Source organism: Berghia stephanieae, chromosome 8, assembly GCF_034508935.2.
Source record: "Berghia stephanieae isolate SIO BIC M18660-M18661 chromosome 8, UCSD_Bste_1.3, whole genome shotgun sequence".
Taxonomy (NCBI): Eukaryota; Metazoa; Mollusca; class Gastropoda; order Nudibranchia; family Aeolidiidae; genus Berghia; species Berghia stephanieae.
Window position 1 is genome coordinate 34,952,247 of NC_088367.1, and position 67,178 is coordinate 35,019,424.

At 35.1% G+C, this 67,178-nt stretch overlaps 2 protein-coding genes across 3 annotated transcripts in view; one reads left to right on the forward strand and one right to left on the reverse strand.

Moving 5' to 3' along the window:
• Positions 1 to 21,567, forward strand: part of LOC144978567 (glycerophosphocholine phosphodiesterase GPCPD1-like) — a 38,797-nt gene extending 17,230 nt beyond the window's left edge. For both annotated transcript variants that reach the window (XM_078924797.1, XM_078924798.1), the window contains exons 9-18: positions 700 to 838; positions 2,939 to 2,993; positions 5,448 to 5,540; positions 6,594 to 6,674; positions 7,135 to 7,156; positions 9,962 to 10,089; positions 10,669 to 10,799; positions 12,688 to 12,823; positions 16,392 to 16,552; positions 17,335 to 21,567. In XM_078924797.1, coding sequence (XP_078780923.1) covers positions 700 to 838; positions 2,939 to 2,993; positions 5,448 to 5,540; positions 6,594 to 6,674; positions 7,135 to 7,156; positions 9,962 to 10,089; positions 10,669 to 10,799; positions 12,688 to 12,823; positions 16,392 to 16,552; positions 17,335 to 17,500 — 1,112 coding nt within the window. In that variant the 3' untranslated portion in view covers positions 17,501 to 21,567. The remainder of the gene's footprint in view (positions 1 to 699; positions 839 to 2,938; positions 2,994 to 5,447; positions 5,541 to 6,593; positions 6,675 to 7,134; positions 7,157 to 9,961; positions 10,090 to 10,668; positions 10,800 to 12,687; positions 12,824 to 16,391; positions 16,553 to 17,334) is intronic.
• A 7,669-nt stretch (positions 21,568 to 29,236) lies between these two features.
• LOC144978568 (protein lin-9 homolog) lies at positions 29,237 to 60,171 on the reverse strand. Its single transcript, XM_078924799.1, has 17 exons — positions 60,094 to 60,171; positions 53,031 to 53,063; positions 52,571 to 52,602; positions 51,899 to 52,021; positions 50,836 to 50,978; positions 49,188 to 49,313; positions 48,010 to 48,167; positions 46,336 to 46,469; positions 43,273 to 43,383; positions 42,151 to 42,201; positions 39,986 to 40,096; positions 39,207 to 39,287; positions 37,654 to 37,779; positions 36,848 to 36,946; positions 35,969 to 36,055; positions 30,944 to 31,038; positions 29,237 to 29,531 (listed from the first exon to the last, which is right to left on the reverse strand). Exons 1-17 carry the CDS (start codon positions 60,116 to 60,118, stop codon positions 29,420 to 29,422), a joined length of 1,647 nt encoding a protein of 548 aa, XP_078780925.1. The 5' UTR covers positions 60,119 to 60,171; the 3' UTR covers positions 29,237 to 29,419.
• Between the last annotated feature and the right edge of the window lie 7,007 nt (positions 60,172 to 67,178).

The following is a 67,178-nucleotide window of genomic DNA, read 5'->3' on the forward strand; positions in this document are numbered from 1 at the left end:
ACATCGCCACATTGATTTAGGAGGCACGACTGTCTGCCAATGACTGACTGGATAAACAAATAAGTTACCTGATCTGAATTGGATATGAGAAAGCCTTTTAAATCCAATGATCCTTCAATTGTTTGTAAGGTTGTATTGAACTAGAGTGTGTGTCAGTGTGATGGTCGGGTTATAGAGTCATCAATCCTAGATATTCCGTTGGCTTTTTCCCAAAATAATTGTTCAGATCCGGAAACAAGACATTTGTGGATTACATTGAAAAAATCTACCCCCAGACACCCGACCTGTCTGGATGATATATACATCCGATTGTGGAGAGACCTGACTTATATTCTGTTTAGGTGTACAATATATCTTCTTTTCACTGTATATTCTTTTTTTTTTTTGTTATTTTAATTTTTGTGCGTGTTTTGTTTTGATATAGTCTGGTCCTTTATTATCTTTTTAATGATATTTCTTGTTGTAGTCTACATATTTGTGATCTTCGTAAGTCTTAAATGTTCATGATTCTATTCCTAAAAAAAAGAAATAACGATCGATTGATCTGATCATTTGTTTCCTTAGGTTCTGACAAGTTTCTTATTTTGAACACCTATCTATCAATTTATCAGTTTAATTGGATTTCATTTTAGCTCTTTCTTATGATTTCATAACAACTTATTTTTAAAATTGCATTATTTCTTTTTGTAAATTCTTCAGTGGATGTATTGATTGGGAGACCAACCCCAAATATGACCTTTGACATGAAGTCATGTGACCAGAGCTATTGGAAATGGAGATCTTCATGCGAAACATCCATAGATGTTGGGCACAGGGGGATGGGTGGATCCTTTTCAGAGTAAGTTCCTTTTTCAAAAAATTCATAGTCATGTAGACCTGTAAATTCTCAGTCAATTAACTGAAATCAGTCAATTTGTCAAATTCAAATATTTAAAAAAAGGAAAGAAAGAATTCACAAATCATAGTGGAATGACCGTAAAGTAATTAGGAGTGTTCCACAGCGCTACGCATAGCTCATGGGGGCCGTTTATATTAACGATGGATATATTGCCAAGGCTAAACGACGCTTTTTAGAATTGGCATGTCCGAACACATCACTGTATTTTCACACAGCCTTCGTTAAATTATTGTTTCACTTTCCAAACCTGTCGTGATCCCAACGGTAGCCAATTTTAACTGAGCCGCCGAGCGATAAATTTCACTGTTTCATCTAAGCCAAAATTGACCACATTTACATGGGGGGTCGTAAAAGAATAAGAAAATAAAATGCGAACCTTCAAATCGAAAGTTAGGATAGATTGCTACAAGCACATCTCGATTGCCTCACGTTGTAAACAAACTGGTTGACCGTTTCTTCACTGATTGGGTTCCAAATTATAAGGAACAATGTTAAGTAGCCTAATTAATTCCCGCACAAATTAGGACGTTTTCTGCCATTATTTTGCTCAAACGACCTTGCTGTTTACTGTGGCGATTTACCATTCATTTCGATTCTTTGGATTTTTCCGCTACGGCTACGCCTGCTGAAGTTTCTTCATATGATGATAATTCACTTCTCCTACTTAATGATTCAGTGTATTGGCCAGAAGTCATATTTATTTCAGTTTTTTTTTTTCCTGTCATTAACTGATTGAAAATCAAGTTTGCTCATTGCTACATTATTTTAATTAATGTTCTCACATTGCCTGAGCTGTTCGTGGATCGCAATTCAGACTTGTCGAGCATCGATAAAGATGTGAGGAATAAATTCAATTGGTCATGGCTAGAAGTTAAAGATGATAATGGTGATTATTTTTCTGACTATGTCAGAAAAATTCCAAAATTTGTGAATTCTTTCTTTGATGAAGTCATCTTTACTTATATGAATGACATGCTTATTTAGCATTCCTTCTACATCAAATCAATGGCAGTCATACTCATACTTCCGGTAAGTAATAACACCCACTCTTTTAATGTATTGTATTTATCACTCTCCTCACCAATGATGCCCTTATTTTTTAAAAAACAAACTTGACTCTTCAGTTTGTCGAAGAGTTTCAGTCAATTTTTATAGAGCTCATATACAGGTCTATCATTGTCGTCATCAACATCAACATGATTGTCATCGCGAGCAATATTATTAACCCTTTGGATGGAAGCCTCCCACACAGTTTCACCCCCTAGAGTGGGGCCCTCCCGGGTTACTGCAGTCAAAATGTCACTTTATTCCCAAAATAAATTTATAAAAAACTTATTTAAAGAAATAAAACTGTAAAACTATACATTTTCTTAAGAGGAATAAATTCTATGTATTATTAGCATGGTTAGAAGTATAATTGATGATAATGAAGAACTCACATGAGTTGTGATTTCAAAAGAATTTTAAAAAGTATAAAAAGCATACCTAGACCACCCACCACCACTGGTCAAAACATCACTAGTACCACCATCATTCACTGAAACTCAAAGTCCACTTTCATCGTCACTATTACTATTGTCAGTCTCCCACTCCTCTTCATCATGCAACACAATTTCATAGATTTATCACTCTCTTCACCTCCAATTTTTACTTCTTCTTCACTCAAACTCATCACTAGCTTTCAGAAGTTGAAGCTTGACCACAAGAATGAATACAACAACAAAACAAACTGTAACCGAAAGTAGAATCTTTTCCCTCTTAGGCTACGATCATTCATAACTCCATACAATAGAGTTCCTCTGTTTTGATACGTTCATTGTGACAGTACTCTTGATTGCCGGTATACTGGCAACATACATTCATCAATGGACTCTAATAGGAACATCTGAAAGGGTTAATCAAAAGTAAATCTACTATCAAAACTTTTAAAATTGAAACAGCTTGATTCATATAAAGACTTCTTGTTACAAAATAGATCCTATTAAGCAATGAAATCTGACCTAAGTAATTGTAAGACAAATGTTTGTTTCATCATTTCAGAACCAACCTATTCAAAGAGAATACTGTGGCATCATTCAATGCAGCTCAAAAGTTTGTAAGTTTAGTTTGTGTAACAGTTGGTTATCAAACTGTTATATTGATCTTTTATTAGACGAGTTATTGGCCAGACAAAATCAGTAATGAGGACGTATATGATAGATGCAGAGTACAACCAGTCAGACACGTGCTCCGGCGAGATGTAAATATTCCAGCACAAATCTCAATGGCTGATTACTTCAAACAAGAGGCCAAATACTGAGGGCATACACCAACTTCAATTCCAACAACATTGAATCAAGATCTCAAAAAATATCAAATACATTTAGAAACAACAACCGAAGAACTGATTTCAACTACACAAGGAAACATCTAACTGCCTCAGCACCTTAACACACATGAGGACATTCTAAAGTTAAGAACACCTGCACTAGACATAGATTTATGGAGGCAGATTACTAACTGGATAATAGAAATAGACTGGCAAACTCGAAGTGCGCACATATTCATGGCAAGTGTCCATAGAGACTGCGCAGCCATATTTATTATTATGATATTGATCTTTTGCAGTGATGCTAAAACTCTGATTTCACTGGGGGGAAAAATCCGGTCCGGAGCAAAAAATTCAGGTTACAGGCAACTTCGGTCAAATTCCTGTGAGATCAAAAACATCATCATTACTACCGCTACTAATACAACCACCACCACCGCATCATGATTATTACCACTTCCTCTATAACCACCATCACCACATCATCATCACTACCACTACTACTACAACCATTGCCACCATATTATCATCACTAGCACTACAACCACCGTCACCGCCACATCATCATCAATACTACTACTACAATACTACGACAACCACCAACACCACATCATCATCACTGTCACTACAACTACTTCAACCACCACCACCACATCATCATCACTACCACTACTACTACAACCATCACCACCTCATCATCACTACCACTACTATACAACCATCATCACTACCACTACTACTACTACTATAACCATCACCACCACTACTGCTACAACTATTACCACCACATCATCGTCATTACCACTACTACAACCAGCACCACCACACCATCATCATCACTACCACTACTACTGACTACAACCATTACCACCACATCATCATCACTACTCTACCACTACAACCACCACCACCACCACATCAGCATCACTACTACCACTACTACTACAATCACCACCACCACTTCATCATCACGACCACTACTACTTCAACCACCACCACCATATCATCATCACTACCACTACTACTACAACCACCAACACCACATCCTCACTACCACCAGTACTACAATCACTACGATTAGGTTTTGGAGCTTTACTTCATTTGAAACAAAGAAACTTTGGGATTATGTTTATATATCATAATATAGTTCTAATCAGTTATCTATTAAGAACTATACAATATGTAAACACAATGCCAAATACCATCCCAATTCCCTTTTCTTGTGTGCAGAAATTTCTCTTTCGGTATTGAAATTCCTCCAAGTGGTGTCTGAAATTCCTGTGAGTCAAATTTAAATTTGGCGTCTCTGTCTTTTGTTTGTTTGGAGTTTTTTTTTTTTTTCTTTGTTGAAAAACTACAATTGTTTATGCAAAAAACAATGAATGCCAACATGTTAAAATTATTGAATATTTAACCTGATATTTTATAGGTGTCAATAGCACAAAGAAGCCATAATTTTGACATTTTATCACAATTGTTACATAGTTTTAATCAGTCACAAAAGCTACCACAGTAATGAAACGTGTAAGGGCATACATTTTTTAAAATAAGGTTACTTTCTTAAACTTCAGGTCCCAAGTTTAATGGATTTTTCTTTCTATATTTTATTTGTTTATGAATAAAGTTGTAAATTAATGCAATACATTGTGTGTTTTACTTGGATGGGCTGGTTCATTAGTGCTCGAAAATTGTATATTTGAAAATATCCCTTTGCACACAGGATTTGATTTACTTTTACCTGAATATCAGATGTTACTATTTTCACACAGATGGCATTTATAGTGATGTGGTTTGGACTTTATAAATTATTACAAAAAATATGGTTTAAAAGAAACCGGTCTCACCATGAAAGGGTCATTTAAATGAATTTATTGTCTTTGTTTTTAAAGATAATAATATAATTGAAAACTGTATCCTACATATTTGTGCTGATTTTTTATTTCAGCACATTCTACTCCCAATTGCCAGAGTTAATCTGTAAAATTAGCATTTAATTTGGAATTTAGTAAACACATCGGTTAAAGGTTTTTTACTTTCCACTTATATTATTTAATTAGTGGTGGCCTGACTCCCAATACAGACCAAACTTTTTTCTATTATTTTCTTTCAAAGAAGCTACAGATGAGTTGTGCTCCTTGCATTTGACAAATCTGCTGCATTCTAGCACCTTAAAGTCCCACTATATTGGTCTGGGTTTTTTATCCTACCATATCTTGACCTGTTTTTTATATTCTCCTATAGGGTGCCCATTTCATTGAGACAGATATCCTGTTGACCAAAGACCTGGTCCCTGTCATTTTCCACGACTTCAGTGCCACTACAGCGCTAAAAAACGTAAGCCGTTCTTTGACAGATTTTTTGTTTGTTTTTGTCAAAGTTAGTCCCAAATATTTATTTATTTAAATTTTAGGTGAAATACTGTTTTTGTCAAAGTTAGTCCCAAATATATTTTTATTTAAATTTTAGGTGAAATACTAGCCGTAAAATTATAATGGTCTTGGACATTTGTATAATGCACAAAGTAAAGTACGGCTTTGCAGATTTGGTATTGTACTTAACCTGAGTGACATCACACCTGCAGATCATTACTGGTAATTTGAAATCAACTGCAGTTCCAGTCCTCCAATTGGCTGGATGGCATTGCACCTCCCCAGATTTGAAGACCCACTGCTTCCAAAGCTCAGAAATATCAACAGGAAAGGGACCCAAGGCACCCTCTCCATGACTACAACCCAACGACAAGTAGACTCAAGTCAAGAAGGAGCTTCATGATGGAAAAAAGACATCAATCCTGCTACAGACTTTCCACATTAAGGCAGTGGGACAACCACACAAATGAAACCATTGAAGATCCGAGAGAAGAACTCCCTACAGAACTGAGCTCCCCAGGAAAGAATGGGTAACACTCAACAGAGCACAGGCATTACTTGGGAGAACAGCTGGAAGCATGAAGAAGTGGGGACTGGCCAAGACTAGCTTGTGTACATATGGATGCCCAGAGCAGACGATGGAGCACATCCTTAGAGAATTGCCAGGATGGGCCCAGCTGCACTTATCATGACCTAAGAGTCTGCTCCCCAGATGCTTTGGAGTGGGTTCGGTGTTGGAGCGACAAACTATGATGATGATGACCTGAAGGACCCATTTTTCTTCTAAATTTCTATTATTTTCATTAATGAGAATGAAAATTATATTGGGTCAATAATTTACCCATTGATTAATGACTTAATTAAAAGATGTCTGTTCAGATATGGACTAGTGAGCCTTAAAAATTGCAATAGAAATAAATTACAATTTGCCTCACCTTGTTTGGAGAGGGGAATTATAGTTTGAATGAAGTTTCATGTCATAGGAAAGTCTAATTTTACTTTAACTCTTTTTCCCCAGACTCGAGATTGCCAGTCGGTTAATGATCTGCATGTCTCACCAATCCATGATTTGACTATGGAACAAATACGATGCAAAAAGGTATGTCTTCTTTGATTTCATCCATTCTACTCTTATTATCTCCATCGTGATCATCTTTATGTGTCAGAGAGAGAGAGAAAGACAAAGGAGGGGGGGGGGGGGGGGGGGGTCAAGGATGTTTGTCTATGGTAATATGGCTTAGTTAAAAAATTGTACAACGTGCACTTTGAGCTTTTCTTTGAGCTAGAGTGGATGCTGAAGAATTAAACTTTGTTATTAACATATCATCATCAATATAAGTAAGAGAGAGGTAGCAGTTTTATACACTTATCCAAGGTAAATACTGTGGTCCAAAACCTTTTTTTTTTTACTATCCTGATTATCATCATTATTGTCATCATTTACCATTGTTATCTTCATAATTGACATAATCACATCATCATAATTTTAATGCTTATTTTTCAAGTAATAGGTCTTTTTTTATTTTATTTATATTTTATTAATTCCTCCATTCCCTCAGTTCTTCACCTCCAAAGGCGTAGGTAAGTGAAAGCTGATCTCATTAAACATTTATAGATTTGATTTTCTGTTTCTAAGGAATTTCCTACTTTTTTGGGCTAAAATGCAGGGAAAAATTCAAGGTGGCTTTATGTGTTTTTACACCAAAGCATGAATAGCTCAAAACAGAATACAGTGATGCCAAAACTCCGGTTTCACCGGAAAAAACTCCGGTCTGGAGCAAAAAATTCCGGGCTCCGGGCAACTTCCGTCAAATTCCGGTGAGGTCAATTTGTTCCAAGGATACCCCCTCCAACCACCACATCATCATCATTGCCCATAGTATTACAACCATCATCACTACCACTGCAACCACCACCACATCATCATCACTACCACTACTACTACAACCACCACCACCACCACATCATCATCAGTACAACTACTACTACTGCAATCACCACCACCACATCATCATTACTACCACAACACTACCACTACTACTACAACCACCACCACCACATCTTCACTAACACTACTACTACATCCACGACACCACATTATCACTACCACTACTGCTACACCACCACAACCACATCATCATCATGCAACTACAACTACCACATCATCATCACTACCACTACTACAACCACCACCACCACATCATCATCACTACCACTACTACTACATCCACGACACCACATTATCACTGCAACTACTACTACACCACCACAACCACATCATCATCACTACAACTACAACTACCACTACCATATCATCATCACTACCACTACTGCCACAACCACCAGCATCACATCATCACTACCACTACTGGTACAACCACCAGCATCACATCATCACTACCACTACTACTACTGCAATCACCACCACCACATTATCATTACTACCACAACTACCATCACCATTACAACCACCACCACCACATCATCATCACTACCACTACTACTACACAACCACCACCACATCTTCACTAACACTACTACTACATCCACGACACCACATTATCACTACCACTACTGCTACACCACCACAACCACAGCATCATCATGCAACTACAACTACCACATCATCATCACTACCACCACTACAACCACAACCACCACATCATCATCACTACCACTACTACTACATCCACGACACCACATTATCACTGCAACTACTACTACACCACCACAACCACATCATCATCACTGCAACTACAACTACCACTACCATATCATCATCACTACCACTACTGCTACAACCACCAGCATCACATCATTACTACCACTACTGGTACAACCACCAGCATCACATCATCACTACCACTACTGCTACAATCATCACCACCACCACTATATCGTCATTACCACTACTACAACCACCGCATTACCACTACTACTACAACCACCACCACCACATCACTACCACTATTACTACAACCACCTCCACCACATCATCATTACCACTACTACTACAACCACCATCACCACCACATCATATCACTACCACTACTACTACAACCACCACCACCACATCATCATTACCACTATTACTACAGCCACCTACCACCACATCATCACTACCACTACTACTGCAACCACCACCACCACATCGTCATCACTGCAACTACCACTACTACGACCACCACTGCCACATCATCATCATTACCACTACTACTACAACCACCATCACCACATCATCATCACTACCTCTAATACTACTACAACCACCACCATATCATCATCACTACCACTACAACAACAACCACTATCACATCTTCATCATTACCATCAGCAATAACAATTTTGAATATTTCATATGGTACAGAAAAACCAAGGATTGATTCGTTGACTGATTAACTGATTAATTTATTTAATGTAAGATTAACTGACCAATTGATAATGATGATAATTTTTGGTGTCGAATTGCCACAATCGTAACAAATTGAAAACGAAATGAATATGTTTATGTTGTGTATATCGCACGTGTGAAAGAAAGAAAGAAAGAAAGAGAGAGAGAGAGAGAGAGAGAGAGAGAGAGAGAGAGAGAGAAAATAAGTAGGAGTGAAATATCTGTTCAATCTTAGTTATCGTTTAACATTATAACAAGTGTAACTAAATGACAAATTGCCATATTTATGGACAATAAAGATCTATTATTATTATTATTATTATTATTATTATTATTATTACTACCACTACTACAATAACCACCAACACCACATCATCCTCACTACCACCAGTACTACAATCTCTACCATTAGGTTTTGGCGCTTTACTTCATTTGAAATAAGGAAACTTTGGGATTGTATTTGGCAATGTGTTTATGTATCATAATCTAATTCTAATCAGTTATCTATTTAGAACTATACAAAATGTAAACACAATGCAAAATACCATTCCAGTTCCTTTTTCTTGTGTGTGGAAATTCCTCTTTCGGCATTGAAATTCCTACGAGTGGTGTCTGAAACTCCTGTGAGCCAAATTTAAAGTTGGCGTCTCTGCAGAATACGTGCATTATTCTTTTTGATTGGACACGCATGGTCTTGAGAAGTTCTGAAAAACAAAACTGTAATTATACTAGATACTTGAATGGTTGTGCATAAAAAATTTTTCGTTTCTTTTTTAAGTAGTGAAAAATTATTGAAGTGCTTGTATATGATTTAAGCTCCACTGAGCACTTATGGTATCATCTTGAAAAGTGATTATCAGTATTATATTTATCATCATATCATCATCATCATCTTTAGTTTTATTTATTTATTTATTTATGTATTTATTACAGTCAGTAATGGACAATAATTACGATTGAACTCGAACAATTAAATTGGTCATTTGCTCCACCAGAAATAAATGACGAAGATCCTCCTTTAGACAAGAAGATGGCACCATTTCCCACCCTGGCAGAAATTTTGTCAATGGTTGACCCAGGGGTTGGCTTCGATTTGGAGGTTAAATTCCCTCAGATGCAAATGGTGAGTTGTGGTGGTAGTGGTAGTTTTTGTAGCGTGGAATTTGGAACTGTATTGACTGGGAGTATCTGACATTTTAAAATAACAGTTCAAGAAAGATTGGAGTTGTTAATGAAACCAATTCCATTATTGTAGTTGATGAACATAATGTTAAATATGAACAATGTTTTTAATGGTAATGTTAATAATAATGCGATGATTATGATACTGATAGATATAATGAACAATGTATGTAACGGTAATGTTTATGACAAATGCGATTGTTATGATATTGATAGATAAATTGGATGTTTGTAATTGTAATGTCTATGCTAATGGGGAATCACTATGGAAATATTATTATTATTATTATTATTATTATTATTATTATTATTATTAGTATTAGTATTATTATTATTATTATTGTTATTATTTTTGTTATTATTTTTATTATTATTATTATTATTATTATTATTTTATTACTATTATTATTATTATTATTATTATTATAGATATAATGAACTATGCTCGTAAAGGTAATGTATGTCATTATGTAGGTAATAATAATCATTTATGATTTTTGACAATTTTGATAACCACCAGTCTGGCGAAATGGAGGCTGAGGCCAAGATAGACAAGAATACCTATATAGACGCCATTCTCAAAGTCATCTACCAACATGCAGGGGATAGGCGCATATTCTTTTCTACCTTTGAGCCTGATATATGTGTTTTGTAAGTCTTACCGATTTCAAAGCTTGATTACAGTTTAAGGTCTGATGACTGGGTGGGGTTCCTGACCTCCCATAGTGGGCAGGGAGGTACCTACTGTGTCTTCTATCCCCTTATAGCTGTTTTCCAATTTGCTTTCTGTCTTTGTCTTGGAATGATATAACTTGGTTTTGTCCTGGCCCTGGCCGGAGTCCTTGGCTGGGAGGGAAACAGTCAAATGCATAGTTATTGTTTTGGGAGATGATATTTTTTTCCTAGTAAATCATCTCTCTGTTATGTATTATTATATTTGTTTTGTAAGCATTTGAGTGTATTCCTCTGAGTGGGATCCTGTACCCGTGTCTGGATGAGACTTTTAGGTGATCTCAAACTATGCACAATGACAGTATTCTCTTGGAATCTACACCTATTCCCTATTTGTATTATTGCCCTTTGTCTTACTTTGTCTAAGGTGCTCTAATTGTAATTCTAGAACTTTTATACTAACCCATTTTCTTCCTTTTACTGGCACTGATATGACCTAAATGTGTCGCAAGCACCATAAAACCCTTAAAAACAGAACATAAGGTCTGATGTTCCTTTTCATTTCTGATCTTCAATTAATTCTAGATGAATCAATCAATAACCTGTATTATCTATATTGAGGATAAATGCAACTATAAATTATAAGAACATTTTTATAGTACTCAAAGTGTTTTACATCAATTGCATAAAGCCTATACAGGGTTGGTAGAATTCTTCAAACACTTAATAAACAGCCTGGCCCACGGTTAACAATTTTTTTGTTGGTATTACACCCCCTTCACAAACATAGGGTCCAATCAATATCTTGTTTGTTTGTTATTTTGGGTTTTTTTTACCCCTTTGTCCACTGTTTATTTTTTGTTTGTTTTGTTTCTTTGTTTGTTTTTTTGTTTTCTTTTTTTTCGACCCCTTTGTCCATCCAACAGCGATTTGGTAGTTAAGATCTTATGCTTGTGATAAGAGTGGTAACCAATTGTTACTTTCTGTTTATGGCTCCACAGGCCTTATGCAGACCTGCCACTTGTACATACTGAATTCAGACTGTACAGATTTCTTTCAGGGTTGACAGATTTTTTTTAAAATCCAGTTTCAATTTTATATAGTTTGATTTTTTGATTGAACATTATTGAAAATGTTAATTTTATCAAAAAAGAATATTTGTTCAAAGTTATTACCAATCCTAAAGTATTTTTAAGTGGCAATTCATATAAATGAAGGTGAGAATAATGAATTCTGGGTTTATACGAATTTCTTTTCTTCAGATTCAGGTATTTTCCCAGACATATTATGCAGATTTTTTGCTAGCTGCCTATGGCAGGTCTGCTTATGGCTCTGATGGACAACCGTTTTACTCTACAGCAAATAAATGAAACTAGTGAACTAAATTGTTAGTCAATGAAATGCGCTACAATGCAATGTTGCTTGTATTTACTCTAGACTAGTTAATGTAGTACATTATTTTGTTTAAACAAAGTGGGCAATGTTTGACAACTACACCACGCCACATATTATTACAAACGTTTTAATCCAAATTATAAATTAAGCTTTTCTCAAGAATGCATACTTCAAATGTTTTGATGAACGGTTTTTTGTTTATTTTAGTAATATTGTTTTTTGTGTACTTTGCTTATGTTTGTGTGTGTCTGTTTGAATGTTTGATTTAATTTGTTTAGAATTTTAGATTTATGCTTTTTCAAGTGCCACCAAGCATTTTTCAATGGAGAGAGATGCACACCATCATTTCCATACTGCTTTATTATGTGTTACTCAGGTCAACTCTCTCAGACACAATTTTTATCTTTTCAAAAACTTATCACCCATCTCCATCTCCCATCCCTCACCCCTCCGCCATCCATTCACTTTCCAGATTGAAATTGAAACAAAATCGATACCCAGTGACCTTCCTTAGTCAAGGAGAGACCAAAATTTACACCAACTTCCTCGACTTCAGATCAAGCACTTTTTCCAATGCTATCAATTTTGCCATCTCAGAAGGGATACTGGTAGGTGCCCTATACAGGCCTGTAAAACATATTTTATACCATGAATTTAGTCTTTTACCATCTGGGAGAAGGTTGTGTCAGATTAAATGTAGAACTAACAAGTATAAATCAACGTTCGTTCACGGGTGGTTGGATGGGAGCATCACCCTTGAATCATATACCTATGATGTTCGCATGGGTGTACGATCCGATAGTGATGTCGTTTCTTCTTCTCTTTACTAGCCTATCCTGCTTCTTTGGTTTGTGATTGTATTTTTGACAGGGGATATTTTTTTTCTCTGTAAATCTTCTGCCTGTTTATTCTTGGTTATTTATAATTTAGCTTATGATATCTTTAGGTTATGATTTTGATTTACATTTGTACTGTTTTTGTTAGATTGCTTGTTTTTTTGTTTCAGCGGTCTCTCATATAACCTCAATTGTGTTGGAAGAGACCTAAAGCAACAAACAAACAAACATAAAAACGTTCGTTCCATCAGCAATAAAAATTTTGAATATTTCATATGGTACAGAAAAACCAAGGATTGATTCGTTGACTGATTAACTGATTAATTTATTTAATGTTAGATTAACTGACCAATTGATAATGATGATAATTTTTGGTGTCAAATTGCCACAATTGTAACAAATTGAAAACAAAATGAATATGTTTATGTTGTGTATATCGCACGTGTGAAAGAAAGAGAGGAAGAGAGAGAGTTAATGAGAGAGAGAGAGAGAAAATAAGTCGGAGTGAAATATCTGTTCAATGTTATAGTTATCATTTAACGTAATAACAAGTGTAACTAAATGACAAATGATTGGTGAAAAAATTATCAGAACTTTTTGAACACGCAAAAATAGACCAACATGACAAAAATATGGATTAATTAATAAACAATAAACACAACACAGATAGGACACGTCAATTGACTAGTCAAATCATGTCACTTTCTCCAACTCATTTATAATACAATAAGCAGGTCCTTCTTTTATGGTACCAACAACAACAAAATCCCAATTATTTGAGAGATAGCACACATTTCTGGTCCCAGGTCTGAGTTAGTTGTAAAATGAAAGAAAGAGAACAATTCCTAGATACCTTTTTAAACTGATTCTGTATTTGGATTAATTCTTATAAAAGAAGAAGAAGAGGAGGAGGAGGTGGTGCAGTCGTGTATGAAGGAGAAAAAAGGGAAAAATTTAAACAATCAGTGTTGCCAGGTACCTTTGCAAAAATCCTGCCAACTTATCCTACTTCACCTGTGACATTTGCCTAAAATCCGCCAAGAAATCCGCAATTTGATTTAAAACACTTATAATCCACAAGAGTTATGTTTTCCCCCTTTGCGTGCTCCTTTAGATCACTCTGCCGTTATATCAGTTTTGCAATACTTGCATTATGCCCTCGTATCGTCACCTATTATTGGTTTAATCCAGTCTAGAAGATCAGGGTGTTTTTCCCAAGATCGGTTGTACTTATGAGACATGGCACATAGAGCTTTTATTTTTTTTAAGCTGGAGTTACGCTGTCGGATGTTGTTTTCACCTTCAGTTAATCGGAATTAGGTATATAGATCTAGACCAAAAGTACTTACAATAGGTGCTCCTAAAAGTCAGTTCAGGGTGAAAAAAGAAGAAATAATGAAACTTGCTAGCTATACTTTTACTTTTTTAAAGGGTAAATCCGCCAACCTGGCAACACTGTTAACAATCACGGTCATGAGGAAAGAAAACTTCCGCTGAGAGCAGTCAAACACCTTTTGCCAAAGAAAAATATTTATTTCGCATTATTTTTTTCCGGTTGACATTCAAACTGAACCAAAGAAAGTATAGGAAGGAAAATAACCAGTCGGAATAATGTGTGTGTGTTGGTAGGGAAATAGAGAGAAACGGCCCGGTCCAATATAGGCTGTCTTGATTACTGACTATACATGTTTTCGACGACAGGACACTGTCACCCCTCTCTCTCTCATCTGTGGCAGTGAATACATCCACGTCTAGCGGAGTGTGTAGGTGGAATGATAATATACCTAGCTGACTACAGTTGTTGTGTCTTTGATGGACAAATAAAAGTTTCTTTCTGGGTGGGGTTCCTGACCTCCCATAGTTGGCAGGGGGGTACATACTGTGTCTTCTATCCCCTTATGTTTTCCAACATGCTTTCTGTCTTTGTCTTGGAATGAGATTACGTGGTTTTGTCCTGGCCCTGGCCAGAGTCCTATCTGAGAGGGAAACAGACAAATGCGTAGTTATTGTTGTGGGAGATGATATTTTTTTCCTCATAAATCATCTCTCTGTTATGTATTATTATATTTGTAATTTTTAATGTATAATGTAACCATTTGAGTGTATTCCTTTTTGTTGGATTTTGTGCTTGTGTCCGGATGAGACTTATAGGTCATCTCAAACTATGTACATTGGTATGCTCTTGGAATCTACATCTGATCCCTATTTGTCCCCAGTTCCCCTATGTCTTACTTTTTCTTGGGTGCTTTAATTGTAATTCTATAACTTTTTACTGGCGCTGATATAACCTAAATGTGTTGCAGGGTAGTGTGCGTAAGACGCTGGTCAAACATGCATCGCGATTTCCCCTCAGTTCAGTGTATGCACACACACACACCCATATATATATATATATATATATATATATATATGTGGGGAGAGCGATGGCATCTTTCGTTTCCATTCAACACAAACAATTCGCGAAAAAAAATTTCAACAGACCTCAAGGGAATGTCCAGATTGTTCGAGATTTCTGTATTGGTCCCGGAAAGTGTTCATGATTTTCGTGTTGTCAATACTAACAAAATAGAGGGATTAAAACAGGGAATTGTACTGAGTTTGAGATTTCTGTGATTTCGAGATTTCCGTGCTTGAGTGAATAAAGACAAAATATTTATATGACATCTGCCATTTATCAGGAGTTCAGTATCTCCGTGAGTTAGTTAAAGTGCTGTGTTTTAGTTAACTACCTGCGTTTGCATTTTTTCCTAAATTAATCTGACTGTCTAGACATAACACAATCCGCCTATTTTTGTTGTTGTGTGCACTTTTCTTTCAATTTTTGTTTATGTAATGTGTATTAGCGGTGTTAATCAATGAAGGCACAATGAAATTGAAGTTGAGGGTAGCCTATTTATTAATTATGAATGTGTTCAAGCCATGTGTGAGTGAGATTGTTTTGATTATTTTAACTCCCACTTCGAATAAGTTTTGGATGCCTGACAGTAGCAACTTCAATTCACCATTTGTATTTTTCTACATCTGCTTGAATGACAATTAAATCCAGAAAAGAAAAAAGTTGGATTTATATTCATGCGCACTGAAAGATTATTTTAAATCGCCAATCATCTGTCTTTAACACTATATTTTAAACCAATAAAATGTGTGCAAAGCATTATTCAACTATTACGTATTTACTAAGAAATGAGAGGGTTTTCCAATGGAAGGAGTGGAATAATCTTTCTTTTCTTACAGAGAACACCAAGAATATAACATTTTAAAATTCTCATTTAGCAAAATTGAAAACTTAAATCTTAACTCAGAGGATCCAAATTGAAGTCCCTCTGTTGGTATTTTGCAGGGCCTAGTGCTCCATACAGAGGTTCTTTTCCGGGACATGTCCATTATAGAAGAGGTGTTGAGTCAGAAGCTGATTTTGTTTGTCTGGGGAGTTCACAACAATGACCCAGAGGTCATAAAGCAGATGAGGAAACTGAAAGTTGATGGAGTCATTTATGACAGGCAAGTGGCAAGTTCTAGAGATGAGTTGAAAACTGTCATTTTTCAATGTTGACGTCACCTCAGTTGATCAGAAAATTCAATTTTTAACATTATGTTTTCAAAAGGGTAATCAATGCAATTCTGTCAATTTTTGACTTCGCATGATTAATCGGGATTTGAAGTAATGTACTTTATAATTATTAAGCTATTAATAGGATACAATGTTATAAACTTTTAAATAATCAACTTTGGGCTGATTAATTTTTTGCCCAAGCTCACATCAACTTTGATAGAACTTTTTTTTTTCTTTTGTTTTTTATTTTTTTGGTTTTGCTTTGTTTTCTGGGTAATTTTACCAAAAGGAAAATATCGGTTGTCCAGTCCCTTTTCCCTTAATTAGTGCTTTTATTACTCAATTCTTTGTATAACCACTATTTCACCGTTTTATTGAGCAGTTTTTCATTTTATTAGTGTTATCCCACTTTTTATTTCAAAATCATTTTGTGTGGTGAAAGCAAGATTAGCCAATAATACAGAGGATTTCTTAAGTTCCTCACAAGTATTTCAACAGATTCAAAGCACTTGACAGCTACATCATAACGCCAGTGAATCAACAGTATAACAAGACTAGATAGGATACTGTACAGATTGCATATTAGAAGAAAAGATTTGGGGTTTTTTTTAATGTCTTAAAGAATTCATATTTTAGCACTGCATTTGACATGCCTCAAAAGGACTTCAAGAAAAATATTACCCACCATCCATTTTTATGGATAATATATTTTGTTTTACTATTCTACCAGAATTGACCTGAATAGTCCAGAAAATGCAAAGAATTCCTTGAAGTCAAATGAAGATGGGACCGACCACGGCAACCACAACAACAGCAATTCCAACCCAAGCAGCCGGAGACAGACATCAGGTGATGGAGAAAATGGTGGAAGCCCCAAGAAGCAACAAAGATACTAAGATATTTTCATATTCATGCAAGTCTTTTTGGATTGCTCTGAAAATTATATAAAAAGAGAAAATTTTAGCCCAGGTGCTATTTATAGTTAGCCATTGTGTCAATCTGGTATTATGTTGGGTTTGACAGTAAAGGGAGGTACATACTGTCTTCTATCCCCTTATATCTGTTTTCCAACATGCTTTCTATCTTTGTCTTGGAATGAGATTACTTGGTTTTTTCCTGGCCCTTGTCGGAGTCCTGGCTGGGAGGGAAACAGTCAAATGCATAGTTATTGTTTTGGGAGATTATATTTTTTGCCTTGTAAATCATCTCTCTGTTATGTATTATTGTATGTGTTATTTTAAATATATAATGTAAGTGTAAGTATTTGAGTGTGTTCCTCTTTGTTGGATTTTGTGCTTGTGTCCGGATAAGACTTATAGGTGATCTCAAACTTTAAGTACATTGGTGGTATGCTCTTGGAATTTACATCTGATCCCTATTTGTTCCCAGTTCCCCTTTGACTTACTTTCTCTTGAGTGCTTTAATTGTAATTCTAGAACTTTTTACTATCGCATTTTCTTCCTTTTTACTGGCGCTGATATAACCTAAATGTGTTGCAAGCGCCGTAAAACCCTTAAAAACAAACAAAAACAAAACAGTAAAGTTTAAATCGTTAAACTTGATGAAAATTAATTTGCTTTTTTTTTATTTTTTTTTTTTCTATTTCTATTTTAGACAAATGCAATTCTGATATTTTAGAAATACACATTATTAACTTTTTTGTGTGTATGTGTTTAGGGATTTAATTTGTTACATTTGATCCTATCTTGTTTCACTTCAGATTCTCAGTATTTATCAAATGTGATCCATCGCCTCAATCAGGTGTTATGTCTGGGTAAACAGGAGGATGAAACGTGACTTTAGAGTTAAAACGATAAGAGATAAGACATTTTAATGTGTAGCAGCTTAAGAATTTTTATTCTTATGTCTCAATAAAACAAAAATTGTTGCACAAGCCTCTTATTTCTGGCTATATATCGTTTTTACTATCTAAATCTAAGATGTCCTAACATAATAACATTTTTAGGTTATGCATCTCAAATTACTAATGATCTTTAGCAACAGAATTGTTTTCATTCCAGCTTTGCCTAATTTCCAATGTTTTTCAAATATAATGGCTTCAGCCAGGACTGCTTTGTAATAAATTTGAAATAATATATTGGCTGTTTTCAAATGGTGTTATTATAAAAACATGCATGTTGGATGTGTTGGTTTAGCTATCAGTGAATTGTGTTATACACATCGATACAGGTAGAATTTGCTTTTCATTTGTTTTGTTTTTAAAATGTGTGGCTATGTGGTCTTGTAGTATGTCACTCCCTTTTGGATTGGAAGGTCCTGGGTTTGAGCCTCGCCCCGGTGCATAGTTGACTCCTTGGAAAAGGCTCTTTACTCATATTTTCTCACTGTACTCAGGTGTAAAATGAGTACCTGGCATTGTCTCTGTCGGGGAAAACAGGCGTCATGTCTCGTTCTACATGTTATGTGTTGCTGCAGGTCAGGGACCTGTAACGCACTTTGAACATGTTTAGTGGATATTGCACTGTATAAAAGCTCAAGCTCAAGTTTAAAATGACATGTTATCCTTTTTTTTCTTTTTTTTTTTGAAAAGGCTTTTGATTTACTGTTTTGTTGTTTTTTGTTGTTTTTTTTCCATTTCATTTGTTTTTATTTGAGTTAAAAATTTTCTCAGAACCTGCAAGTGCCATTTTTAATATTTATATATTCTTTTTATACACTAGTATCTGCATTGCATCGTCACAAATATCTACTCATGATTCACAGAATATTATGATTGAGATTATCATGTAATAGGTTTATGAATCATTAAAAAAAAAAAATAAAAGAAAGAATGAAGAGTGGCCAATGTCGGTCATCAGTGAATTATAGTTTTATATACAAGTAAATTATACAAATGTGATAATAAGTGATGCTCATATTTATTACGTATTATAATATGATAAGTCCAGTTTTAATGGATTTAGCAACCATGTATGTCATGCTTATGCTTTCTCAATAGAAATCCAGATTTTTTATCAATCTACAAGTGGCTCCCCTATGTACAAAATGTTAACTTGTGTAAGGCGAATAACCATTAAACTCCATGAAACCACCTACCTCAGACTAGTGGCCGCTGAACACAAATTAGTCTTAGTTTGTCAGTTCAAAGAAGAATTAAATTCTTATTGAGCTTCCAACGGACAACATTTGCTATAGGCTTTGACTTCCATAAGATTTTTTTTCTTCTGGGTGGGGGTCCTGACCTCCCATAGTGGGCAGGGAGGTACATAGTGTGTCTTCTATCCCCCTATGTCTGTTTTCCAACATGCTTTCTGTCTTTGTCTTGGAATGAGATAACTTGGTTCTGTCCTGGCCCTGGTCGGATACCCCAGCTGGGAGGGAAACAGTTTTGGGAGATGATATTTTTTATTTTGTAAATCATCTCTCTGTACCGTAATGCATTTTTTTATTTATATGTATAGTATGATTTGTGTTCCTCTTAGTGGGGACCTATGCTTGTGTCAGGATGAGACATTTAGGTGATCTCAAACTTAGGACGCTGATAGTGTGCTCTTGGAATCTACACCTGTTCCCTATTTTAACCAATTCCCCCTTGTCTTACTTTATCTTAAGTGCTTTGTAATTCTAGAACCATTTTACTATCTCATTTTATTCCTTTTTACTTGCGCTGATATGACCTAAATGTGTTGCAAGCGCCGTAAAACGCTTTAAAAAACAAAACAATTTTTTGCTTTTTGTATATTATTGCTTGAAGGAGAGATACACATCGTGACTTACTTGTGACTTACAAATGTGAGCAATTCCTATGAAGTATGTACATTTGTGCTTGTTTATGTAAGATGTATGTCTTTGTGACTGTTTTGTACCAGGACTTACATGAATTTAATCTAATATTATAATACACAAGTCACTATTATTCTTGTTTCTATGTGTTATATCAATTCCTATTAGTTCCCCACTCCTTATACTAAGGGGAAAGTGGCGGAATGGAAAAGGCATTCAATGTAGCTCATGGATTGTAGGTTCAAGACCACTTCTAGAATATTCAGATATTTTTCTTCTGCCCAGTTGATTGTATCTGTCAATTTCATGAAGAAGGGTGCATAAGTTAATGTGCTAATCACACCCCTGATGATCTCATTGGACTGTTCTGTTTATAAGAATAAATTCTGGGCTGAATCTGTGGAGTATGACATTGAATATAACAGCTTTATTAGAGACTTGAGATACGTTACAAGGAATCTAGGATTCCAACAACAAAATGATTATAATTAAACTGTGATATGATATGTAATTTGTGGAAAGAGTTTCATGATGTTTAGCCATCTGGTGAATGTTGGTGGCATTGTATGCTTCAAAAATTGTTTTATTTAAACCAAGTAGCACTGTGTGTTGTTTTACTCAAAAATATTGTGTAATTTTATTATATTTCTCTCATAATTCCTACCCTCACCATCTATTTATTTTTTTATTATCTTGAAGAAAATCTGTTGCTTATTTTGCAACACTTCATGAAAGTTTTTGTTTCTCTATCACTATCTTGTAATTCTAGAACATTTTACTTTTAGGTGATCTCAAACTAAGTACTTTGGCGGTGTGCTCTTGGAATCTACATCTGTTGCCTATTTGAACCAATTCCCCTTTGTCTTACCTTTTCTTTTGTGCTTTAATTGTAGTTCTAGAACTTTTTACTATCCCATTTTCTTCCTTTTTACTGGCGCTGATATGACCTTAATGTGTTGCAAGTGCCGTAAAACCCTTAAAAACAAACAAAACAAACTATCCCATTTTCTTCCTTTTTACTGGCGCTGATATGACCTTTATGTGTTGCAAGTGCCGTAAAACCCTTAAAAACAAACAAAACAATCGCTTGGTCTTCATTTGCGAGTTTCTTACATGTCAATCATTAAAAATGTTGTCTTTTTTATTTATATCTTGTTTTGCGTTATCACTATGCTACTACCTATAGATAAATAAATTTATATATTTATAAGCGATGCAATCAGATGTCTCTTCTTATCTTTTTTTTTGCTTTTCTGTATTAAATTATTTTTTATTCATTATTTTAAACATGACAAAAAGCGTGTTCTAGATTTCTGGAACTTTTTTGGGGGGACAGTTTCATATTTGGAGTGCCTGTCACAAACTCAGAAATATCTGGAGTTCAAACCTACAGAGGGAAATAAAGAAGAGACTGTTCCTGGCAACGGTAGAGTTATTGCTTCTATGTGGAGCAGCGACTTGGACTCTAACAAAAGCCCTTGAGAAGCAACTGGACGGCTGCTACACCCATATGCTGCGGATGGCCTTCAATGTAAGCTGGAAAGAGCACATATCAAATGAAGAGCTCTCCAGTGACCTCGAAGATACAAAAGAAAAGACTGAGACTTGCAGGGCTCTGCTGGAGACAAGGAGGAGATTGCAAGCAGTCTTGTGCCATGGGAACCACCTGAGAGAACCAGAAGCAGAGACAGGCAGAATAAAATTTACATTGACTGTCTGCTAGATGACACAGGAATGGACAACACCCGGGAGCTGCGTATGCTTATGGAGGACAGGACAGAATGGCGAAGACTTTTGGCTCATGTTGCTCCCCAAGGGGTGGCCTAAGTAAGTAAGTTTCATAGTGATTCACCTGAGTGGAGTTCTTGGAAATATACAACCTGACACAACTAAATGACAAACCAACTTATAAAAGCGGTACATTGTTTAAATTTACTTGTAGTAAAAGAAGACAGTCCACCTAAAGATATAAAAGTCGTGGATGTTACGTTATCTGATCATTTTTTGCTCATCTTTCAAGGACTCGTTACAATCATATAAAAGACCAAAATGAACAATTTTATCAAGACCAAAAAGTCAAATTGATCTCCATAAATTTAAAAGAGACATTGTAACATCTTTAAAGTCAAGTGAAAGTACATCGGCACATAAATTATGCATTAGTTTGCAAAAGGTCCTTGACCACCATGCTTCACTCCGAAAACGCATTGTACTGTCACTGATTGCCGGAGTGTGCCGTGGCTCTCAGAAGAAATTCGAGCAAAAAGAGAGAGGCTAAAAGGCAGTGACAGAAATCAAAACTTGAGGTCCAACCGAGAAACAAAATCATGATTAGTTTATTAGCATTATGTAGCAGTCTGACAAGTGTGTAGTAGTTGTTGTTTACACATGAGAACACAGAGGAGGCGGTTTCATGAGAAGCGTATAAAAATTAAAAGATAATGAGCTTGACGTCTATTGATATACTCGTAGATTTTTTTTTGCTGTCTCTATCTAAATCTCGCTTCTTCTCAGCTTATCCCTCATTTTGAAAGGTTGCCATAATGAATGCATCTCGGTTCATAGCATCATCTTCCTCCAGGCCCAGTTCCTTCATATCGTCCATAACCCTATCCAAATCCAACCATCTTGTCTTTGGACATCCCTTTTTCCTCTTTCCCACAAATTGTATATCCATTACTTTCTTTCCCACGTAACCCCTTTTTCGTCGCTTAACATGTCTGAACCATTTCAATCTATCTTCTCTCATCTTTATTGATACGTTCTTCACTTCAGTCAACCTTCGAATTCGTTCATTTCTCACATCTTTTCCTGTCTAGCCAAGTGACCATCTCAACATCCTCATTTCTGCCACCTCAACTTCTTTATCTTGTTTCTTTGTTAAAGCTGCTGTCTCTAGTCCATACAACATTGCTGGACTTACAACAGATGTATATTTATCTTTCCTTTCAGCTTTGCGGAAATTTGTTTGTCACATATAACTCCAGTTACCTTTTCTAAATCTAGCTAGCCTGCATCAAATTAATTTAACCTTTTGAGTGCGGAATTATTACCTTACATTTTTTCACCAAAAGATTAGTAACTGTTGACTGTGATGTGACTTGAAATAAAATAAATAAATAATTCCCTTTATTCATCACATAGGTGAAATTTGTCTTTAGGGTCTATTCCAAGGCACCAACCGCACAGCAAATTGAGCTAGGGCGAGATGACCTGGGTATTCGAACTAGCAAAGACCGTAGCACTGAGTCCTGCTGTCCATTTTTTAAAAAATACTTTGTAAACAAAGGAGCCGACAGCTACATTCGATAATTTGCCAATACCACACAACTGTAGGCACCAAGGATCCAGGCACGGAAGTATAATTATAATTCTGGGAAAACCGTCAGTGCCTTCCACAAGAAGAAGGCCAAGGAAACATGGTGCAGCAGAGGGAAAAAGAGAAATGGCAAAAATGAGGGAGGAAAAGGAAGCAGAGAAAAAAGAAGGAAAAAGAGGCAAAAAGTAAAGTTAGTAAAGAAGAGAAAGAAAGAACGAAGGCAGGAAAGAAGTTGAAACGGACAAGACCTGAAAAGTGGTTTTATTTTTGTTCATACTCTAATCACATCTTGCTTTCAATTCATCCATCAATTAAAAAATGGGCGCCACAAGAAATGGTCAGAAAGGGGATGGTTGATAAATTTAGTTGAAAGGATGTTGGTAACAAGTACTTCGACTGGTCGACTGGTCGGTGTCACCAAAAATGTTTATTAACATGCACTCAAAAGAGTGGACGGTATACGATAGTGGATAGTGACGGGTCAGTTTGGGGCAGAATTTTCATTGATGTGTCGGTATGGGGCAGAGAGAAATTGATGTCAATTCAATATATGAACTGAAACTTTTAGATTGTACAAGCCGGCAAAGTGGTCTGAGACCACTGGTCTCGTGAGCTTCATCGAGTACTCTAGTACCGAAGACGTCATTATTTTGCAACAATGGTTTTATTTTCGGCGTATAGGGAGCATATTTTTGTGTTGACGTCCGTCATAAGCCTTAAAGTAAGAGTAACGGTAAGGGCAGAGTGACTCAAGCGTGTAGTTATAACATTTTTTCCCTTTATAAATCGGTCACCCAACTTCAGCGTGCCATATTGCAGTGTAACAAGAGATGAAGTGAGTAGAAAAGTGCCAGAAGACAATAGAGAATTAAAAATTTTCGCGGCAGTGATGGGGTTTGAACCTGCGACCTTATTGGTACGACATCCGCCTGGCCGGTGAGAGCATGACTCTACCGTATGAGCTATCCACGAACCCAAAAAAATTCGTATCAAACTCAGGTCATTCATTACTAGAGCCTTCTCTCACCGACTACTGGAGACCGCGGGTCCAACACACACACAACTAACGCGAAGTTAGCTGGCCAGCAATTAAGCTTAATACCTATTAATAATAGCCAATATTCTCAACAAAACATATAACATAGAAACAATTGAGTATGCTCCGGTATATGGGGTGAATTTTTAATTCAGAAAAGTGAGTGGAACAGGCACTTATGTTGGTAACAACAAGAGATGAAGTGAGTAGAAAAGTGCCAGAAGACAATAGAGAATAAAAAATTTTCGCGGCAGTGATGGGGTTTGAACCTGCGACCTTATTGGTACGACAACTCCGCCTGGCCGGTGAGATCAGGAACCCCACCCAGAACCACCTGAATAGAATAGACTTTGTCATCACGTTTGCCCTGAGTGGTTTTACTGTACCAGTTATGTCAGGCCACTTCAGTGCAAGTAAGAAAAGCAAGATAAGTATAAGGGAATATAGTTAAAAGATTTAGTTAAAACAAGCTAGCAAACAAGAAAAAAAAAGTATGACAGTAGTCCTAACAGCAATTATAAGCTTGTGAAAAGAGATGCACTTAAAATGTATTATAGAGAGATATTTGATAATTTACAGGGAATAATAAATAAAACTCTCACAAAAAAATAAATCCACCCGTTTCCCTCACAGCAAAGGATTCCCAACATGGCCAAAGTGAAACCAAATGGTATGATCCAAGAAAAAGGACACAAAGCCTCATGAATTATCCAAATGAGGATAAAATAAATGGCCACCATGATTTGCTCTGGTGAAAGGTCCCCAAATATAACATTGTAATATACACAGAAACATCAAAACCATCAGGGTGAAAACTCAAAAAAAATATGTATGAAATATATTTTTTATTTATTCAATATAATAATAATATATGCTTAGTATAAAACATCTCTCCCTCTCTCACACACACACACACAACCACTTAGCAAACGTCATGCCTCTGCTAGGGATACTAATTGCGACACAGGCATGTTGAAAAAGTACTGAGATGGCCCTGCAGCCCTTTGCTTTAACAGGGCTAAAATAAATTCCATTATGAAGAAAACAAAAGACAAAGCCAATTGGAAGTCAACCACGATTTTTTAAAAATAAGATAAGTTGCATCATGCCACGAAAGTAATTCAATGTGCAACTTCCCCAACGTGGACAATACAATAAATTGCTTCTTTCAGTTTCTATATTGCTCCGCTATTGTCTGCATTATAACACACACACAAAAAAAGCAGCGCTTATTATGAAAAATAAAAATTTCATTACATTTTGTAGTCAAAATCTATTCTTTCAAATAAATGATCAACTTAATTATGACAATTTTAAACCCGCCCCAAAAATTATATTATATGAACAGCAGCTGCAGCAATTCTTCTCAGTCGTTTTAGCACCAGGGAAGAGGAAGATGATAAAAACAGTTTTTTGAAAAGGATAAATCTATAGTTAACCTGTCCTTGTAAAGGCAAAAAAAAAAAAAAAAATAGAAATAAAAAAAAACAAAACAAGGGGATTAATTTATACAGATCTTAAGTAGATCACAAGCAGAGCAATTTATCAGTATGCCAACCAATCACAAACAGTAAAACTAAAATCTGTTGTTTTTGCTTTTACTTTTTGTCTGTGTTATTTACTTTTAAATATTTAAACAAAAAATCTGAGTAAGACGTAAGATGTCACCCTGTTTGATATTTATATTTCTGGGTTATTTTTTAAGATTTTAAGAGTTTTACATGTAATATTTTTAGTCATATCAAATCCAGTAAAATGTAAGACAGGGTGTACCAAAAGAAAATAGATAGAGAGATCGGGTTTATATATATATATGCGCTAATTAGCACCAAGATTTAGTAATACAAGATCAGGTGTGCAACCTGGTGAAACCCTAGAGAAGCAAAGATTTTCTCTTCTCTTGGCATGCAGAAGACATCAAAGGAAGTATGGAAAAAAGTAGCATCGTGAATTGGATTCGAATCCCAAGCACAAATAGGAAACAAAAGTAAATCTCAGAAGCAATCTATCTGTATGTCTGGTGTGAAACCATCCATAAACAGGATACCTCCATTTGAAACAATTCATGAGTTAACATAGATGAATAATAAAATAATTTTCCTCCAAGAAAAATACATCTTCCAAGCCCCCTATAAAAAAAAAACCCAGCACTGTTAAGTGACCCTCCAGGTAAAGAACATCAAACACTAAACAAGGCCTTTGAGATAATCAAAAATTGTCTCATTCTTGGGCAAAGAGCTCCCTTATAATTTAAGCAAAACAAGACGAGCTCGAGGACATAAACAAGTTATAGATTCCATTCCACCCCACCCCCATACGTCTTTGGAATAACATTCCCAGTGAGTATATTGTTTGTTTTTAAGGGTTTTACAGTGCTTGCATATCAGCACCAGTAAAAAGGAAGAAAATGGGATAGTAAAAAGTTCTAGAATTACAATTGAAGCACCCAAAAAAAGTGAGACAAAGGGGAATAAATTCAAAAAGGGAACAGCTGTAGATTCCAAGAGCATACTATCAGTGTACTTCGTTTTGAGATCACCTAAAAGTCTCATCCAGACACAAGTATAGGTTCCCACTAAGAGGAATACACTCAAATGTTTACAAATCATATATAATATGTAAACAAAACATACAACAGTGCATAACAAAGAGATGACTTACAAGACAAAAAATATCATCTCCCAAAACTATACATTTGACTGTTCTCCTCCCAGCCAGAGTATCCGGCCAGTGCCACGTAAATCTCATTCCAAGACAAAGACAGAAAGCATGTTGGAAAGCAGATATAGGGGATAGAAGATACAGTAAGTACCTCCATGCCCACTATGGGAGGTCAGGAACCCCACCCAACAGTTAGCATATAAAGCTGCCAAAACATTATAATGCCAAAAAGCATTTGAAAAAGTTATTATGGGACAATCATATTTCGTTTAATGTCCCAGTGTGACAAATGAAATAAGTAAGAAAATGAACCTGAAAATCGGAGTGAGGTTATCTGCATCAAGGGATTACTACAAAACAAAGAGGAAGAAGAAAAATGAGGAGGAGCAGGAGACAAAGAATGAAGGAGGAGGAGAAAAAGATCTGAAATTCTTATAAACAATAATTTTATAGGGTAGGTCGCCCCAAATCCATAATGTTTTCCTGTACCTCAAATTTAAAAAGTTCTGACTGAAAATTGGTTCAACAGATCTCTCTACTGTTTGAGCAACTCAATTATTTGATGTCTTTTAGTTGGTTTGATGTAAATACGTGTGAGGTATTATATATATAATATAATTATATTATAATATATATATATTATATAATTATATCATATTATCATACAGCTTAATATTATTTTTTTTAATTTCTGTGACAATGATGTAGAATTTCAGCTCCAGATGAATGGTGTGTATGTCTGGGGTATCCCTTTTAACAAATGGCAGACATACTAGTAATGGTGATTGAGACATATTGAAGTATGTAGCTTAACCTTGAAATTGTTCGTATTTTCAAACTCGTCCATATCCATTCAGTCGAAGTTGAAAATCTTGCTGCGAATGGTTGAATATTTGAGTCTCTGAAAGAGGTTCTGCACTCATAGTTTCTTTCCATATTCAGGTGTAAAATTAGGACCTGTTGTCTATTGAAATAAGCTGAATTTTTCATCTGCATGTCCAGTTGAACTATACGTTTTGAACTTCCTGTTGATTTATCAACATTATTATTGTGGTGGAAACTGAAATATTGTGTGAAAAAATCGTGGTTGACTACTTGGTTTCAACTAGTGACAAATACTATATGATTATTTCATTTTGACGATATTTCAAAAAACTGTTAACAATAACCCGTATGATTTTTGTGAAGTTCGAGATCTTCAAAATTATAGAAAAATACATTCACTGTTAAAGACAATTATGTAAACACAGTTTTATGTAACTTACCTTGAAGTGTATGGATTTGGGGCGACCTGCCCTAGTTAGTTTAAGGACAAATATAATTAAAAATTGATTAAGCATTAAAAATTGATAAATCATCTGATTATCACACATTTGATTCACTTCAGATAATTGCAACTTGGTGGGAACAACAAGCTTGTCAAAAGTTGTGATTAACACTTGTTGAATCTGTCAAAAGTTGTCATTAACACTTGTTGAATCTGTCAAAAGTTGTCATTAACACTTGTTAAATCTGTCAAAAGTTGTCATTAACCAGACTCCAGATTGGCTGAGTAATTTATTTTCACTTAACGATTGGAAAACCAGACAAGTCTGTTCCTGAACAGTCATTCCATACAAAACTTTGTGCTCTGAGTTTTGTGATCAGGTCATGGTCAGATTTTTAAAAAGGACCTTTTGTTGTATCTGTATACCATGTGAACTGTCATTTTATCTTTCTCCAAGCAAAGCTGCTGAAGTATCAATTTCACTTACCCTTAAATATCAAGAATAAATAAAAGGGTTTCAGAAAATTGTAAAATGATATTTACCAGCTTATCAAGACTACACACAAGATTATGCATGTATGATTCAATGATCAAACAACCTGCTCTTTTTCTTTTTTTTTTTTCAAAACTGATTTGAAAGAGAAGAAGTTTTACTGGCAAAGGGGAGCAACTTAACCCCCTCCCCATCACAAGTTCGGCTTGGCATCAGATTGGCTCCAACTCTGCTATCCATGCTGTAAATGATCAGATGTTTGGCTGGATGAATTCTTTTCTTCAATTGCCAACTGTTAAGACTTTGGCTTCTTGGGATCAGATGCAGCAAAGGCGTGCAAGTTTCCCATCTGGCTCAAACCAGTTTGGATGTGATTGATGTGAATCTCTACATTGTTTTGAAATACACTGTGGACAAAAACATTAAATGTGCTCAAATATAATCAACTTTAAATTCATAACACAGGTTTTTTTTAAATGACATGATTACTACATATATTCATTATCCTAGTCAACCGATACCAGTTGTAATAGGATATTTACCAAAAATAGAATGATCTACTTTAACGACTTTCATAAAATTCATAAAATAAAATCTCTGTCTTTACTTTGTTCATTTAAAATCTAATTATCATCCAGTTATCAACCCAGATATCCATTGTTTTATTTTTTAGGCTTTTATCAGATGATGTACAAAGGAGAGTGTAATCAGATTACTCTTGACAAATTAATGTTTGCTAATTATACCTCCCAGCGGTTGTGTCTATAGTTTGGATAGTAAAGGGACTTATCCCCCTTTACAGTTATTGACTGTGAACCATCACTCAAATATGTTTTAAACTACTCCAATGACAGGCCGAAAGATTCAGAGAGGCATATGACAAGAGTTGAGGGATCCTTCGTGTCAAATGTCAAACTAAGATCCAGAAGAGAAAGAATAGAGACTTTAGCTCCATCAACATCACAGAGGTTATTTGAATTTGTTAGCACAGTCTGTGCTGTGGCCTAAATTAGACAGGTGGGACTACTAAATTTGACTTTCTCAATAAAAGGACTAAATTAATGAGTTAACAATATAGTACAATTTCTCGAAGAGAATCATAAATGATGAGTAATTGAAGCTAAGAGGGTATTTGTATTGTTTTTGTTTTTGAGAAGTTCAACAACGAAGAGAGTATCTTAATGAGTGGTTCCAAATATCAAAATAATCCATATCCACCAACTGACCTATATTTTGATACAACATCCACCGACTTACAACTACACGATCAAACCATTCAATCAGTAGGGATTATCTGTTACCTGTCCATGTGCTCAAGTCATTGGTCACATTGCAAAATGTGCTCAAAGTGAACCACATAGTGGAAAGTGTTCAGTTTTCAAAATATCCAACATCACAATTGGTCATTTTGCTCAGCTAAACTCATGGGTATGTTTACAACTTTCATAAAGCACAGCATGTTTACATTTTTCAAGAATAATCCAATCATGTGACGATGACTCAGTTGGACAAACACCTGAAATCAGATCGCTCAGATTGGTTGGCAAGTGGTTATGCTAGGGGAGGGGGGGGGGGGGGGAGATTGATTTTTTTTAAATATGTTTTTTGTTTGTTTGTTGTATTTGTTTTCTTGTCAAGAAAGAGAGGGGTTTGACTTTCAGACTTAGTTGTGGACAGGTTTATAGAAGCGATTCTTGTCTTGTTTTTGCTATTTTTTTTCCACTTTCTTGTATCCTCCTGTACTTGTTTGAGAGCAGAATAGTGATGTAAGAATTATTTAAAGACACCAAAAATGTCACTACAATATCATACAACTTACTTGATGTTATTGGCATCTAAATTTGCCTTGATGCATTGTAAACTTTCTTGAAGAGACCCAAACTCATAAGAGCTGTATTCATTCTCAGAGAAAGTCTGAAAGGATAAGAAAAGATATATTTCATTAATCAGATTGTGATTACCAACTTTTTAAAAATATATATAATTTTTAAATCATTAATCGGAGAAAATTCACAGGCACATCTAAGATATGGATGATAATGATGATGATGACAATAATGTTGATGATGACAACAATATTATTATTAATGATGATGATAATAAGCAGTGCGTTTCTGTGAAAGAGTAAAACAGTAAAACAATTATTCAGAAAACGATCAAGAAATCCTGAAAGAGAATAAGTAGTCGGAATAATAATCATAAGATCGATGATGATGATAATAATGATAATAATAATAATAATAATAATAATAATAATAATAATAATAATAATAATAATAATAATAACAATAATAATAATAATAACAATAATAATAATAATAACAATAATAATAATAATAATAACAATAATAATGATAATAATAATAATAATAATAATAATAATAATAATAATAATAATAATAATAATAATAATAATAATAATAATAATAATAATAATAGTAATAATATTTTTTTAAATTACGTCCTGCCACGACACCATAAGATACCGTCGCCTAGGCATTCCACGAAGTAGTAGTAATAATAATAATAATAAATAATAATAATAATAATAATAACAATAATAATAGTAATAATAACAATAATAATAATAACAATAATAATAATAACAATAATAATAATAATAATAATAATAATAATAACAACAATAACAATAATAATAATAATAATAATAATAATAATAATAATAATAATAATAATAATAATAATAATAATAATAATAATAATAACAATAATAATAATAATAACAATAATAATAATAATAACAATAATAATAATAACAATAATAATGATAATAATGATAATAATAATAATAATAATAATAATAATAATAATAATAATAATAATAATAATAATAATAATAATAATAATAATATAATAATAATAATAATAATACTAATAATATTTTTTTTAATCACGTCCTGCCACGACACCATAAGATACCGTCGCCTAGGCATTCCATGAAGTAGTAGTAATAATAATAACAATAATAATAATAATAATAATAATAATAATAATAATAATAATAATAATAATAATAATAATAATAATAATAATAATAATAATAATCATAATAATAATAATAATCATAATAATAATAACAATAACAATAATAATAGTAATAATAACAATAATAATAATAACAATAATAATAATAATAATAATAATAATAATAATAATAATAATAATAATAATAATAATAATAATAATAATAATAAAATAACAATAATAATAATAATAATAATAATAATAATAATAATAATAATAATAATAATAATAATAATAATAATAATAATAATAATAATAGTAATAATATTTTTTTAAATTACGTCCTGCCACGACACCATAAGATACCGTCGCCTAGGCATTCCATGAAGTAGTTGTTGTTGTTGTTAAGGGTTTTACGGCGCTTGCAACACATTTAGGTTATATCAGCGCCAGTAAAAAGGAAGAAAATGCGATAGTAAAAAGTTCTAGAATTACAATTAAAGCACCCAAGAAAAAGTAAGACAAAGGGGAACTGAGAACAAATAGGGATCAGATGTAGATTCCAAGAGCATACCACCACCAATGTACTTAGTTTGAAATCATCTTCAAGTCTCATCCAGACACAAGCACAAAATCCAACAAAGAGGAACACACTCAATTGCTTACATTATACATTCAAAATAAAAATAATAATACATAACAGAGAGATGATTTACAAGGAAAAAAATATCATCTCCCAAAACAATAAATATGCATTTGACTGTTTCCCTCCCAGCTAGGACTCCGGCCAGCGCCAGGGCAAAACCAAGTAATCTCATTCCGAGACAAAGACAGAAAGCATGTTGGAAAACAGATATAAGGGGATAGAAGACACAGTATGTACCTCCCTGCCCGCTATGGGAGGTCAGGAACCCCAACCAGCATGAAGTAGTAGTAATAATAATAATATAATAATAATAATAATAATAATAATAATAATAATAATAATAATAATAATAATAATAATAATAATAATAATAATAATCATAATAATAATAATAATAATAATAATAATAATAATAATAATAATAATAATAATCATAATAATAATAACAATAACAATAATAATAGTAATAATAACAATAATAACAACAACAATAATAATAATAATAATAATAACAACAATAACAATAAAAACAACAATAATAGTAACAATAACAATAATAATAATAATAATAATAATAATAATAATAATAATAATAATAAAAATAATAATAATAATAATAATAATATTTTTTAAATTACTGAGTTTGCGCGTCGGGGCTCTAACGGGGCCCATTAGAGATAGACGACGATTGGGATTGTTTGGAAGCTTTAACCCTTTGCCCACTAGTCATTATGATATCGGAAATGCTATCGCCGTCTACATCTACGCCAGAATAGAAATAGAGGGTGGAGCCTACCATCATATAACATTTTATGGAGCCCTAATTTCATCATATCAGTTCTGTCCACTGACAGGTGGGTGGGTATCGCTTTCAAGAACTTATGTCCTTATATGAAATCCTGAGTTTTTGACCAATCAACGATTGCTCTTTTGATAGCTCGCTTGTCAACATGAGTCAGCTCAGCCCTTGATTTATGTACAGGCATCACAGGCGGGATATGATGTGTAACTTCAAAGACCACGGTTGACCGAAAGCGATGAATGGAAGCCCTACTATGGCGTGGAGAACGAGGTTTTGTATGTAAAGTTACGTCATATCTCAACGCTCGTGAATTCTTAGTAAGGCTGGACTCACAATCAAAACACAAAATCTGTGTTTTAAACTCTTGAATCAATCGAGTTACATCAGTGCGTTCGTCTCATTGAGAAATGAAAAACGATATATAAATCAAGAACATCGACCGGAAAATAAGGAAATTATCATAAAATTATAAAATTCGAGAAAGCTGTTTTCAAAATCAAAGCTATTACAAAAACGGTTATTTCTAGACCGATTTTTATGAGACAAAGACAATTTTTCTCCACTTTTCAAGCTAATTCCAACAATGAGGTTTTCAAATTTATCGCAATTAGATTATTTGTCATTATTTTATTTTTCAAATACCCAATTGACTGCTCAGGAAATGAATACGTAATCCTTGATGGCTAGCGAGTAGGTGTTAAATTTTGCTTACCCTATCCCACGCAGACGCACACACACACACACAAACACATCCACAGACTTATCGTCGTCTAGCATCCTATCGTTCGGCTCGACGATTAAAAGGGGTTCGTATCGTCGCTAAAATAATTACAAAATACATATATTTAAAATATCTTTATAGTAATGTGAATTACATATTTTAATGCTCTAATATATCAAGAATGATCATTATTATGATTTATTACGGTGTGAATTGAATTAGACTTTTAAAACTGAAGTTTAATCTGACACCCTACTCGCTGTTATCATGCGAGTCTAAGGCAACTTTGGCCAGAAGTGAAAGACATACATTGTGTGTTCAGTCTGTGTGTGTGTGTGTGTCTGTGTGTGTGCGTCTGCGTGGGAAAGGGATACGCAAAATTTAACACCTACTCGCTAGCCATCACGGATTACGTATTCATTTCTTGAGCAGTCAATTGGGTATTTTAAAAAAAAAAAGACAAATAATCTAATTGCGATAAATTTGAAAACCTCATTGTTGGAATCAGCTTGAAAAGTGGAGAAAAATTGTCTTTGTCTCATAAAAATTGGTCTAGAAATAACCTTTTTTGTAATAGATTTGATTTTGAAAACAGCTTTCTCGAATTTTATAATTTTATGATAATTTTCTTATTTTCCTGTCGATGTTCTTGATTTATATATCGTTTTTCATTTCTCAATGAGACGAACGTACTGATGTTACTCGATTGATTCAAAAGTTTAAAACACAGATTTCGTGTTTTGATTGTGAGTCCAGCCTTACTAAGAATTCACGAGCGTTGAGATATGACGTAACTATACATACAAGACCTCGTTCTCCACGCCATAGTAGGGCTTCCATTCATCGCTTTCTGTCAACCGTGGTCTTTGAAGTTACACAACATATCCCGCCTGTGATGCCTGTACATAAATCAAGGGCTGAGATGACTCATGTTGACAAGCGAGCTATCAAAAGAGCAATCGTTGATTGGTCAAAAACTCAGGATTTCATATAAGGACATAAGTTCTTGAAAGCGATACCCACCCACCTGTCAGTGGACAGAACTGATATGATGAAATTAGGGCTCCATAAAATGTTATATCATGGTAGGCTCCACCCTCTATTTCTATTCTGGCGTAGATGTAGACGGCGATAGCATTTCCGATATCATAATGACTAGTGGGCAAAGGGTTAAAGCTTCCAAACAATCCCAATCGTCGTCTATCTCTAATGGGCCCCGTTAGAGCCCCGATGCGCAATCTGTCTAATTACGTCATGCCACGACACCATAAGATACCGTCGCCTAGGAATTCCACGAAGTAGTAGTAATAATAATAATAATAATAATAATAATAATAATAATAATAATAATAATAATAATAATAATAATAATAATAATAATAACAATAACAATAATAATAGTTATAATAACAATAATAATAATAACAATAATAATAATAATAACAATAACAATAATAATAATAATAATAATAATATTAATAATAATAATAATAATAATAATAATAATAATAATAATAATAATAATAATAATAATAATAATAATAATAATAATAATAATAATAATGATGATAATAATAATAATAACAATTAATAATAATAACTCAGAACATTGAGTACAACTGGTCTCAAATTGAATCCTTTATATAGATCAACATTGAATAGAGTGAAATATCAAGACTCTTACTCTTACCCTAATCTGTAACATGATGGAGGTCAGATCTGATATCAACTTGAGAACCCTTTCATTGTTGGCTGTTCTTTTATTCTGCAGCATACCCTGTACAAAACGACATGAATATAAAAACAAAAATAGTTAAAATAAATGGTGAACATTTGTAACAAGTTGGCCAATTCTACTCTAGAAAAAATATGTAATCTACAACAAGTTAATGGCCAAATTAGTTTTGGTAAACAGTACAGTAAAATAAAACTTTGCATCAAACAGTCAATTGTTAAATCCACTACAAACACTGGATAATCAAATTAATGAATTAAGTGAAAAACTACAAGAAAGAAAGATTATTTTGTTTCAAACGTCAAGGTCCTGATAACTTCACAAATTGGACAACAAGCTTAGACATCCTTTAAAGAATAACTAGAATTCACAAGTCAAATTCAAGCTTCTCTTGTTTAGAGGAAAATTATACCTAGTCTACTAAATGGCAGCCTGGATTCTGTATGGATTACAAGATGTTTGTGATAGACTGGCTTCAAAGCCTTTTTTTAAAGCTCTTGTTCATGCCTTTTGAATCCACATTATGGTTTTGTTATGGCTTGATGCAATATTAGATTTTTAATATGACACTTCATTGGCAGAATGATAATTATGAGAAAATTAAAATGGCTGGTCATAGTGTAACCTATGCTATTTATTCAAAATTTATCTGAAAGTGTTTACAGAAGTTTAACCACAATTACACTAAACTTTATTTGAACTGAAAATACCAATACATTTGTATGATCACAAACCAGTTATACCATCTTATACATTGAACTGTAAAACTGTTAAAAAACAAAACAAACAAACCTAACACAGGGTAAAAAAACTCAAAGGGTTAATACTACTGACCACACAAATCCGTCTGACTGTTGATACAGCTTCATCATCACATTTCTTCTTAATTTCAGATGGCTGCTCTGTTGGAGTCACACCCTGGTCTGGGGAGATCTGTAAAGTAATAAAAGCCATTAAAACAGCAAACTTTTCCAAGAGCTAAAATGGGACAACCTAATTCACAATAATGGCCTGACAGAAAAACAGCAGTATGTTTGGACTATTATATAATAATAGAATCTAGATTTAGAGCTTTTGCTAATAAAAAAAAAAAAGCATAATCCTGGGACATGCAAAAGTCGTTTCCATACATATAAACAGTCCTTTTTAAAATCAAATAAAAATTCTCTCGATTGCTAAATCAGGACTGTGGAGATTTGCGGTCATATCGAAGACTAGCGAAGTTTCCAAATGATTGCCGAACTAGCTTAACTAGGGCTTGAAAGTGCCAACAATATTGTCGGCAGTCCGAAGCCCGATGGTCAGCACTTGACTGCTCACCGCCGATTGATGTCACTCGCAATCAGATTATTTTAGCAATAAAAGAATAAATGATCATGTGTGTGTTGTTATCTTTTGGAGATAAATGTTTCATGAATTGTGTACCTCATGTGGGACCTAGGGCAATAGAAATGCCATCAATCATTGTCACCACCATAATCTATCAGATCAACCATGGTATAGAGAGAGAGAGAAAGAGAAAGAAAGAAAGAGAGAGAGAGAGAGAGAGAGAGAGAGAGAGAGAGAGAGAGAGAGAGAGAGAGAGAGAGAGAGAGAGAGAGAGAGAGAGAGAGAGAGAGAGAGAGATAGTGAGTGCTTACATCTTGATAGTATGTTTGAACTCCATTGAGGTATTCATTGAGATCCTTGTTAAGCTTTTCCAACTCTACCACGATACTGGCGTAATCTTTCTGGAACTCAAAACTTATTGGCTCATCAAAGGAACTCTGAAATGATGAAAAAGAAGAAAAAACGGTTGCATGACGACTCCCAAGAAAAAAAGATAATTTCATTTCTTAGGCATACTTGCCACACACAACTAACAATAAACTGTTTTTCTCTTGAAATAATTGATTTCTTTTCTCTACTTGCCCCAGTTTGATAATGCAGATGATAATAATAATAATAATAATAATAATAATAATAATAATAATAATAATAATAATAATAATAATAATAATAATAATAATAATAATAATAATAATAATAATAATAATAATAATACTTTATTGATCCATTCAGAAATTATCATATGTTTTAAATCATCGCAATAAAAACTAGGTTAGATAATATCAGCAAAGTAATTAAAATAACTAGATATGCGCATAAATAAATACATAAATAACAAAGAAATAAATAAGTAAGTAAAGGAAATAAGAAAATTAATTAGTTATATAAGAATGCTCTTAAATAAAGGTAACATGTTATGTATATGCATGATGGGCAGTAAATATATTTTAGATGGATAAATAGTTGATTTTTTCGTAAAATGTATCGTAAAATAAAGGGTGTAAAAATGACTCTTTGTAAAACTTCGCAGTGTGATAATAAAAAAAGCATGAAGTGTGAGTCAACGGATAAGATTCATTGTAGTTTAATAATGAAGAGAAAAAAATTTGCCTTACATAATATGCAGAGCGGCTAACTTTTCAAGGAACAAAAACAGAACATCCCATCTCTTCGACTCAACAGAGCACAATATCATAATCATAATGGCAATTAATTCATTTTCTAGGCGCCTTTATAATAATTACATAAACCACAGATTACCATTTTAACTGTACATCACAGCTTAATGCCTGTCAATAAATATAGTCCAAGAGTTTGCTGGGGTTTAACTGCTACTTTATTTGTCTTCACATTTATCTGTATATATATAATCTACATATAAATGTGAAGAAAACGAAAGAGATCATATAATATTTAATTTTGGATCAAAATCAATGATGATGGTGATAAAATGTTTCAAAAAAGAGTAAATTTTGAATGATTGCCTTTAAGCCAAATGTTTACTGCAGTAACCCCCACTTTTAAAGCAGTTAAGATGATAAACTATCATTGATAGCTAACTTCTGGAGAGTGGGAAACTGTACCTGTATTTTTTCCATCACACATTAAGTGTCTCCTACTCTGACTCCAACATTTCTGCGGATCTGAGTAAAACCATGAGCAGTGCTGAATTAAGCTAAATATTATTTTTAATGTAAGAGGGAAAGGGCAAAACGGTTAACATTCATCTCCACTTAGACCTGATCCTACAACCTTTCAATTTAAAAGGAAGAAGTATAATGAATTAAAAATCATTGGTTCAAAGTACAAAATAGGTTAAGAAATAACTCCAAACAATCAAATATTCAGACTTAAAACAAAATACCTTTTTTTCTGCTACTGTATTCATTTGGCTAAGTTGGTTTATCCAGTCTTTTTTAACTTGTAAAATTTTGGATAAGCGAGTCTGTGGAGACATGGATGGGATCAATGATAAAGAATATTGAAGAGATTAAATATAGTTGCATTATCACAATTAATGAAAAAAATATAAACAATGTCATTTAAGGGGTGTAAAATCATATGAGACCAACTGGTATCATGATAAATATGGTGCAAAGTTATGAAAAACTGGTCAACGCATTAGTTTTTTTGTTGTTTTTTTACATTACACTGAACAAATGAATTTGTCTATAAATTAAATATAATTTATTACTAAACAAATTTATACCATAATAAACATAGAGGCACTCCTATAACAATGTGCTCTCCTATAACTGTGAAAAATATTTTCAATTTCCCAATTTGGTTTGATTTCAATTCTTTTTTATAAACAATGAAATATTATTTCAAGTAGTTCAGCAGGGACAATGCTCATAAAGCCAGTGTTCACTGATGGTAGTAATTGTCCACCACTCTTTGAAAACATGCAATCACAAAGTACTTTGTGCCAGATCTAACAGAAACAGCAGCATAGTCGTTGCTGGGTGGACAGAGCGGTCAGAATAAATAATCCTGCATCGACCCAGATCTTAAATTGGATCTTGTTTGCCTTTTTGAGTTCAGTGCTTTACCAGTTTAGCTGTTGGTACTCCCACTTCAAGAAGTGACTATCTAAAAACAAAATGAATTATTTCTTATGTAAATGTTGAACAAAGCACTCACCACAAGGACTAAAAATTTAATAGGAAACCCTCCGTATGTACCACCTTCTAGACTAACCAGTTTGCCTTTAAATGGTGAAGGTACTTCAGATTCTCCCTCTCCAGGCATGAACTGGAATGAAGACATGGTTATATTTTAATAAAATGAGTACACTACAGAATATTAACAACCCCCAATTATCATTCTTTGTGTAATCAAGTCTGGAATGTATTTTTGAAGGTCTCAATGTTACCAGCAAGTATGTAGTTCCCAAGACCTTCCAATCTGAAAGCGAGTACCATACTACAAGACCAAATAGCCATACAAAACAGTCCTTATTAGCCTAAAATGCATATTGTCCACACTTATCTCTATGAACTGTCACTTCAAATGGTTTTAGAATCAGTGAACAGGTGCAGTTCACTTTGGCCACAAATAAAGTTTTGACTAAAACAATATTTTCAGCTATTTGCCTCTATAATCTGTTTAAGTGGCAAGACTGCAACTCCACTACCACCACCATCCATCCCTTAGTTCACATTATAATTCATGACATGTATGAATTCCATAACTTTTACAATACCCCTAATATGGTTTAGTTTATTTTCCATACACGCATACCGTACAGTTATTAATAAATGCATTTCCACATATTTAACAAATTAGGTGAAACTTGTTTGTTTTTTTGTTTTTAAGGGTTTTACAGCACTTGCAACACATTTAGGTTATATCAGCGCCAGTAAAAAGGAAGAAAATGGGATAGTAAAAAGTTCTAGAAGTACAATTAAAGCACCCAAGAGAAAGTAAGACAAAGGGGAATGGGAACAAATAGGGATCAGATGTAGATTCCAAGAGCATACCACCAATGTACTTAGTTTGAGATCACCTATGTCTCATTCGGACACAAGCACAAAATCCAACAAAGAGGAATACACTCAAATGCTTACATTATACATTAAAAATAACCAATATAATAATACATAACAGAGAGATGATTTACAAGGAAAAAAATATCATCTCCCAAAACAATAACTATGCATTTGACTGTTTCCCTCTCAGCCAGGACTCCGACGAGGGTCCGGAAAAAACCAAGTAATCTCATTCCAAGACAAAGACAGAAAGCATGTTGGATCAGATATAAGGGGATAGAAGACACAGTGTGTACCTCCCTGCCCGCTATGGGAGGTCAGGATCCCCACCCAGAATTAGGTGAAACAAAAACAATTGAAAATGCTTTCCTGCTTCAAAAGACTGTGTACCTGTAGTCTTCACATTAAATCAGTTTTCGTTTTGTTTTTGTTTTGAAGGGTTTTATGACGTTTGTAACACATTTAGGTCATCTCAGCACCAGAAAAAAGGATGAAAATTGGATAGAAAAAACATTCTAGATGTACAATCAAAAGGACTTGAGGAAAAAGTAAGACAAAGGAGAATGGTGCAAATAGGGAACAGATGTAGATTCCAAGAGCACATTATCAGTGTACTTAGCTTGAGATTACCTATATATTTTTTCACCCAGACACCAGCACAAGATCAACTAAGAGAAATGCACTCAAATGTTTACAAATCATATGTTAAAAATTAAAAAAAAATAACAGTACATAACAGAGAGATGGTTCACAAGGAAAAAAATATCATCTCCCAAAACCAACTATACATTTGACTGTTTCCCTCCCAGCCAAGGACTCCGGCCAGGGTCAGAAAAATCTCATTCCAAGACAAAGATAGAAAGCAATTGGAAAACAGATACAGGAGGATAGAAGACACAGCAAGTATCTCTCTGTCCACTATGGGAGGTCAGGAACCCCACCCAGGAAAAATCAGTTTTCATTTGTATTCCACATTTTAAGAAAAATACATGGCATGACAAAAACACCCTTCCCAGACTGGGGATCAAATCTCATATATCCTGATTATGATCCGATGTGCTATCTAGGACTCGCAAAGATAACTGATAATTAGGTCTATGGTTTGATCCCTCATCAAGGAAGGCTATTCTTTTCTTGCACTTTTCTTTCGGCTTTGTCCCTGGCATTGTACCATTATTAAAACCATTTCAAAATTTTTACCTGCATCAATATCCGTTCCAAAATGTTTCACTTTCAGAACTTATTACAATTAACTTTTTAAGAGAAATTATAAAGCTAAGTCATTAAAAGACTCAAAACAAGGCCCCTAAAACTTACCCTAGAGTTTGGTAAACCGAGATCTTGGCCATTTGTGTTTATAGACTGCAACTGAGGAAGAAATTTTCATTAAAATTAAACATATTAATTCACATTAATCTTTTTGTTTAGTTTTTTTTTTTTTTCTTAGGAGACATATTCCATAAAGGGATAGTAAATGCAACCTGTCATTTGGCTATATATAGAACATTATCTGAATGATATTATGAGAGACCTAATTTATCAAAATTTGATAACAATTGTGATTCTTATTCAGCATCACTTGTTCATTCTTAATCATATTTTACCTATTTTCACAATTATCTAAGTAAAGATCTTACTAAGCACCAATTCATGACTATCAATGGGCTTTTTGAGATTAAAAAATTTTCAAATGTGGATTGTGAGCTCGACTGAATTTAATCCAACCCCCACAAACAGATTATTTATTTGGGAAGGGGCTATCATTCATTTTTGGCAATTGTGAAAAAACAGTTGACAATAATTACAGAATGTAATTTTAAAAATTATGATCTGTTATCGACTTAAGTTTGTTAAACTTTAACCCTTTAGTCCTATTAAAGGCAAATGCACCCTGATGGAGAGCCATAATTTTCAGACTATGACCGGAGCAGGTTAAACGCCTCTTTCATTGGCAATAGTATCTAGTGGCATAAAGGTCATCATGACATTTGAAGTCAAGAATGAACTACCAGAGCAATGAATCATACAAAGGTATGAGTCATGAACAAGTCATATTTTGCTGTTATAGTGATGGAAAGTGGACATTATTAGTATAAGCGTCATGAATCTTCCATTTGAAACTTTCAAAGTTTTATGATATAAACAGTTTGTTTGGGTTTATAATTCATCTCAACATTTAAATTTTGTCTTTTTTTGAAGATTCAAACCTCTTAATCTCGACATATAAAAAAGTTTTGCATCACAACATTTTGAGGATTTTGACCCGATGAACTGAATTTTGAGATTCAAACAGAAACATTAACTTAATTCTTTTGAACGAATTATTTTATGATAGTTGAAACCTGACATTTTATGTTTGTTTCCCTGACTATGACTTGATTCAAAAGTAATAGTCATCTGAGTCTTATTGCAATACTATTGCCCCTCAGTATATTTTACCATAGCATCCACAACTCCAGGAATAAATCGAAGCGGAAATAATGACTTTGTCACTCGTTTGGGTTTCTCCTGAAATGCTGATATAGGAATGCTGTCTGGTGGCTCATCGCTCTGTTAAATAAACAAATGAAATAAATTAGCAAAATAAAATTTCCCTTATTCGTCCCCAAGAGGAAATTTCTTTTTAGTATCTATTTCAATTGAAGACTGGAATGAATTGGGGCAAGGTAACTTGCTAAAGGTCATCCAACATGGCAAGGGGAAAGCAAATTCAGTATCTTCTGGGTACAATGCAAAGACCATACTGCTGAGCCACAATACCCCCAAAAAAAGAATTAAAAAATGTAATAATTATTCTACAATTAGATGAAATAAACTGATAACTTTCTAAGCTTAAAACTTTCTAAATGATACCTACTCTATAGGTAAAATGGTCTGAAAAAAATAGCCTGATAAATAATGGAAGAAATTACCATTACAAGATTTTATAAAATTTGCAAATAATGTAAACAAATTCTCATATCTCATTCACAAAATGCAATATAGAGATCAGTCTTTGCTTCTACGAGGCTATACTGACATGCTCTACATCAATCCACTAAACCACTATATCAGAATTAGAATACGCACTTTAAGTTCATTTACACACCCCAGATCAAAACAAATCAACAATAATATAAGAAGTGACGATAGATAAATAAAGAGCTAAGAGGAAAGCAATAATACAACTATGCCTTATCGAAGATAGAAGTTGCAATGAGAAAGAATAAAATAACTCATAACTAAACAACCTGACCACAATTTAATCTAAACCATGAACCACAAATTAAAATAATGGCACTAACCTAATATAAAAAGAAAAGTTACACTAAAATTTATGAAAATCAGATAAAGAAAAGTAAGTCTCACATCTCATTCACAAAATGTCGCCTAGACATCAGAGTCTTTGCTACTACAAGCTAGACTAGCATGCTCTACACTAGTGCCGCGCTGAGGACCGGTCCTACGGTTCCTTAGCTGGGACCGGAGGACCGGTCCGAAGGTGAAGAACCGTTGGCGGTCCTCACTTCTTATCTTTCTCTCGGTTCTTTTGCCTAGGTCGTTCGCCTTATCACCCATCCCACTTAATTAATCGCACCAACCCCCTCTTGCACATGTGTGTGGTGGGGTAAGAGGGGCCGCGAGACGCCTTGGACGATTCCACTACTCGAGGTAAATTTCCTAATTTACTACACACTAATGATCACAATGACAATGATCTATTTTGACGACATCACCCCTCTTCTCTAATGGGTTATTCTTTGAAATGAATGTGACTACTGTAAGATGTGTGTTTGTGTGTATGTGTGTGTTCGTGTGTGTGTTTCAAACCTAGCTGGTCTGATTTTTTTCTTTTGGCTATCTATCGTCACCACTCCTTTCTATCGCATTGTTGTCATTTGATGATACAATAATATTTTTATTTTGTTTGGTGTTTTAACTAATCAAATGATACAAGTTTCACATACTATAGCTTTCTTCAAAAATAACAATTATAACGTCTGTATTTTTAAAAACCACAATTAGATTATTTGGGGGGCCCGATAGCTCAGTTGATAGAGCACTCTCTTTACACGCAAGAGGCCAGAGATTGATCCCGGGTGCAGTCGAGCTTTTTTTTCTTCTGATCTCTGTCTATTCAGCAGTGAATGGGTTTGTTAGATCTGGTGAAAAGTACTTTGGGATAGACAGCGTCCTATCCAAAGATAGAATTTTTTTTTTTTAATTGAAAGAGAAACAAAAAAGTGAGCTTTTATATAGCGCAATATCCACTAAATGTGCTCAAAGCGCTTTACAATGGGTCCCTGACTAATAGCAACACGTAACATGTAGAACGAGACATGACGTCTGTTAGGCGATGTTACAATTTTTTCAGACAGAGACAACAATATTGACGACCAGGTACTCATTTTACACCTGAGTACAGTGATAGGATGTGAGTAAAGAGTCTTTCAAGGACTAAACTAGGAGCCGAGCGAGGCCCGAACCCAGGACCTTCCGATCCGAAAGCGAGTGTCATACCACAAGACCACATAGCCACACGAAAAGAGAAAAAAGGAATGGAGACAACAACTAAATGTGCTCAAAGCGCTTTACAACGGGTCCCTGACTAATAGCAACATGTAACATGTAGAACGAGACATGACGTCTGTTAGGCGATGTTACAATTTTTTCCGACAGAGACAACAATGTTGACGACCAGGTACTCATTTTACACCTGAGTACAGTGATAGGATGTGAGTAAAGAGTCTTTCAAAGACTAAACTAGGAGCCGAGCGAGGCCCGAACCCAGGACCTTCCGATCCGAAAGCGAGTGTCATACCACAAGACCACATAGCCGCATGAAAAGAGAAAAAAGGAATGGAGACAACAACTCCCCCCCCCCCCCCCCCCACCCCAAAAAAAAAATAATAATTTAAATAATCACAACAAACTCTTCCCACTTCCCATTCTTTTGGTCCAGCATGTCACAGACACAAAATATTAACAATCCCTTTTCCTTTCACTCCCTAACATTGACCCGACCCGCTCCATCAATCTTCGCAGACACACACACACACACACGCGCACACACAAACACATGCGTAATGGATAGTGTTATTGCACTATTTTCATGTTTTGAGGCAACACACCTTCTCCGCTCTCACTTACACTTAGCGGTTCTACAGCCATCTACTGCAGGACCGGTTCCTATCGTCTGACGGTCCCAAGGACGCCCTGTGATTGGCCAATGTCGAAAAAGAACCGGTTCATTGACGGTCCCACGAGACTTGTGAATGGCCAATGTCAAAAAAGAACCGGTTCGAACCAGTGCTTGCGGTTCTCATTTCCCAGGGACCGTAGAACCGGCGGTCCTAAACATGCTTGGGACCGCTCCGCACTACTCTACACCAATCCAGTACAGTCACTGAGTGAAGGAGTTTGATCCCAAATTATCTTTGAACAGATTCTTTTCACAGATGGAAGATGGAATGCAGAAGAGCCAAGTTTCTAATACCCTAAAAGTAAAAAAGAAAATCTCACCAAAACTTCATAATCAGGTATGGAATGCGTCCCCAAACCAGGTCTATCGAAACTAACTCTGTATGAATTATCCACTGTGTCGAGGGCTGCGATGGTTCCAGTGAAAAGGCCATCTTGAGGCTTGCGCAGTCTTGCTATAAACAAAATCAAGATATGCATAGTTTAAACAGTGAATACAATTTTTTTTAATGAATAGTTGATGAGAAATAAACTTGAAATTTATGAAGGTCATTTTTTTTAAAATCTAAATTAGAGAGAGAGAGAGCAAAATGATAAATCCAATACAAGTAAATTTCTGATCTTGCTTTTAAAATTTCTATTTTGTAGTTTTGCTGTTGGCTGAATAAGGCTTTGAGTCTGGAATGTTAATTTATATTTTTTTCTTATTTTGTTATCCATGTCCCCTATAATCAAAGGGCATTTTGTTTGGTCCGCATAAATGTATATGCATTAGAGTGAGGAAAAAAGATATGGAATCTTTTGTCTTCCATGATGTAGGTATGAAGTTTTCTGCCATGTCTCTGAGCTGGTCTCATTTTATCCTGAATGTAATTCTCAGATGGAAAGTTGGCTTTCTCTTCTCCTATTGGCACCAAAAGATATGGAAAAGAAGCTGTGCCTAATGAAATATACCTTGCAATTCACTGTACATAACATTTCCCCATTTATTTTTTTTTTTAAGTTGTACATTGCTTAAGGAGGTATGTGAGGGTAATTTTTGCCATTTTGGTGCCCAATACCAAATTTGAGTTATTTACATTTTTGGGAACTTAAACTATTCAACTTTCGATTTCTACCATTTATACCAGTAAAAAAAATTTTTTAATTACTTTTTCAAACGATTTTTCAACCCCTATGCTTATACAACTTTCATCAAAAAGACCCCAAAACGCCAAAATTTATAAACGAAAACTCTTTAGCAAGAAAAGTTTCTATCAAATTAGTATCCACATAATTAGAAAGCTAAGAGAATACCTGAAATTATAGTATCGAGTATGAAATACAGTTATCTCCCAGCAATTGGTAATTCATATTTTGAATCAGGGTTGATCCATCTAAAAATACTTTTTAAAAATTTCTCCTCTAACTTTAACGACATTTTTCTCAGTTCGTCTCTTTTTTGACATACAAAAGTTAACTCTTCTCACAGTTTTTAATATATAATCTTGAAACTTGGAGATATTGTGGACAAGACATATATCAACAAAAAAAAAAATGCCAAAGATTTTTTTGATATTTTAATAAAAATTTTTGGAAAGCTTTTTTTGGGTCTAAAAATTCCCTAATTTCACGACTTAAAAACATTCCATCAATAAATCAGCCATAAATTCAAAACCATACACCTTATCTCGAAAAGCTTGGGTAAACTTTTAGACAATAGTAATAGGACAAACAATATAGATGCCAAATTTTATTTCAATAGAAGCCTTAGTTTTTTTGGTTTCCATGGTAATGGATGATTTTTTTCAAATTATATTTTCTATTTTTAAAGTTCTTTTGCCAATTGCTATTGAGTACAATATGTTTCATCAATATAAGTATGAAATTGTAGATTTTAGTCATCCCCTCGTACCCCCTTAAGTGTAGAGGATTTTATTCAGATAAACCTATCTTTGCATTCGTTTACGAACAAAATTATTTGTGTCAACATCATAGAATGTTTTTATTACTTACCCGTAACTTTAGTGCCAACAACTAAATGAAATGGAATTTCTGGAGGTAAATCTTTGATAGTGCTAACATCTGTAGATTTCCTCTGCTGTAAATGTCTGATCTTCTCTCTCCTCTCCTCTAAAACAGCCCTCTCTTCTGACAGGAAAGCAGGGGAACATCTGTGAAGATATAACTAAGGTAATTATTGTTCAGGGGGAAAGTATAATTATCTTTTGAATTATTTTAAATTTTATATCCTTTTGTTTCCGTTATTTCTTGTGACACTCTTCCTCAATCTAGTCCTATGTAAATTTGATGAATTGTGGCCCAACCTCTCAATCAGGTACTATCAGGTTGGGGTAAACAAACATTGAAAAAAAATTTAACTTTCAAATCAAAACGACAGAATTTCATTTGAACTGTTTTGTGCCATTGAACTAAAGTCTCAAAAATTTCAGACTCTTTCCACATAAAATTCAATTTTCGAAATCCAGTCTTGAAAAAAAACTTGAGCGTTTATATAGCGTAAAATTCATTAAATATACTCAAAGTGCTTTAAAGGAGGTCCCAAGCCAACAGCAACACTTAAAATGTAGGACAAGACATCACGCCTGAAAGCAACATTTAACATTATGGAGGACGAGACGTGCCTGTTACAATTTTTTATTTCGACAGAGACATTGTTTTTACACCTGAGTACAATGAGAGAAAGTGAGTAACAGCCTTTTCAAAAGACTCAACTTTGCACCGCTCATAGGACTTGAACCCAGGATCTACCAGTCCAAAAACTTGTGCCATATCACAAGACCACAAAGCTGCACTTGTCCACCTTAACATAACACAGAATTGAGGTGACTGGTCAAATCTTAATTCTTTTTAAGCATCTTGTTCAGCAAGTTAGTTAAGTTAGCGTATCTCTTATTTGAAATTATCCAACAAATTGGATGGAACTTATAAAAAAATAAAACCTGTCAGTTGGATTGAGTCTGCAAGCCTGAGGCAATTCAAAAATTCAAGTCAACTTTGGAAACACTTAAAACAAACCTGATGATGGAAGGAAATAAATCCAAAAAAAATAAGAAAAAAATGTACTCCAACAAGATCATCCTTAATCCTAAACAATACAGGTTAAGTTTAAATATCAGAGCATATATATATATATATATATATATATATATAAAAACATGTCCTCTTCCTACCTCCTTGGCTTTCCCATCAACCTCCGAATCTTGTTCCACTCCACACGTCTAAGTTTAGTGCATTTAAGGTATGGAAAGGATTCCCTCATACAAATACAGAAATCATTTTCACCCATAAAGAGAGGACTGCAAAAAGAAAAAAATGGGGGGGGGGGGGGGGGTGGGAAATATAACTTAATGTTGTGGAATTCAATTGTCTTTTTAAAAATAAAGGATACAAAATATGGTTTAGAAAAGCAAATTTTGCCCATAGGTTGGTCACTGCTGAGAGTATTCTTACCCTTCTATGTAATCAACTGAAGCTTGCCTTCAAAATGATTTGTTTTTGTTCTTTTTGTTGGGTTTTAACAAATTTATTTTGTCTTTTAAAAAAAGTATCCGATGCATCAAAATTAAAAGGAAGCAAATCAAGCTTTTCAAATTACATTCATTTTACACAAACCCATTACAATTAATATTATCACTTAATCAGCTGTGATTTGGAGTGGTGTAGGATGAAGCCATGAGAAACCCCAACACAAAATGCAAACGGCCATTTTGAGATATGATGAGTCATGAGCACTTATTAGAAAATAAGTTACTTTTTTCAAAATTGTAAGTTGGTTTTAAATATATAAATCATTAATGTTTCATTTAAGAAAGTTGGGGTTAGCTGACTTGTTTTATCCATAAGGTTTTAGGAATATGACAAAATGCTATGCTTTAAATCAAATTACGTTTTTCTAATTTTCAACTTTTGCTACTCAAGCAACTGCAGACCACTAAATCTAAGAGTAACAATCAGATATCTTGAAGGAATAAAAAGTAAATCACCAAGCAAATATAGTAGAATAGCTGAAGTAAATAAAATGATAACATTCATTTTGACCAAAACACAAGATTTTCTCATAGCACCATACAAATCTCTTCATTATTTCTCTCAAAGATTCTGATGTAACTATGATGATTATAATGAAACCAATTAAACAAAACTGTGCACATTTTTTAGTTAATATAATTTTACCCTAAGTTTATCATTTCTTTGGAAAAAAAAAACCATAGTGCAAATTTATCAACACAAGACACATGCATGGCAGTGTGATCTTTTCATATATTGAATTCATTTAATGGATAGAATAAAAACCTGCAGGCGGATTAATATCAAATAAAGTTTTTCAAAGTAAAGCAAAAGATAAATCTCCAAGTCCAGGTCTTAAGGTATAATATTTGTCCCCATGCCAAATTTTACTATTTTAGTCTGGGCAGATTAGGATTTTACAACACCTATGTTCATTATGGCTCTATTAATTCGTTTCACTGTCACTTGTTGATTGATCTATTGAAACAAGAAAAGTGAACAGTCACAATCCTATTTGTCCTCTCCTTCATCAACAAGGGATTCGATTTGTATTTGATTGGGAGCACGGTTTGTGGCTCTTTGTTTTCAAACATCTATCAGTAACAAAATGACAAGCAGGTATCAAATTATTTGTTCCAGTGATAGGACAAAATTGTCACATATTGCACTGATAGCAAATTTCATAGAAGCTAAAGAAAAGAGTATGAGTCTAAGCTCTACTGCTAAAATGTTACATAATGACAATGTTTTCACACTTTCACATTTAAATATCGTGAGAGTCACTGACTCTGCAGTTATGATACCACTTACGCATCAATGTTTGAGTAGAACCATTCATAGCATACCCACTTATGAGCTTTTGGGAGCTTGAGAAGATTGCGTAACCTTAAACCAGATGAATGAGAAGCTTTCCTGTCAATACCAGACACCACTGCCTCTCGTGGGACAGAGGGCTGTGAAGAGAAAAAAAATAATTTTTAAATCATCACATATAGAAATCAGTTACGCATTTTGACATAAAGGAGGTAAACCACATATTTAATAAATTCAAAATCAAATCAAAATCAGAGTAAATAATTCTTACAATCAGAGAGGATCTAGTTAGATCTGGTTATCTCCGGTGTGGCTAATTATAAAGTAATATCATTAAATATCACATCTTTCAACTTCTAAAACTTTTTCTTTTTAAATAACAAAATCAGTATATTCATAATTTTCCTAAATTTCCTAAAGTTCACAATAACTTCTTTAAATTTGCTGATTAAGCTTTAAAAAGCTGTAGCTGTACAGAAAGACAAAGTTCTCAAATGCTCAAAATTGCATCTATGACTATCAGTTCTCAATTACTTAATCTCATAACTATGGACCCTTTTGCCATTACTCCAGATTAAACTTTAAATTAACCTTGAAGTGCTGTGTTGTCGACAAACTAATAAAATAGTAGCCTCTATGGTTTGAAATAAAGGAAACCAAGAACGGTTTGCCCAAATAAATGGAATCTATTTTTTTCATTGCGATACTGGTGCAGTAGAGTTCATGAACACTATGTCCAACGACAACAACAAAACTGTTGGGAAACTGTTTTGTTCAAGTGCGGATCAAATTTTACAGACACCTATAGAGAAAAGTAGCACAAAGGGGAACAATTCACAAAAGTTGATCCCATCATAGGGCCACTGTCTCGTAAATATGCTAGAACAGGATCCACAACAGAAAAACTTCTGTCTATCACAGAAAAGACTCCAGCCAAGGTATTGATAAATGGATACATGAATATTGTCTATCCTTCAAAGAGAATACAAATAATGGGCTGACAGTAATAACAAGATTGACACAATCTAATACAGCAAAACCAAAACAGTTCAATGCTTACAGATGGGGCTTGAATAACCCGTCTTTTTGGAGCCTTCTGGTAGTCTCTGTAGTGGGATGGTTGGTAATCTGTCTGTTCGTCATCATTAAAAAATTTGGAATTTTTCTTCCGTATACGTGCAGGCTGTGAAAAACAAAAAAGCATACATTAAAAAAAAACAATACAGTAGTTGAACTCACTAAATAAAAAAAATAAAAAATTAAATGACAATCTAACTATGCCATCAGTGAGTCTAAAACCTAAGATTGACAACAACAAAAAATGGGAAGAATTGGGATTTTGCTTTTCACATTCCCAGAAATTTATAGTACTATAGATACTTTTGCAATAGCACGAAATTAGAGGACCTGTCCCAGGCAAATGAAAAGAACCAAAATGAAAATAAATCTAGTTTACTGTAATACTGGTTGTAGAAAATCATAAACCATAACTTCGTTTTACTTAAATTGTCATCATATATTTGGAGTCATGTCCCTTGTTTTAAGAAAGGACAAAATGGGCTTCCGGTTGATTTAAGAGGAGAGCTTTTGCATTTTACAATCCCTTTTATACTTAATTTGTGTCAAAAGGTAACAAAGGCGACTGTTTTTTTGTTTTTTTTTTATCATAGCCTCATCTCCAAGCCACTACACCTTGAGATGTATTTTCAAAGTCCACACTAATGGTACTTACATAATGTCCAAACCGTTGGGGAGATCCAAGACCTTTAAAAAGAATACAGACAAGTTATCAATAATACAGGGTTACTGAAAACAAAATTAAGCTAAGAATGATACAAACTTAACACTGACCTCAGAAATAAAATGTAATGAATGTCTAAATTCTTTAAGGATTAAAGCCTGTGTCATTGCCTCCCCCCCCCCCCCCCCCCCCCTCCCCCCCTAATTCTAGCATAAGTATAATTCATTGAGCGTGCATAACAATATTTCAATATGGTATCATTTATTAAAGGGAACAAATTTAAGTGATAAAAAATGTCTGCAAAATCATTCCTTAAGTTTTTAAAAGTACCTGATAAAAACATAATAGAAGGGGAGGGGGGGGGGGGGGGGGGGGGCTAAGTAAACACCATGAGGGGAAAAAATAGTATTCATTGGGAAAACAGCGACTAATACAACTACAAACAACTTACCTTCTTTTAAGCTGACCAGTGCTTGGGCTGAACCTAGAAAATAAAAATACACAATTTGTAATTGACTAATTCCACTCCGGTTAAAGTAAGAGTAACAGTAAGGGAATCCTTAAGTCAAATTAAAGGGCGCTTGCTGGACAAACAAAAGGACTTTCTTTTATGACCCCTCTGCCCACCCAGCAGTGATTGACTTAATGGATCTGTTGCTATGAGACCTGGTGGAAAGAGCTTTTTTAGATAAGAATCAGGGTTGCCAATTCAGGAGGCAAAAATTTACTAAACTTTTACGCAAACACAAAGACCAACCACTTCTGAGTGTTGAACTCCTGTAAAAAGACATATGTACTTATATTTTTTCCATTCAGCAAGTAAATGAAAAATATACTGAGGGTTTATAAAATACTGAATTCCATAAATATATGGAAAATTGGCAACCTTGGATAGCCTAGTGCAGGGCTGCCAAAAAAGAGGGACATTTTGACGAAGAATAAGGAATGGAAAAATAAGCACACACACAAATACACACTGTCAAAATTAAATAGGGGCAGTAGCCCACAGCACATAAAAATACTACAAAATGAAGGAAACATAAAATATCTCAGTCATTCACCCCATCCCAGGCCAAATAACAGTACCTCGGTCATTAACCCTCAAACATAATATATGACATTTTTACATACACATTAAAGGGACTAATCAGACACACAAATGTGTATTGATTGACCATAGAGGATGACAACGAAATAGACGCCAACACTTTTCTGTTCCATTTTGTGTATTTTATCTGGTATTTCTGCCTCTGCATAAATGCACACACAAAAAAAAGGAAGTGTCAATTGCCAAGGAGTGAGTCCTTGGTAGTTGACGGTTCATCAACTGCCAAGGAGTCAAATTGGAACTCTTAAGCTGCATGTGGTGATTTCAGTCGAGCCTCGATTTGCGCGCATACGAATCTCGAATCACATCACTTTCTTTCTTCCATTCACTTTCACTCATTCCTTGTCAATGGTTGTGGAAAGGATCGAGTCAACACTTGTTGGCATTTGTTTTTAATTTTTATGTCTTTCTACAAATTCCAAGACAAGTTAAAATAATATCAAAACAAAAACTACTGTTCATTTCGGATTCAGCAGAAAAAAACCGGAAGGACGAAGTGGCAAATCCCTGCCAAGTCCTAGATTAAAAAAGAAAAGTAAGATTTCCTTTATTTTAAAGGAAATATACTGCTCACCGTCTTAATAAAGAACAATTAACGTAAAACATTTGTGCAACAAGATCAATCCGTGACAAATAATAGTAAATAGTTGACGATTTACCAACTGGTAAGGTCCGTGACAAAAAGAGGAAGTGAGATAGAGAGAGAGAAAAAAAGAGAAAATGACAGAGAAAGAGAAAGAAGAATAAAAGAGAGTATTAATTAATTTTAATATTGTCTTGATATTAATAACATCACTCTGTGGCAATGCATCACTTCATGACACTAAAGGTACTCCGTGGCAGTTAAAAGTACACATGCGTAGTTGATGAACTGACACAGTCCTTGACAATTGACGATTTGACAATCGAAGTGGCAATTCGGACCTGAGTCTGAATTGCTTCCCGTGGCAATTCGAACTCCTGCCACAATGCGTCTGCGCAATCACTGGAAGTGTCGGAAGTGGAAGCTGGGTCGAAAGTGAAGTGTGGTAGGGTGGGGGGAAGCTGCTCGTTCTCAGTTGTCAATCGGTAGGAGGGCGAGTGAGCGAGCAAGTCACGTTTTAGAACTCCCGAAGATGACTATACCTTTAAAAGCGGTGATCTATTATTCCCCTTTGTCTTACTTTTTCTTGGGTAATTTTTAATTGTAATTCTAGAACTTTTTACTATCCAATTTCTCCCTTTTTACTGACGCTGATAATATGACAAATGTGTTGCAAGCGCCTTTAAAACAAACAAACAAACAAACAAACTTAAAACATAGATCTAAATATTCGTGGTCTTGGGAAGATTACAATTGTAGTCGCTATTGACAACGTTAACAATCAATTTGCCCTAGCATAGATAAAAGAGTGTCTTTGTGTAATGATTGGAAGATTTATTTGATTTGCCATGAGCATGTTGCAAAAGATACATGCATGACATATCTACATTATATATTTTGCCATTTGCGGCCGCGAAAAAGTGCGGGGCAAGGAGAATAATATGACTTTGGGCATTGAGCGTTTCATTCAAAAGGCAGTATGGGTCGGGCTTCGGCAAAAGGCATTATCTTAATTCTTTTTTAATTTAAAAAATATGCTGTTTTATTTCTAAAAATTATAATAGAGGCGATTCTTGGCAGCAAACCATGCCATAGAGCCCCGCCACTCAGGTAGGGGCAGAGTACTAATATACGTCTAATAATATTATTAGATAATATACTGGACTAGGTGCCTATTAATAAAATAAGCACTGGTTGAATACAAAGAGAAAATGATCAACTGGTAATGGGATTGGGGGGTAACCCACAAACGACCGAGGCGCTGGACGCAGGGGAGAACATGGTGATACGAGATCAAAGAGAAAAAGCCGCCGGCTCTTGGGTTGTGGAAATGGTTGTTGGGGGAGGGGGGGGAGTGAGTGTGTGTGTGTGATTATTCTGTTTTTAATTACTTAGAGATACTCATGAGTGTGTTTGTGTGTTTAGGAAGACCAATATGGTTTCTATAACTGCAAACGGAATAGTAACTGAGAATTTCACGAATGATACTATTATGATATAAGTTCATCATTCGGGCACATTGCATTGCAGTATTCCAAATCAAAGAGCAATCGGAGACTATTCAGACTCGACCCTGATTAGCCACGGAGTTCTATTTAGTTTAGACTCAAGTCCGAATTGTCACGGTAAGCAATTCAGACTCGGGGGCCGAATTGCCATGGGAGGCAATTCAGACTCTGGGTCCGAATTGCCACGGGAAGCAATGCAGACTCGGGTCCGAATTGCCACGGGAAGCAATTCAGACTCGGTCCGAATAGCCTTTTCCTTTGACAATTGTCAAGGTCCTTGGCAATTGACACTACCAAAAAAAAAAGTGTCCTATCACAGTTATATTCTCTAAATATTAATAACTATTAACAATTGGGCTGAAATGCGGGACATGAGCCAGATTCCACATTCCACACAGAGTAGGCCCAAAGCAAAATGAGATTTTAAAGCTTAACTACTCATTGTATATGATATTATGTAAAACCACATGTTTATATTTCTTGTCTCTGAAAGTAGTGTTGGTGAAGAAGCTAGGGAAGCAGTAGTTTGGATTTGTGAGCTTATGGATGTAACTGTTAGTTGCCATTTTCGAAAATCTATTTTAACGTTTACCGAGGAAAAACTCAATTCTAATTTTAAGGGGAAGTTTTCCACATTATGAAAAATAATAAATAATTAATACGGAAGTGTCTACGTACACGGTAACTTTAGGCAGTTTAGTGAGCAGCAGCAGTCGGAGTCAAATTGTGACCCAACTCGCCCATAAGAAAGTTATGACTGGAAATTGCCGTTCGCTTTTACTCTAAGTTTTAGGGGGGTTCAATTAAAGATGCATAACTTCTTTATAAGGAGGAATATCGCAGATATCTTGGTATCATCATCATTATTTTCGTTACCAACCGGGCACCTAGCCTCAGGATCTACGTACACAGTACACCCAGTAATAGTAACATACACATGGTAACCTTGAATCTCGCCTTTAACTTTAATTTTAATGGGTTATATTGAATTGATTTTTTAAAAATAACACACACACACACACACACACATACAGAGCGAGGTCCATCCATTGCTTGTATTGTAGTGGCAAACCAGTTACCGGAGTTACCGTGTACGTAGATCCTGAGGCTAGGTCTAGGTGCCCGGTTACCGTGTACGTGTAGATAGGCACTTCGATATCTCCCGATTCAGCGCTTACCCGATAGCCTCAGTTATCGCGTCAATCTTGCAACCAGATTTTGAGGCTGCTTTTTTGTGACCTCCAGTAAAAATTAGATTGCTCTTTCATTTGTGCATCAATTTTGATATTTTAGGTCTCATTTTGTGCAGGATGAATTTATTTATTGAGTGGTATCATTTTCGTTGAATTCCAAACAAGTTTTCTCTCTCTTTTTGTTATGTAAAAAATAGGTAAAAAGTAGCGGCCATTTACTAAGAGCTAAAAACGAGTACATATGAGATTTTTATTAGTACAACTAGGTTTGCATCTTAATCTTTAAATAAGACCCAATTCAGGTCTTAACTCGATGCGTAAAGTTGCTTTTGAGATGCGTTAAAGCGGGTACCCTTATTTCAGCAGCAGCCATTTTGAATTTACGGGAGCTTTTACCCGAAATCGAAAGTAGATCCATTACCGGAAATGGATAAAATCTCTCTTTCTCTTTGTAATTTATTTCTATAAATAGCCCCCAGTCCTCTCTCTCTCTCTCTCTCTCTCTCTATCTCTCTCTCATCCATTTCCTCTCTCTCTTTTCCTTCCTTCTGCTCTCTCTCTTCCAGTCCTCCTCTTTTCCTTCCTTCTGGCTATCTCATTTCCCTTTCACTTTTATTTTCTCTTCTCCATTCCTCTTTCCCCTCCCTTCACACTCATCTCCTCTTTCTTCTCCGTCTCTATTCCCCTCTCTTACCTACTCTCTCTCCCCCCCCCCCCCCCCCCCCCCCCCCCCCCAATCTAATTCACCACCTCCGTCTTTCTCCACTGTTCTTCCTCCTTCAGTCAGTCTTTCCTTTCTCCCTCCAACTTCCACCTCCTTCCTCCCTCATTCCTCTCTCTCTCTCTCTCTCTCTCTCTCTCTCTCCTCTCTCTCTCTCTCTCTCTCTCTCTCTCCTCTCTCTCTCTCTTCTCTCTCTCTCTCCCTCTCTCTCTCTCTCTCTCTCCCTGGCTTAACTTTAAAATTATCACACACACAGAGGAAGAGTTTGACAAACTGTTTAGTGGATCCATAATTGATGTCTTTTTTTAGCAGAACAAAACTTTGACCTTAATATTGAGGACTAATTTCCATGATTATACATTAAAGTAAAAGCAATATTTGTCAAAGTGATGATGATAATAACAGTACTAATAATAATAATAAATTAACAAATAATGATGATGATAATAAAGATTTTGATAATGCTGTGTAACTTTGTACAAATGATGGCCCACAATTTAATTTGTCATAGTTAACAATGCCCTTGTCTTCTGATGAATAATACAATACACATAAAATATATATAAATATGAAAAAAATACTATTAGAAATTTTAAAAAAAAACGGAGATTGAAATACATTTTTTGTATTTTACACAACTATATAGCACATTTCCATGAATTCACTTTACTTGATGTGCTATACGTTCCGCTTTTTCCCCTCAACAGGCTATATCAACCCTTATTCTTATCTTATACAGCATACGTCATCTGTTAGGCATACGTTTTGCTCAAACACTTTTATAAAGTCTATTGCATGCTGCCTATGGCCAGGCTCTTATTTACAGAAGTGTATGGACCTCATCCAAGGACACGCAGAGCACGTTTTGTAATTGTTGTCACCCATTTAGTCTATGATCACCCTCACCATTGCTTGACTTTCTTAATCAATGGTGCTGTAGAGTACCAATATATTTGGACATAGACAGCCACATGTGGCACTAAGGGGGCTTCTGAATTATTCTTTAGATTTGTGTAAAAAGCTAGTTGCCAGGGTGAAGGTGTTTATCAGATGGATTCGAACTCCAGACATTGTCTAACGATCAATCAAAGCCAATATAATACACTATATCACAGAAACTGAAAGGAGAACCTATAAACTATCTTTTATTTGCAGACATAGAATTTATCTTGATATTCTTATATTATACCTGCTTGGGTAGTGTGCTTAAGATTACAAAATGACGATATTTTAAGTATTTTGAATGGCATTGTTTTGCGTTATATATAGCAATTTTTTTCTACTACTTTGAGTATTTGAACTTCTGTTCTTTCAATGAAACTTAAAATTTATCCTCGGTAGATTATGCTTCTCTTTTAGACATTTAATTTGATACCAATTTTATCAGTGTAGCATAAATAGGGACAAAGTTATCGTGAATCCAATTTCTTTGACGTTGGAGTGTGTTATGTAATGTTATGTAATCTGCTTTTTTTGTTACGAAGAGGTGTCCAAAAATAATTAATGTCCATTGTTTTTAAGCTCACTACTTTTCTGAAGTTGTCTGCGAAAAAATAAATGAGTGAACTTTAACCTTATAAAAGTTATTGACATTTGAGTGCGAAATCAACCGTTTCTTGGTCACAAAGTTCAAGAATAAATTACAAAGGAATATAAGGCGCATTTTTCACCTATTGTTACATAACTTTTTAACTATTTATCCGATTTTCATGAAACTGGTACCATTGGAATTGTCATGCTGAGCTTGATCTTATGAGATAGATTTTGAAAAGATCCTGCAATTTTGAAAATTTTATCTAAGTCCCTAGTGTAGACACTGCCTAATTAATAATTTAGGTATAAGCCAATTGCAATTTTATCCTGAAATGATGCTCTACCAAGTAATATTTATTATCATAATCACCAGATGATCATGAGAATAGGAAAATAAAAACTATATTTCTTTTGCTTGTAATGCTAGCACTACGACAGGGAACTTTCGGAAGGCCTCCCAATCCCAAAAAAAAATGAAAAGTAAAACCAAAAACTTTTTAAAGAGACTTCCAATTTTCGAATAAACATTCCATTTTTTCTTCAGTTGATGTGTTGAGGCTGAGTTGTGTGAAAACAGTCCAACGTAGGCATGGCATAAACTAAGAACACTGCTATATTATTACAACACTCAACACTGAAAACTTCAATCGGAGTGCCCCAGTCTCACTCTCATTCATCGAGTCGAGTGTCATCAAAATCCATACCTTATTGGCTCTTTTCTATATTGCGCGAAACTAAAAAGTCAATTACTAATCAAAATATGATTATACAGTGAACTGTACTCATCAGGCTATGTAATTAAGTGAAAGGATGGGCAATCGATCGACTGAACAATAATAATAATAAAATAGCCTTATTATTTTCTTACTCGCCACTGAGTCCTCGGTCGCCATTTTGACGCGCCTCTATTTCAAACTCAAGTGATAACAGTCGCATTTCTATTCTCAAAAAAATTATTCGTTATTTATACCAACCAGACGGAGAATAAATGCAACGAAGTTTGAAGAGAAAGAAAAGATATGAAAATAGAGAAACTAGAGTACACGTCAATTCTTTCTGCTTCTATTTCTTCCCTTACCCCTCCCATACATCCTCCTCCTCTTCACACACGTTCATTGGTTTTGTTGGGGGTTTATTGTTAGGTTATTTTGGGCTTTTTTTTTTTAGGTTATGGTTTTTACGTTGTTTTTTGTTGTTGTTTTTTTTCTTTTTTTTTTTCAGTTTATATTTTTTTTGATTGCATTGTGAATACTAAAGGTTTTCTTGTGAGTTGTATATGTACATCACAATCAAACGACACATTCAGCCTTGCAATTTAATTATTCTAGACTAATTAATCATTCACTTAGCATATGAATGAGGGTTTTTTTTTGTTCAGTCACATGATTTTTCTTTGCAAGATGGTTTATCTTTTGACAAAAAAGCAAAATTTGTAACTTTTGAAGAGATGTAAAAATAAAAATAAATTCTGGGAGCGAGACTTTTTGCTTGCGGATAATTTTCATTAACTTTGCATTTTATATAATACTCTACTGTACCAAAAAGACGCCCCCCCCCCCCCCCCCCCCTTTTTTTTTTTTTTTTTTTTTTAAAGTTCAATTTACGAGATGTGCCGGTGAATATGCACCAAACGGGAAGTCAAAACAAACAAAATAGATTTTTAAAACCTCAAAAAACGTAGAAGCACTATCGAAATAGAGTAGCAATATACGTATGGCGTAATCACTGACGATGTTACTAATACCCAAAATGCGATCCCTGAGTGCGGTGAGAGAATGTGATTAAAGAGCCATCTCCAAGGACTCAACTATAGAGCAGTAAAGTTAGGTGCCCCAAACGTAAACAAAGGTCGAGAAGCACGTGGCAAACCACATGTTCCTGTCTTGACAGCAAGATATGAAGTGAGTAGAAAAGTGCCAGAAGACAACAGAGAATAAAAATTTTTTTCGCGGCGGTGGTGGGGTTTGAACCTGCGACCTTATTGGTACGACAATCCGCCTGGCAGGTGAGAGCGTGGCTCTACCGTGTGAGCTATCCACGAACACAAAAATATTCGTTTCAAACTCAAAGTCATTTCTAGATCCCTCTCTCACCCACTTCTTGAGACCGCCGATTCGTTCACCACCATCGCGAAGTAATTTTGACCAGCAGTTAAGCTTAATAGCCAATATTCTCATCACAAACACATTATCTACTCACTTCATATCTTGTTGTTACCAACATAAGTGCCTGCTCCACTCACTTTTCTGAATTAAAAATTCACCCCATACACCGGAGCATACTCAATGTCTCAATCGTTTCTATGTTATATGTTTGTGATGAGAATATTGGCTATTAAGCTTAACTGCTGGTCAAAATTACTTCGCGATGGTGGTTAACGAATCGGCGGTCTCAAGAAGTGGGTGAGAGAGGGATCTAGAAATGACTTTGAGTTTGAAACGAATATTTTTGTGTTCGTGGATAGCTCACACGGTAGAGCCACGCTCTCACCTGCCAGGCGGAGTTGTCGTACCAATAAGGTCGCAGGTTCAAACCCCACCACCGCCGCGGAAAAAAAAAAATTTTATTCTCTATTGTCTTCTGGCACTTTTCTACTCACTTCATATCTTGTCATCACAAACATATAACATAGAAACGATTGAGACATTGAGTATGCTCCGGTGCATGGGGTGAATTTTTAATTCAGAAAAGTGAGTGGAGCAGGCACTTATGTTGGTAACAACAATATATGAAGTGAGTAGAAAAGTGCCAGAAGACAACAGAGAATAAAAATTTTTTTGTCTTGACAGCTCACGTTCCAATGTAAATAATAGAAAAAAATAACCTTTAAAATTTGGCTGTTAGGTGGCAAAAGAAACACATATTCATAATTACTCGATCATGCATCAAATAATGTCTAGATATGGATATTTTATGGAACCAAAGGTAAAATTTTCTAAAATTTATCAAAAGTTACAGTCTATCTATTTTTAGACCAGAGCAAATTATTGCGCTGGTGTGAACAAAACGAGAATTATTCGGAGCCTGATTTTCATAATAATTTAGCCTTATATTATTATTTCTGCAACTGTTAGATTTTATGTAAACATATTTTCAATACTGAAAGTGTATTGCCTACAACTCAAACTACAAAATTGGGAGACCTATATTGTGCGTAATTTATTCCGGTCCCTAACGGAAATCACTAGCAACTTGTTATTGTTTACGTTTGGGGCAGCTAACTTTACTGCTCTATACTCCGAGCGAGACTCGAACCCAGGACCTTACGATCCGAAAGCGAGTGTCGAACCACTAGACCGCATAGTCGATTACAGAACAAAGACACGAAGTCATAAAGAAATGGCTAAATAATGACATAGAAGTACAGTGTACATTTACTAAAAGTAATGAGTAATGAGAGTAAGACTGGGGATCAACATACAACACATTATCCCGGGAGACCATATAGGGGAATGGGTAGGGGAAGGCAATGAACACATAATTAGACTTGTTTGTAAAAAATATACACCTTAACCAATAAACAAAAAGTTATATAAAATAACATGAAAGTAAAGGTATCAACAAAAATAACTAAACGCCAGATTATTTGGATTTGAATCATCTTTGTTTATTGTGATTTTATGCTAAATAATGAAAACCGGGAATCTTTAATGTTGATTTAACAAGAACCGAGAAGAAACTTAACAATTAAAATTGCTTTTCTCAATATTTTTTTTCTCTTTTGGGAAGGAGATTGGCGTGTTTTAACGTGAAATAAAATGATTCATCCTTCCTTGAAAGATTATGCAATGCAGAGACATTCTTGCTAAAAATAAATTCTGAAAATTAAATGACAACAAACACAGTTTGGAAGGAAATTGGACACATTATTATGAGGCAGTTTTGATGTCGGGGTTGGATTGGGAGATGAGATGGGCCATGTAGACTCTAGTGGGGATTGCGGGTGCCAGCTCCACCGACTTCTGGAGCGGGAGGAGGTGGGGGGGGGGGGGGGTACTCCAGGTCGAGGTGGTAATGTTGTAAAGGGTCCACCCGGACCTGTTGGTGGGTGTCCTCCGGGTAAATCAACTAAGGGCTTGGATCTGGGCGGCCTGTTCCCACGAGGGTCCACTTTGAGTGCAAACTGGAGGAATAACTGAACGGAATATAATTGAAATTATTAACAAAAGTAAAGCGCTTTGAGCATGTTTAGTAGACAAAATAATTTTCAATTTATTCTCTATTGCAGAATAATTATAAAAATTAAACAAACTTGAGTTTTTATATAGCGCAATGCAATATCCACTAATAGTGCTCAAAGCGCTTTACACACGGTCCCTGATCAATAGCAACACGTAACATGTCGTAGAACGATAATACAATGTTTTTCCCACAGAGACAACGCTGTTAACGACCAGGTTCTCATTTTACACGTGAGTACGGTGAGAGAATGTGAGTAAAGAGCCTTTTCCAAGGACTCAACTATGCGCCGAGCGAGGCTCGAATCAAGACCTTTCGATCCGAAAGCGGGTGTCAAACCACAAGACCACTTGGAATAGATAATAACATAAAAGAGAGATTACATTTTTTTTAATGTTCGGGGAAACCGTGACTTGCTTTCTAGTTTCTTAATTTGATATCTTATGCTTGATTTATATACTTTCGAACTTGGTTTAAATTACATCTCATTACTCCATCTCCTTGTCGCTCCCCCCCCCCCCCAACTCTCTCTCTCTCTCTCTCTCTCTCTCTCTCTCTCTCTCTCTCTCTCTCTCTCTCTCTCTCTCTCTCTCTCCTTCTTTGCACACACACACACACACACACACACACACACACACACACACACCATACATACACAAACATTTACCTATAATGTTTTCTTTTCCTATTCTCTTATTCTCATTTACTAAACGTAATGGAAATGTAATATAACATATTTCCTTTTCTTATCTACGTTAACCTGAAGAAGGCCAAAGAGCGAAACGTCGTTTACTTTGTGTTATATCTTTCATATGAGTCTTTTACTCCCTTTATTTTACCATTCATTTAGGTAATAGATTTAGTCTTGAAAGAATTTGAATTGTTGAGGGAGATAACTTTGTATGTATGACATGATACTCTCGTTTTTTGACGCGTTACTTCTCTTTGGCCTTTGGCTAAAATCTAGAACGGTGGGGACTGCTTGAAGCCTGGGTCGTGGAAATACTAACGAAAGAGTGATAATGGAGAGGTTTCGGATGGGAACAATACAGACAAAGGACGTTTCGCGTACAAACCCTTCATCAGCACAACAATAAGCAAATAAACGTTGTAAACAAATGCAGTACAGCTCGTGTACAACTGCCTCGGTAGCAACGGGAAGGCGACAGCAGGAAATTATAAAATTCCCGTTCTACGGCCTCTATATAAATCATATAAATCATGCATGGCTATAACGGGGTAATATTTCTTCGAACACGGCTGCAGCGAGGGTATGAGTTGTAATTTTAGTACCAAGTTGAGAAAAGGAAGGTACACATGGCAAACCTAACTTATAGAGAACGGAGATGGGTGGGTGTGGGCCAATTGCAGTTATTTTGTGTACTCTCGACGTTTCTCTGTGTACTTTGTACATATCTACGATGGCGCAACAAAAGGCTAGTGAGAGACAGATCAACTTCTTGATACGCTTAGGCATAGAGTGAGGGGAGTGCTTCTCTTGACTGGTTAGGTACTATGCCAATGAGAAGTGAGATGGCGATGAGCTCTCTGTGAAGCCTGAGGCAAGGACGGTGCGCTACTTGAGTTTTGAAGTGCACTTAGTAGTGGTAGTGGCTGTCAGTGGCGAGGTTCTGGGTTCGAGCCTCGCTCGGCGCATAGTTGAGTCCTTGGGGGGAAAAAATTCTTTACTCACATTCTCTCACCGTTCTTGGGTGTAAAATGAGTACCTGGCCGTTAACAGCGTTGTCTCTGTCCGAAAAAATTGTAATATCGCATAACAATCCTCATGTGTCGTTTTATATGTTACGTTTTGCTGTTGATCAGGGACCCTTTGTAAAGCGCTTTGAGCACATTTAGTGGATAGTGCTCTATATAAATGCTCAAGTCTCGGTTGGAATTGATGGAAAGCAGGGGAAGGTAGAATTAACTGTTGTAGTGTTCCAACCTGCCTTGTATTCTGAAGTGAGGTGAGGAATGGTAATTTAGGAGGGGGGGGGGGGGGGGGGGGGGGGGTGGTGGAGTATAGGGATGGAAGTCAAATGTCACGTCGCCCGATTTATTTACTTAATCCTCTTCCGAATCTGTAACATATAGAATTTAGAGAAATCTTCCGCACCTATTGGGACGGGACAAAACAGTCCCGTTGTGTCCCAAGCCGTTGTGAAATGCTACAAAATCAACGGGACAGGACTGTCCCAGTCCCGTGTTCATATCGTTTGTGATAGTAGAAAAATATAGCAGACTTCCGCACTAGGACAAAAAAGTCCCAGACTTGGCGGCGACGTGTCAAAATTGAAATGCCTGTCTTTATTTTCTGCATCCCTACTACTACTACTACTACTACTACTACTACTACTACTACTACTACTACTACTACTACTACTACTACTACTACTACTACTACTGTTACTTCTGCTGCGGCTAATGCCACTAATATATTAATACCTACATCACTTATATTTTGTATTTATTTCCAATTCCATTGTATTTATTTTCCAACAACAGTCCACACTTTATTTTAGTTCACTTTCTATACTGCATTACACAGTTCCTTCCCGCCTCCCCTCTTTTGCCATAATTAAGTATGCACCTTTTATAAATTTCTATTGCTCTGTTTTAATTCGCGCTTCCTCACAAAGTAGCATACAATTTCCTGCCCATCAATGTTTTTGTTTATGCATCTTAACAACGCCACTACCACATTATCTCATTCGTCTGTAGTTTTTAATTCATCATGTGTTGTTGATGAAGGGGAAATCCGAAACGTCCATTTTATCTGTTTTCGTATATTAAACTGAAGCTTACAAACAATTTCACAGTTATAATTTATTTATTCATTTCAATTCTGAATATAAAAAAAGCAAGAACAATTCAAAAAATAATTCTATGTGATGAAACCACGTACAGAAGGCATAGCAACATAAACATTTTCGGCAATTTAAAAACGTATGTTTATAAATATAATTTAAGAAGTGTCACACTTTGTGACACAGCACTACAGTGTCTAAAACCGGTCGCACATCTATTCGGTAACTTGTGGGATCAATTATCTTTATCGTTATTTATTTCGGGAATTCTCAATGAAAATATTTTTAAGTAAGTCCTTCTGAGCCACTTGGACTCATTGTAAAACAAATTAAGTCCTTTAGAGCCTTGTAGCCAATGGTGCAGGAGTTATTCCGGTTTCAATAGCGTGAAGCGGACAATTAACGTATTTGTTTGAAAACCTTTGAACAGAACGCTCGTCTGTAGTCTACCGCAGATTACTATCCCAGCTTGACAGGTACCCTTTTACACCTGAATGGAGTGAGTGATTGGAGTAAATTTACTTGCTCTAGAAAGTACAAATTGGCTTCGGTCGGAATCGAACACAGAACCTCTCAGTCCAGAGTACAACGCGCTAACCATGGGCCATCTTGCCTCCTAAGCTTATAAATCCGGAACTTATCCATGTCTCTGTGGCGTTGAGCAGACAGATAACAGTTTAAACTTTAAAAAAATAAAATTCCCTTTTTCATCCCAAAGGGGAAATTTTTCTCGAGGGTCTATTCCAAGTGAAGACTGGAATAACCCAGGCGTCAGCTGCAATGCAGCGCCGAAAATTTAGCTAGGACGAGGTATAACCCAGGCGTCCACCGCAGTGCAGCGCCGCAAATTGAGCTAGGCGAGGTGACTTACTCAACTGATGCCTTTCGGGTACGAAGCATGCTGACTTTCTATTATCCTCTTGAATGATGCTAGTCCGTCAAAGATTACTTTCATCAGCGAACTGGT

Excerpts from the sequence above, each read along its gene's own strand:
- LOC144978568 (XM_078924799.1), bottom strand. The coding sequence starts at position 60,118 with ATGGCGACCGAGGACTCAGTGGCGA. Across the intron at positions 39,288-39,985 it reads TTAAATTTTTAGTCCTTGTG|ACTCGCTTATCCAAAATTTT; the intron begins GTGAGTGCTTTG and ends ATGTCTCCACAG. Across the intron at positions 36,947-37,653 it reads TTCAAACATACTATCAAGAT|ATCTCCCCAGACCAGGGTGT; the intron begins GTAAGCACTCAC and ends ATTACTTTACAG.